The sequence below is a fragment of the Zalophus californianus genome, chromosome 14, assembly GCF_009762305.2.
Source record: "Zalophus californianus isolate mZalCal1 chromosome 14, mZalCal1.pri.v2, whole genome shotgun sequence".
In the NCBI taxonomy this organism is placed as follows: domain Eukaryota; kingdom Metazoa; phylum Chordata; class Mammalia; order Carnivora; family Otariidae; genus Zalophus; species Zalophus californianus.
In genome coordinates this window covers 78484979-78557067 of record NC_045608.1, presented here as the reverse complement: position 1 = coordinate 78557067, position 72089 = coordinate 78484979, and the positions used below count along the sequence as shown (strand labels likewise).

At 37.1% G+C, this 72089-nt stretch overlaps 1 pseudogene; it reads right to left on the bottom strand.

The window, feature by feature from the left end:
* Positions 1 to 20165: 20165 nt before the first annotated feature.
* LOC113912390 lies at positions 20166 to 49236 on the bottom strand (annotated as a pseudogene).
* Between the last annotated feature and the right edge of the window lie 22853 nt (positions 49237 to 72089).

Here is a 72089-nt window from a genome sequence, read left to right as displayed (position 1 = left end):
CCCTGGACCAAATCCAGTTTACTACCTGTTTTTGTAAATAAAGATTTATTGGAACATAACTATTCCCATTTGTTTACATATTGTCTATGACTATTTTCACACTACAACAAAGTGGAGTATTTGTGACAGAGACCACACGGTCTTCAAAGCCTGAAATATTTACCATGGGGCCCTTTACAAAAAAAAGTTGACTGACCTTTGATTTAGAACACTAGAGCATAAGATATTTCTAAACCAGAAAAAAATCAAAAATCTCATGCATAAATTACTTGACGATATATCCTGTGACATTATTTTTAATTTTTATTTAGAAATAGTTTTAGACTTACAGAAAGCTTCCAAAAATGAGACAGAGTTCTCCTATTTCCCAAAGCCCCCCCAATGTTACTATCTTACATAGACATAGTATAATTATCAAAACCGTGAAATTGACATTGGTACAAAACTGTTAACTAACCTACAGACCTTAATAGAATTTTTCTACTTTTTCAGTAATGTCCAGGATCCCTCATTGCATTTGGGTGTCACGATTCCTCGGTTTCCTTCACTATCGCCATGGCAGATGTTTGGTCCTTCATCATTTTTCATTTCCTGGGCACATATGAAGAATGTGTGATGTGCCTTTTCAGTGCATCAAATTTATTGGTATATCTGATGACTGGCTGATGTTCTCTCTGATCACATGATTAAGGTGGTATTTCTTCACATTTTTTTGGTAACTAATAAGTACATGGGGAAAATACTTCAAGACTATGAAAATATTATGTTTTTCATCATACTTTTGTCCACTCGAGTCAGCACCCTTTGACGTTATCCGCAAGAACTATTATTGCGGTGTTTGTGTACTGAGGACTGACTATTTTCTTCATTTTGTTCTAATGTAAATAAAGTCTTTTCTTCCCCCCTTTAATTTCCGTTCAGTTATCCATTTATATCAGAAGAGGTTCACACAGATCCATTTTATTCTATAGGCTAAAATGTAATACTATCATTATTTATTTGGTTGTTCAAATTCCCTCAGCTTTGGCCACTGGGAGGCCCTTCAAGTGAGTTACTGTGTTCCTGTGCCCTTTCTACAGAATCCCTGCTTCCTTTTATTGGAGAATGAATTTAAATATTGAGATCTGGGTACTAGGTGTAGCCAGTGCTATTGGGTTATCATTTTTCTAGGCCTCAGCAGACAGAGCTAAGAATACACATATGTATCCTGCTGTTTCCCCACTGTCCGCTTGGTTTTTTTTAACCTATTGTCTGAAGAGCAACTGCCCCGAGGGGAAAACCTCCAAGTGTTTGGGGCACTTCTTTGTGCCTCCCTTTTCTCTGGAAGCTTGACTCCTCTGATAGGGACATAAGCCAGGACAATCCTGAACTCCAGCTTTTGCGTGTTAGCACTGTGATTGCTCAAAACTCTGATGACTTCTTAGCCGCCCCCACCTATGCCAAGAATCATCAAATGCCGCTCAGACAGACGTGGAATCCTAATTTTACTCTCATCTCAGTGAGATTCCTGATGCCCCAGCAGCTCTCCGAAGAGATGTTTTGTTGTATTTTGCCCACGGTTTTTAATTGTTTTTGGCAGGTGCACAGGAGTATAAGTCTGGTAAACACTACCACCTAGTAGCTTAAACTGGTGGTGATTTTCTTTAACTTTTTTAAAATAGAGGTAAACAGTCATACAAAAAAGTGCACACAGTGCAAGTATGTAGTTCAAAGAATTACTACAAATGGAACACAAGCTTCTATCCAACCCCAATATCAAGAAATAGATCTTGTGACATTTTAACATTTTGTTATTGGATGCTTTTAAATGAAATACCTAAGAAACTTACATCATTTGTGTAGGAAAAGCAAAAATAAAAGATTAAAAAAACAAGTCATAGGGGCGCCTGGGTGGCTCAGTCGTTAAGCATCTGCCTTCGGCTCAGGTCATGATCTCAGGGTCCTGGGATCGAGCCCAGCACTGGGCTCCCTGCTCAGTGGGAAGCCTGCTTCTCCCTCTCCCACTCCCCCTGCTTGTGTTCCCTCTCTCGCTATGTCTCCCTCTGTCAAATAAATAAATAAAATCTTAAAAAAAAAAAAAAGAGTTTACTTGAGCAAAATTCCATTACCACTGGGCACAGTGCCAAACCGGAAGTGGCTAGGAGTGCTCCACCCACAGGAGCCCGGCCTCTCCACCCCTGCACAACCAGAGGAAACCATAGGTGGAGTCGTTACCTGTAGACCATGGAGGTGTTTGACGCAACCCTGACTTTGATACTGAAATACTAGACCTCCCAGTACAAAATTCATGCATCTGCTGGCCCTTCCATGAAAACATACTGATTTGACTCTTCTTTTAAGGTCATCCCAGAAAACAAGACCGGCGTGTATTGTCAGGCCTGACTGGGTAACTGGTACTGAGCTCGCCCTACGGTCATATTGAACTATGAACCGGACGGCACCATCTGGGGCAGCAAGCAATTCCCCCGCACGGAACAAAGGCGGAGCCAGACCCGAGCCTCCGGAGAAGAGAAGCGGGAAGCACAGTGGTCACCCTTCCTGTGCGGAGCACGTGGCCGCCACCGTGGCCCCCGCGGGGGACACAGGGTCTCGGTGAACTGAGAGGGAGCGCTGAAGTTCTGGAGCGGCTGCGAGTCATCGGGCAGGGCCCGAGGGAAGAGGCTGCCCTGCAGAGAGGTCTGGAAGGCTGCGTGTGGCTGGATTCGCCCGGGCTCTGCGCGAGCTGCGCGGCGGGTAGCTGCCCTGGGACTGACTGGGATGGGAGCTCCGGGCAGGCGGAAGGGCCTTGCGGAGGCCCGCGGGCATGACAAAGGCCAGAAGTTAAAAACTGAAATACATTTGCCTTGATAAGGAGTAAAACCAAGCCTGACAAGATCAAACAAACGCCAACTCCAGTAACCTCCTCCGTGCCCATCCAAACAAAACTCTTTGAATGAGGATGACCTAATCCATGCTCCTTATCCCTCCGAGGCCTGGAGGAATCCAAATTCATTAGTTTGAATGAAACATCTGAATCAGGGCCGAGTTTGCCCTCTCGGTGAGAGCATGGAATCTCACCGAGCACCAGCCCCTGGCGGCGGGTGCAGGCCTCGTACCGCGGGGGGCAAGGCATCGGGCAGCGGCTTGCGCACCGCCCCTGACTCCTGTGGGCGGTGGGTGCTCGAGGCAGAGGCGTCCTTCGAGCGCCGGAGACGCCCGGTGGCGGCGCGGCTGTGGCGACTGCACGTTGCAGGGGATGTTAGGGTGTGGGTCGGGGTACAAACTGGAAAGTGTAATCGGAAAGATGATTCCGAAGTCCCACTGCCTTTTTCCGAATGCGTTAGTGGGAAGGATGGTCAGATGGTCCTTACCCTTGCCGTGGAGATCTTGTCTGCGTCGGCTCGGGGCCTGGTTTTTCCAGGCCGTGCTGGTTGTCAGCTTTTAGAACCGCCTGGAGAGTAAGCAAGCAAGCGGTCACTACTCTCACTGAGAAAAATCACGGACGGTAGTTTTGTTTCCGACCTCTCCGGGCTGTCCTGTCTGTGAGTGAGTCGGGCGAACCGTCTGGAGGTGAGGCGCCGAGAGGATGAGGGAAGGCGGGTCTGTGACTAAGTCTTCCGTGTCTGGTAAGCAACCCGTGGTCCGGGAGGTGGGAGGGATCTGCAGGGAGCCCGTGGGCCCCGAGAAACCTCACCAAGGCCTTTTCGATTCAAAAATGGAGACTGTCCAGGCTCAGTGTGCCTCCTGTTGGATGAAAGCCAGGATACGTGGACTGTTTTCCCAGAGGGGAGTTTGAATTTGTGCGCATTTACCATAAGGAAGTGAGGTTGGATTGGAAAGGATAGGCAGGAAGAGCCAGTTAGCTTGCTACACTGGTGATCCCGTCGTAATTGCCTCCTCGGGGGATGCGCAGGAGGGAGCAAGAGCTGTAGTTACCTCCCTGACAAACGCCGGCTGATGGATACACCCAGCCAAAATGTAAAGCACATTGAAATTCCTGGGAATTACATGGGTTGGAGCGGCCACGGCCATTACCATTGGGCAGGGGAGGGCACAGACTGTGTGGCCTGAAACCACATAGCTATCCTGGTGGCTTTACACATGAGAAGCCTGATATTTAGACAGTGAACTTACAGGGGCAATTATAGGCTGAGGAGGGACCATAAGTCAAGTTTTCTGACTGTCAGCTTAACGTGGTCAACCACACCAAAGTTGAGTTTTTGATTTATGAAATATTTCAGTCGTATAGATGATTTAACAAATATCCATTCACCCATCATGGAGATAAATAAACTTAATATTTTGTTCGTATTTGCTTAAGAATACTTAACTGTAACTGTCCGTATCTCGTTGAACTGCTGTTTGAACTCTTTCCCATCTCACTACTCACCCTCTCTCAAGAAGGAAATTATTAATCGTGAAATTGGTGCGTATCCCGCTTGCCCACATTTTTCCTTTTTCATTACATTATGTATGAACTCTCACTTTCAGTTCTAGTCACCTAGTGATTGATTGACCTACGCCGGTGCCAGTCCCCCAGTGCCTGAATTCCTCCGGTTTCGCACAAAGTTTTGTAGGGCCAGTTCTTCCTTGTACTTCAGACTGACTTCAATTATTCTTGACTCTTTATTTCTATAAGAAATTTGAAATCAGGCTGTGACGTTTTGGAAACTACACAGAAAACACCTGTCGAGAAGCTGATCAAAATGGCTTTGAACTAAAAGATTAACAGAGCACTCTATTTTAAGATACGGAGTCTTCTCTTAGATGTACGGACACAGCTAAGTGTGACTTAATGGCATTTTGTTTAGGATATTCATGTCAGTGTTCACAAAGAAGTTTGGTATAAAATGTGATTTTATTATACTGCTGCCTTCTGGTTTCATTAAAATAATTAGAATACACGTGTGAAGTAGATTGAGGATCGCCCTCTTTTCTTGTTCTGTGATAAAGTGGTCTATATAAAGTCAGAATTCTCTGTTCCTTGAAAGTGTGTAAAACCCATCCGTAAAACCACCAGGGCCTGATGTAACTCTATTCATAGTGCCGTGGAGTTATTAAATCAGTTCCTTAATGTTTTCACTTTCTTCTATTATTCTATTTCTTCTTGAGAAAATTATGGTAATATATCTTTCAAAATTGGTAGCATAGGTTTTTTCTTTGAATTTTGTTATGATTTTTTTTTTAAATCTCTGTAGAATCTATATTTGAGGCCCTGTTTCATGCCCAGTGTTAACTTGTTCTTCTATGTTTTTATGGATCATTTGGCTAGAGGTTTGTTTTACTTATTTATGTCTGGAGGATACTTCATTTGACAAGAGAATTTCATTTTTTAAAATAAATATTAAACGTGTCAGCAACATAGAAGTTGAGTAGTTTTGGAGGTCAAATTTGTCATATAAATATTTCTTCTATCAAAGTCTAATATTAGAGTTTTGGCCTTTCGGTAGAGACAGATCACACACATTTCAGGTTTCTCCAATTTAGACTCATTCTTTATGCTTTGAAAATAGAAGGACGTTTTTCTAACAAGCTCTTCTAACTGTAGTTGAAATCAAAGAGTGGATTAAAGTAGTTTCTGATCAATTCTTTCAACTGGTCAAAATGGCTCAGGGGAGAGAGACTAAAGGGACAGCTGTCCCATGGAAGACTGAACAGCTCTCAGGGACCCACAACTAAGCCGAAAGAGAGATAGAGACACCTAACCGGGGGGGGGGGGGGAGGGGCGTGGGGGGGCTGGGTACTGAGGCGAGACCGTGGAGAAATATATCAATTCTAAGCTACAAGTCTGGAGAAGATCTGTGGATGATACTATTCACATAGTGAACTGTTGGAATCGACTATATAAGAAGCCTACTAAGTTTTTGAGAGAGATATCCTAACAAAGGAAGAGCCAACTTGGATTGTAGACAAAATATGACTACCTGGCCATTAAATTAGCCTTGGGTACTCCAGCATCTATAGACAGGAAGCGGGCTGAGAAAACCACTCATCTGCAAGGAGGTCAGATTCTGCAATTTGCAGTTCATCTGTGGCAAGGCAGGGCATGGAAAAATAAAAGCCTCCAAATGGCAGAGCCGGGGACTCTTGAGAAGAGTGGGTTGGGGAGTCAGAACGATAAATCAAATGGGGGCCTAATCAAAGGATATATTCCCTTCCCTCATGGTAGAAGGTGCTCCTGACATTTCACAGTGAAATTTTAGAATTACTATGTACTGATAACAGCTCAATGTCTCCTTGTCCTCTTTCTGAAAGGGAGTATTCCAGTGTTGGTCCTGTCTACTCCATCATTGTGTATTGGGTTTGTTCAGGACACATGACTGGTCTTTTGAGTTTATCGGTCTTTGAATTAAGACATGCCACATCTGGTTCTTGGTTGCAGACTATGGCTTACCGCTCCTTCAAAGAGAAATTACCACACTTTACCCAACAATCCTGAACTTTGATCTTGATCCTGCAATGAAACTGGGTTTTGTTGTGGTTATTGTTGTTGTTTGAGTTAACTTCCAGGAGACAGGCTGAGCTTATCTTGGTCAAAGAAATGGGATAGTGTCCAATTTGCTGATGAGAAGGTCAGATGTGTTAGTAATTAGTGCTATTGACCAAATTATTTCCATGTCTTTGCTTTCCAGATACACGTTAGTTTTGTATTTAGCTGCCCTTTTGGAGATGAGGCACAACCACATAACTTGTTGTGGTCCACAAATATGATGGGAAGTGACATACAACTCCTCCTGGGAATGTTAAGAACCCACACGTGATTTATCTCTTTTCTGCTACCACAGTGACCAGTGACATTAGAGACAGTGGGTGTTCTATCAGCCTAGAATAAGATACTCGAGACCAGGCACCCTGACAATCTGCAATGGACAAGTGGCGTGAACAAGAAATAAAGTTTTGTTGTCATCAGTCACTAAGGCTCTGAGGTAGTTTGCTACCTATCCCGATGAATATAATGGAGAATTTGGCAAGATATAAAGCTCTAAGAATTGAAGATATAAAACTCCAAGAATCAGCACTTTTCTGAGAGGGAAGTTCAGAAAAGGACACATTGAAATTCTTAATAAGCACGTTACAATGTTACATATTCTTTAATGTACGTCCAAAGTTTGAGCTTATGGAAATGAAGTTACTTGCTTATTGACATATTTATGGAGACACTGCAAAGCCTCCCGCCGTGGAAGATGAGGTGAAAGAACAGCTCTTAGCCTACATGAAGGAAACTTCCAGATTAATGGTAAAGGCAAGTAGTCCCAAACTAGTAAGATAAAACTATTTACATTAAGATATGAAGTATATTTTTATTCAAATCACTTAGAGACTCACATTAATCTATATGGGGCAGAATGAAAAACCCACAACAGTTGTGTTCTTTTAAATTATACTTTTTTTTTTAAGATTGATTGATTGATTGATTTATACTGTTACTTTTCTAAGGGCAATAAAGCACCTGATCCAAAGGTAATCTGAGCCTCTGAAAACAGCGGTCACGCCCACGCTGCCACAGATACCAGCGCCATCCACCGGATAAAATGAGCCCATGAGTAACAAGCTGGGGCTGGGGCTGTTTCTAAGAGGAGCAAGGAGTGGTTTTTAAATCATTTAAAAAATGTTTTCAGTTGTAGCCAGCACCAAGCGCTGAGGGAGTGATGCCATGTTTTCTGTTGCATCATCCCAGGGGACCCCACAGCATTCCTTCAGCTCTTCCGAGACCAGCAAGCTCATCCCCTTGTAGCTGAGCTGTAGTCCAGAAGGAGTCATTAGCTCCTCTTCTGTGCCTTGCTCTTCCTCCCCGAGGGAGAGACAAAACAACCCTGAGGCAACCTTGCCTGGTGAACGGAGTTACAGAGAGGACCGGGAGTATTGTCCCTTTCTTATTCTTTTCCTGCACTTAAATAAATCAATCTCTTTTTATTCCTTATAAGTAACTGCCTTTAAGTCTTCTCAATTTAGTTGATACACATGAGGAGGTTATGGAGAAACACAATAGTCTATCTGTATCCCTCTTACAGACCTAGAAGTCACTTACATGGGACCTTTAAGTATCCTTAAAATAAGTTTTGCTTTAATTCTATAGTTTCTTTTTGATCTAGAGAGAGATATGATTGAAATAGATTCAGCTACTTGCATTCCAGAATGAATGACTGCTTCTCTCAATATCATAAGACCTCTTTGACCAATCATATATTTTTCTACTTAGAACCTATATCCAAAATCATAGATCATAGTATTAACATATTAAATGCTTAGATAAATGAGCTCTTTTGGTCAACTGGATACTTGAGGCTCAAGGTAAATATTTGAACTTTCATCAAATGTTGTAGTAGAGGGCGCCTGGGTGGCTCAGTTGGTTGAGCGACTGCCTTCGGCTCAGGTCATGATCCTGGAGTCCCGGGATCGAGTCCCGCATCGGGCTCCCTGCTCAGCGGGGAGTCGGCTTCTCCCTCTGACCCTCTTCCCTCTCGTGCTCTCTATGTCTCATTCTCTCTCTCTCAAATAAATAAATAAAATCTTTAAAAAAATGTTGTAGTAGAGCAAGATACTGAATACGATAAATGTGTAAATTCATTCTCTTGAGCCAATTTCTTTGTGGCTATTCTGGGGATAGAACCCAGTGAGGTCAGACTTTTCTATTTAACTTTATTGGCTTGTAAACCAGTGATTCAACTTTAACTGCATTTTAGAATCCCTAGGGTTGCTTTAAAACAACAAAAACAATAACCAATAGTCTGATCACAACCCCAGAAATTCTCATTTAATTTGTTTGGGGTAGATCCATGCATTTTTATAATTTTAAAAAGCTCCCCTGGAGAATCACAGGATTGGACCAATGTTCAGGGGTCATGACCCAGAGTAAAAGAACTACAAGAAACAACACAAGGTTCAAACACCCAAAGCACTGAATTGCAGCCCAGTAATCTTTCTCTAATAGTGCACTGCAGAAACCTGCTTAAGGATTGGGAGAAGGCCATAACAACCTTGGCAAGATAATGGGTGGCACATAATCAGATAAAGTCGTTATATTTAAAAATTCTGATTTTGCTTCCCTATGATACACATACCTAAAACCTTGGAATTCAGGATATTACATGACTTGTTTAGGGCCATTTGCAGTTAATGAAATAATTAACTCTTGATTTTATGCAGTTTTTATATATCCGTAGTTGATGTCATATATGCTCTATGCATTAAATTATTTTACGCTCCTCTATCATTTCTCTACTGTGAACAGGGTATAAGGAATGACACGTTATAGAAAAAATATAAAAAATAATTCCAAATTCCACTATCCTATAGTATTAAGAAAATTCTGAAGCATTTCCTATGTCCATCTGAGTGCATGACACTCATTGATATACTAGGCATCAGTGCATTCCCATTATTTTCTAGGACTAGAATAGGACCTCATCCCTGACCCAGAAGACGTTGCTGTCCAGTGAGAGAGCCAGTTTGCCAAGCATATCATTTCAGTGCAATGTATTCAGTGTTAGCAGTCGGTAACTATAAATTGTGTTCTTCCCATTTATGTCATTAGCACTGGTTACAAAATGGGATTCAAGAGGTAGTCCCTGTCCTTATAGAGCTAATCATCTAACTGAAAATGAGACAGTGGGAAAAAATTTCCTATGAGTCATCAACACCTGCAGTGGAGAGATATCTGTAAAGACAGAATTAGAAGTCATAACTCAGTAGACTGTCTCCACAGGTCAGTTGAGCAAGGACTTTCTCTTCTGCTGCCAATGAACAAGCTTCAGGAAAACTATCAAACTAGTAAAAATTGTGCACTGGGCATAAGAGTAGCATCTTCAGCGGAAGAGACTGCGGGAATCTATGTGGCCTGAAGAAACCATAGCCTGTGACGATCGGTGGATCAAGGGCAAATGATTCACCAGGCTTTGAAGTCATAAAAACTGATGGTATGGTTAGGAAGACAGCTTGCACCAAAAGAGAACCAGATTGAGCCTACGGAGCAGTATGTTGCGCTATCATTTTTTATTAGTTACATCATCCTATGAAACATGTAATTTCTGGAGAGCCATAGTCTGTGGCTCTTTTACCACAGCTCTATTGTCATGGCAACAAATGTAAAAGACCCACTGAGGGCTCAGGGATCAATCGTCTGAAATTAAAGGGAGAAACTTGATATCAACTTCTCTGTTTTCCTTTCTCCAAGCAGAGTCACTCAGAAGCCCACTATACAGGATCCTATTCAATTCCTATTTCTCCCAAATTCTTGTGACTCACTGTTATTTTCATACTTCAGATCTTCTGCCAAAGTAGAAATTTGTCATGTGGCTCGAGTTGTGAAATATAGGCTCTTTTAAATTTTGCTTTTTGTGTTACACAGTTCTCTGGGATTTGACGAAGGCAGGGAGTAGTGTATCCATCGCTGTTGTCATGACCCAGAATAGTTCCATGGCCCCCAAATTCCCTCATGCTGCCCCTTTAGAGACAGCCCCTCCCCCAGCCTTCAGCTTATGGAGCCACTCATTTGATCTCTTGTCTCCATAATTCTGCCTTTTTTCTACAATTCATATGTAACTTCTTTCACTTAGCAAGATGGATTTGAGCATCATCTGTGTTATTAACAGAACCAAGAGTTTGTTCATCTTTCTTGCTGAGAGTGTACAATGGAGTATGTACCACAATCTGTCCATCTGCTGGTTGAAGGGAATTTGGGTGGTTTTCTAGGGTTTTTTTTTTTTTTGGTGAAATAAAGAAATAAAGCTGTTATAAATAAACATTTGCATGCAGGATTTCTAAAAATATAAGTTTTTATGCCTGTAAGATAAATACCTAGGAATGGAATTTTCTAGATCTTATGGTGAGTCCGTGTTTCACTTTATACAAAAAAGTCCGTTTTTTCCAGCATGCCTGCTCTATTTTGCATTCCCAGAACAATCTCTGAGAGTTATAGTCAGTCTACATTCTTGTCTTGCACAAGTAGGACAAGTAATGCAGAAAGCAGAAAGATCCCGAACAGGTTTAGGGAAAGGGCCAAAAAGCAAAAATTGTGGTGTATCTTGTTACGTTGCAATTCTCCTAGGGAGTCCAGCATCCCTAACATAGTGTGGGGAAAGCATTGGAAATTTTCCAAGTCCAAAGGGGTCAGTGTAAGTGCTGAACAGTTACAAGAATACAGAACTGTGGAGTTACTAATAACTGAAGTTATGTCACGGTGAGGGCATGAAACTTACTTGCCAATGCAAGACAGAGGAAGCCAGATGGAATGGAATGAGCAGTAGAGTACAGCATATCAGTTATTTCCCCATAGCAGCGTAATATAATATTTCTACCCCTAAGACCACCTCCAGAACAAATTAAAGCAGAAGGAAATTTGTCCTAGCCTAAGCCCTGTTTCATAATACTCAACCAGGAAGTCTCTATCTTTCATGGTCTTGGAGTTAGGAGATGAAAGGTAAGCATAAAATGCAAAGAAAAATGATACAAAATTATTCTTCTCACATAAGAGAAAAACAAAACCACAGAAATGTTCTTCACATTGGAAATCAAGGAAGAAGTACAGGCCAAATTTAACAAAGCTATTAAACAACCATATATAGCTGGCATTGTCACATTTTTGTCATCCTATTTCCTGGGGGCATTTAACTTTTTGATACAGTTATTGTAGCAAAAATCTGGAACTGTTGAATTATCATAAATCATTTGTTCCAAGGAAATTTTAATTCATCACACAGCTACCGAATGCACCTGCTATAATTATACAAAAATCAATCCGTAGGATTTGAGAGGGGCTGAGTAATGTTGATTTTCAAAATTATCCATAAGTCACTGAAATAGAGTGCACATGGTAACGTTAACGTGTTGAATGAGGTTGTTGCACTTTTAATTATGCCAGTTATTTCCTGAGATATGTGATCAGGCAAAGGGAATTAACGTAAACTATGAATCGTGTCATACATCTAGCTCTTGGCTAAGCCAAGGATAATTTGGATATGGCTTCACTTCTATTTCTATTTACCTTTAAATAATTTGACGAATGGGAATAAGGGAGCTGAGACTTGGAAATACTGTGTTTACTATCTGTGAAAGATTAACTGTGGCATGAAATATTCCCAAGGGACTGCAGTGGTAAAATGCTCCCAGACAGGACTGCAGGGTTGCCAAGAGAAAATCTGAAATCATGGGTCAGTTCCAAGTACAAGCTCCAAATACATGCGAGGTCTCTGTAGCCAAGATTATATGGTCTGCCTGGGAATACAAGACCAACCTCAGCAAATGTAACATTGATTATTTTGATCCAAGTGTGTTGCTTGCTGTCGCAAAAATCCCTGAGTCTCACATGAAAAGATGCTCAACATCACTCAACATCAGGGAAATACAAATCAAAACTATGATGAGCTACCACCTCACACATGTCAGAATGGCTAAAATTAACAACACGACAAACAACAGGTGTTGGAGAGGATGCAGAGAAAGGGGAACTCTTGCGCACTGTTGGTGGGAATGCAAACTGGTGCAGCCACTCTGGAAAACAGTATGGGGGTTCCTTGAAAAGTTAAAAATAAAACTACCCTATGATCCAGCACTTGCGCTAGATGTTTACCCAAAGGATACAAAAATACAGATTGGAAGGGGTGCATGCACCCCAATGTTTATAACAGCATTGTCCACAATAGCCAAACAATGGAAAGAGCCCAAATGTCCACTGGCTGATGAATGGATAAAGAAGACGTGGTATATTTAAGAAACAAAACAGATGAACATATTGGGAGGGGGAAAAAGAAAAGAGGTAAAGGGAAGCAAACCGTAAGAGACTCTTATGAAGGAGGGCACCTGTTGTGATGAGCACTGGGTGTTATATGTAAGTGATGAATCACTGAATTCTACTCCTGAAACCAATATTGCACTGTATGTTAACTAACTAGAATTTAGATAGAAATTTTCGAAAAAGAAATAAGAAATTTTAAATTGGTAAATAAGAAAAAAAAATCCCTAAGTCTCTCATAAGTATCTCATATATCTCTTTATACTGGTCAACACTGGGAGTAGGATTCTCAAAAATAGCTTTTATTCTTGCTGTTATCTCAGACAGGTGGACCCTAAGCTCATGGCACATCCTAATGTAATGGGCAAACTCACCTTGGATCAAGAATAACTCAGGGCTGAAATTCTGGTAAAATTTCTTTCCCAGATAAGGATATACCTCTTCCTTCTAGATTAATGTTACATTTTCTGATAAAGGCTGGTCATTTTATCAGAAAGATGGTGTTCTTGGCACCTAGGAAATAAAATGATAGAACCAGAGTAAGAGTGTTTCCATTTTGGGGGTGTTGTCGAATTATTTGAAATACCTTTCACTCAAGTAACAGATTCATAATCTTTACATCTTTCTTCTTTCAACAGTTGAGATCATACTTTTCTTGACACTGCCATCTGCCAAATTCCTGCCGAGGCTGCCAGGCCCAACTACAGACTGTTCCACATCATGCCTTTCACACACGTTTTGCACATGGAAACGCAGCACGGCAAACTAGAAAGAATCCGACTTTTGAAACGGAATAGTGAATTTGAAACCTACCTAAAAGACTAAACAAACAAATAAACAAGAACGCTCGTAAAGCTTGTGTTTCTGGTATAAATATTAACATGTATTAGAGGCTTATTCCATTCCAGGCACATTTAAAGTATGTAACATATGCAAAGTAATCCATGTAATTCTTATACAACCTGTGAGGAAGTAGTACTGGTACTTAGTAGAGAGATGGGGAGAGTGAATACAGAAGAAGCAGGGCACTAGCCCGATTTGCCTGCTCGTAAGGGACAGAGCTAGGATTTGATCCTAGGAAGCCTGGTTCCAGCATCCAGGCTCTTAACCTCTTTGGTATACTCCTTATTTTCACAGAGTTTGTGACAGTGCCTTCTTTAGAAAACAATCAGCTAAAATAAAATAAGTTATGCCAATGTGATTTTAAACTGGAAAACAGCTATCAAAGATCAGGTATTATTATTACCTATTACCACATTTTCGACAAATGTGAACATTTGTCGTTTTTTATTTGCATAGACTTGATACACAATGTTACATTAGTGTCAGATGTACAGCTTAGTGATTCCATACGTTCATGTTATGCTCTGTTCACCGCAAGTGTAGCTACCATCTGTCCCCATATGTCCTATCTTGCTATTATAATATCATTGACTATATTCCTTATGCTGTGCTTTTTATTCCCATGACTGATTCATTCCCTAACTGGAAACCTGTATCTCTGACTCCCCTTCACGAATTTTGCCCACCCTTAGCCCCATTCTCTCTGGCAACTACCAGCTTATTCTCTGTATTTATAGATCTGATTCTGCTTTTTGTTTTATCCACTTAGTGCTTTGTTTTGTTTAGATTCCACATACTAGTGAGATCACATGGTATTTGCCTTTCTCAGTCTGACTTATTTCAATTAGCATAATACCCTCTAGGTCCATCCATGTTGTCTCAAATGGCACAATCTCATCTTTTCTATGGTTGCATAATATTCCACTGTGATTATACACCACATCTTCCTTATCCATTCAGCCATTGGTGGACCCTTAAGTTGCTTCCATATCTTGGCTATTGTAAACATGCTTCAGTAAATGTAGAGGTGTATATATCTTTTGAAATTAGTGTTTTCTGTTTCTTTGGGTAAATACCCAATAGTGGAATTATTGGATCATATGATATTTCTATTAAGTAACCTCCATACTGGTTTCCACAGTATCTGTACCAATTTACATCCCCACCAACAGTGTACAAGGGTTCCTTTTCCTCCACATCCTTGCCAACGCTTGTTGTTGCTTATTTTTTTTATTTTAGCTATTCTGACAGGTAAGGTGATATCTCATTATGGTTTGGACTTGATTTCCCTGACAATGAATGATGTTGAGCATCTTGTCATGTGTCTGTCTGCTTGCCATCTGTATGTCTTCTTTGGAAAAATGTCTATTCAGGTCCTCTGCCCATTTTTTAATTGGATTGTTTGTTTTTTTGGTGTTGAGTTGTATAAGTTCTTTATATGTTTTGAATAGAAACTCCTTATCAGATATATCATTTGCAAATATCTACTCCCATTCAGGAGGTTGCCTTTTTGTTTTGTTGATGGTTTCCTTTGCTGTACAAAAACTATTTATTTTGATGTAGTCCCATAGGACTTTCATAAGCAGTTCACCAGTGATTTAAACTTAGGCAGTTGTAGAAACCAGTTTAATTATTTGTTTTTATCAAAGTAAAAATAGCAAAAATATTCATGGTCTTTCAACAACCATAGCCTAAGGTTCTGCTAGAATTTATTGACCAAAGGTAATTTAATTATTTTATAATTAAAAACATAGTAAGGTTTGCAACTAGATGTACTAAAATTACTTTTTTTAAAAGATTTTATTTATTTATTTATTTGTCAGAAAGAGAGAGCACAAGCATGGGCAGTGGAAGGCAGAGGGAGAAGCAGGCTCCCTGCTGAGCAAGGAGCTGGATGCAGGACTTGATCCCAGGACCCTGGGATCATGACCTGAGCCGAAGGCAGATGTTTAACCGACTGAGCCACCCAAACATCCCTCAAAATTACTTTCTCAAGAAAATTAAAAGTTATTTTTAGCAGGAAATGTCAGAATATTGTGTGGAAGTTGGGAGAGGATAAGACTGTGAAATATCCTTTGAGGTGCAGAATTGAAGGCATATCCATGTTCTTTATAAATGGTTCATTAATTTGGGAGTATATGGATATGACTTAATGGGATGTCTATTATTTCTATATATAGTTTAAATAACATCAGCATAGCTGCTATCATCATTGTATCCAGGAAGCTTCTTGCAAAATTGTTTTCTACGTGAGAGGACATTCCATGTGGGAGTGAAGATGAGAAAGATTTAATGTCCATCAACTACTATATTTGTAAAAAGGAAAACTATAATGGGGACCTAGAGATAGGACCTCACATAAGACTGGGGGAATAAATTCCAATATTCTTATAAAATATTTGTTGAATTTGTACTCACATTTCCTACAGGAGGGTCTGGCCCAGGAAAAAGACTCAGAGGTACCCTGGGTTGAACCTTGCAGAATAAGTACACTTTTGATGGAAAGAACCAGGTCTCACTACAATGGAAGTGAACGAGGAAGGTGCCAAGTAGAGCACAGACACTTGGGGGTTGGTGTTCCTGACCCTTGATGTGGGCTGGGGGTTAAGGGTCTGACAAACAGCCCATGGGGAAAGGAAGGGACTGGTTGGTCAGAATGAACATTAAAAGCTGTGACCTGGATAGAAGACTGATGTCAAAGTCAGACATTTGTCGGCGGGGCGGGGGGGGAACCCGAAACCTTGACCCTTCAATCAAAGGGAGTTATAGGCCCAACTGAGCTGAGACAAAAGCCAGACAGAAAACTGAAGAATGCAAGGATGTAGAGTAACATGATTCAGCAAAAGAGAGATTGTTTATAATAAATATAGGGCCTCAGTGGCTTTTCCCTGTTCCAGGCCCACACCTGTAGGGCTGCACTGGAAATGTTTAAGAGTTAACTACACCAGAGGCTTCAAATATTCCTTATCAGTCTCTTAGGTAAAAGATTACCATTGCGATAATACAAGGGACCCGACTGTTAAATGAGACTCAGACAAACTGGAGATCTCACCCCATACAAAGCCTTACTAAGACTCTCGAGGATAGAGGTGATTATGAAGCAGAAAGTACGAAGAGGTATGGAATTACCCAATGGTTTCCCAGATTCTTTCGTGCTGGTTCAGGGTGCTCTGTGACCTGCATTAACATATAGAGTCTCTAAGTAATGTATGATTCTACAGTAATTACACAGAAGGGAGCTTATTCAATCATGAAACATCTCCATTTTATACACCAATAGTTACATAGTTTAAGTGATATTTTCCACAACCCTAAACCCTCTGAATTCATAAATTCCAGTTTATTTACTATATGCAAGCTAAATAGACCAATGACATTGGGCTAATAAGGCTCTCCCTTTTGGATTTCTGTGCTACTAAGATCTAAGCTGTCTCTCAAGCTAGAAACTGAACAGCAGGCTCTATCAACTTTTCTCTTCCGGATACATTTTGGTAATTTTACTTCCTAAATAGCTCTTAATTCCCTATTGGTTGGCACCACTAGGCCCTTATCCTTCCTTGGCTTATTGCAATAGCCTCTAAAACTAAGGTTCTGTGCTCAAGGCTTGAACCTCCTCTAATGCATCCTTGAAACTGCCATCAGAATAAAAGCCTATGTGTTGTGCATGATTCTATAGAAGCACTCTGAATCAAAAATACAATTTTGAGAAATACATTAACTTCTTTTTTTGATACTCTAAATTCTGGAGATACAGTCTCTCTGGGAGTCTTCTCTTTCGGTTAAATGAATGACATTCATAGTGTTAAAAACATATTATGTTATGTTTGGTAAAAACTCAAATAAACAACTTGGTAATATTCTTTTAAGAATTTCATGTTAAACTAAATCTCTTAGCAGCAAGAAAGGGGCCTTTCTATAGAATTTCTGTAAGTTATGGAAGGCAAACTCACACATTATTTCATGCAATTCAAGGCTAATGCCAGATGCTTGTTTGAGAGAACATAGCCATGGGAAAAGTGGTTAAGTGTTCTGTGGCTAAGATAATTTTGATTGACCAGTAAATAGAAAATAATCCAAGGTCAAGGAGGTAAGGGGTGACATAGGTTAATGAATATTATCCTTTAATTTAAATGTCACAAATTTTCAACCTTGTATAAAAAAGGTATCCAAATAATTGAAAATGTTGCATACCTCAAAATAATAGAACAATTCTTATTAGGTTCATTGCTATTAACGGGGCACCATTGAAAAACTCAGATTGTAGATTTCTAGAAATGCTACAAAAAATATTTGCTTAATCCATAGAATCGATATTAGAAGAAAGCACTGTTCTAACCTGTTTATATAACCCACATAATATGCACATTATATTGAAGTAGTATTATGATTTCCTATATTCTTATTTCCAAGTGTTTTTTAAGAAATAACACCAGTACCCACAATTGTGAATATAGGGACAAAGAAACTTGAGGTGCATTTTTGAAAAGGAAATGTTTAATATGTCTTTGATAACCTTTATGTAATAATAGGCAATCATGCATAATGCATAGGGAAGAAACAGATTTATGTTTCTAAGCCTGACAAACCCAATCACATTTGGAACAAACCCTCCTGTCTAGAGCAGGAGTTCTTATCAAGGGATACATTGCACTTAGATAATTAAACTGCCATTCCCTGTATCCCACAAAGACACAGCCTATCAAAATCTGCAGCATAATCAATTTTATGTTTCCTCTGAGGAAAACTTTGGATCTGAAATGTCTTATTTATTTGGTAGAAAAACAATTGAAAAGAATCTCTATCCCAATTCATGTGTTTTTCTTTCTAAAATATAGAAGTTCTTACACATTTAACTTGAATGAATGCAACGCAGCCTGGAAAACTGAAGGGTACAATGTCCTCTGCAGTAAAGAAACGTGACAATATCTGATTGTAACCCTGAATGATTAATAAAGATAAAACCAATGTTATGGAACTTTATTTTTACTTGGTATATATTTTTAAGTCTCTGGTTCTATTTGGCATACTAAAAAATGAAATATGCAACACTAACATTAATTATGCGCTAAGCCTATACACGGTCAACGTTATAGGTCTCTTCTAGCTTCTTCCTTGTCTATTGGGGGAAAGTGAATTGTCAACAGGCTATAAAGAAGAAGTTACATATACTCTATGTTAAATTTTTTCCCTCTTTATATTTTTCTCTAGATTCAACCCTATATTTCCCTCCACATTTCCCAGAACGTGATATTAAGTTTTAGGTTTTCAGATTCCTTTGAAGTTACAGAATCATTTGATTTTTTTCTATATCGAGAAAATATCTTTTTATTTTTCCAGCTTGATTGTGATATAATTGACAAAATTGTAAGGTATTAAAAGTGTACATCATGATGGTTTGATACATGTATACGTTGTAAAAGAAAAAAACTGACACAATTTAAAAAAATATTTAACATTTTATTCTAACAAAAACCTGTAGCATGGGCATCGTTATTATTCCTATTTCAGAGAAGAGCAAAGAGAACTGCTTAAGTCAAGTGATTTGACAAACGGCTCAACTGGTAGGTAGTGAATGTTAATTACAGCAAGATATTTGGCAGATTCTTTGTCATGCACACTTGAGAAGAAACCATCCTAAGCTTCAAATTTAGGTTTCATTACTTAGCAGCAGCATGATGTTAAACACATTATTTAAACTCTTTAAATCTTCATCTTCTCATTCGTGAAATGGAGATAATAAATTACTTAAATCACAGCATTAATAGAGAACTGAATGAGACTGTGCAAGCTGAAATACTTAGCATACCATCTGATATACAGCAAGTGCTCTATTAATGTTAGCTGTTATTATCTCCAAAGTGGAGCTGGAAAACGCTAATGATATCATCAATATGGAGCCACCTGATTCCATTTTATAAAATATGGCTGATATGCTTTTGGAGAACTGTAAAAGATGTCGCTGCAGTTGATCTTTAGAGACATTAAAAATGCTATTGCAGAAAAAAAATGAATTAAATTATTGCATAAAAACATGGTAGACCCACAGTCCCCTCTAAATACAAAGGCAAGGTTCAAAAGGGAGATATGTCAGACCCTGTCATTCCTGTCTCTTTGCTCCAAAATACAGAACACTTTATTCCATCTGATCTGTTTGAAAAAGAGAAACATGCTGTGTATGATTTTATTTTTTATGGAGACAGAATACTACCATGTGATATTGAAAATGATTTCAATTCAGGAAGTCTTTATTCAGTTAATTCCAACATGTAAATATATGCCAAGTTACTGAATGCCCACAGTGGAACTTCTTCCTTTACAAAAATCCTCTAACAGGGATTTTTATCTTTCTGACTCACTGGTGTACTCTGAACACACCAAGAAAAGTAGCTGACATTTAACAGATTTTCAATAATTTTGATCAAAATAATGAAAATAACAAATACATGAATGAACTTGAACTTATTTATCTTCAGTGAACCGGCTTCCCTTTCATCATCTTACATAGCAAAGGATAAAAGAGGATACCACTTACAGTATTCCTCTCTTGTTATCTTCAGCAGCAGATTTTTTTTAAGTTGTTGTTCACACTTGTATTCAAGCTCATACTGAAGTCTCATAAATCCTTTCCAAGCCTTTCAATTTCATCAATAAGGTAGTCAACATCTGCTCGCCTTGTGGCAGGGTTAGAAAAAACCATTCGAAGAAAATTTACTTTGTCCCCACATGGCTGGTAGCTTATCACGGTTGCGCCTTCCTTCACCATCTGTGTTTAATCTTCGGAGCAATCTGTGTGTAAATGTAAATATTATTAAAAGGTAATTTTACAAGTATATGCTCTCCCACATTCTAGATGGCTACATAACTATCATTAGTTCGGAGTAAATAGCAGGCAATTTAAAACTATCAGGGATAATTTTTAAGAAGAGGCTTAGTACAGGAAAAAAAAATACACCCATCATGCTCTACATTCATACTGTAGCTCTCATTACTTCACAATGACCAGATGCATAAAATAAGATAAATGTGCTAGAATGCATTAAAGAAGGTTGTATGATATCTTGCTTATATTTATATGGCAATTCAAATAGAAGTATCTGAGAAAGAGGTGAAAGGAAATAGGAAATGGAAAAATGGCATGTTTTGGTATTATAACTTTCATTATTTGAATTATTGTACTACATCTTGAGTTTTTCTACAAGGTCACTGTTTTGCAGCAAAACAGTTTCTTTGTAAATTTCACAGAAACAAATCCCGCCTGGGTAATCATCCTGTATGGCTCTTCCAACAACAACACACACATGACACTGGATCACATTAGTACCTTCTCGGGTTATTATCAACAGGGCAAAGTGGCGCGGACGCTCAGGAAAGCCAGAAGAGGGCATTCTAGAACACCTCAACCTGCTCCTCTTCTCAAAACTTTTGCTTCTGCACACAGTTCACTTTTAAAATGCTGCAGATGCTATCCATGACTTAACCTCCCCCTAAGGCTTATGTAATGGCTGTGTAGAAGCCAATACATATTTATGTCCCTTCTAGTCGGGCATTTCATGTAGTGTCCTTCCCTAGTTAATATTTTAGTTAATCAAGATGATCATAAAATAATAGATACTAGTTATTGCCTGCAATATTTTAAGGAATTGTTTCATGGTCTTCCCCTTGCCTTCCATCCAGGAACATGTCCCTGAGAGGGACAGCTCACGGGTAAACAAGCTGTGTGTACCTCGGGGGCTGGCTTGCAAGTCTGTGTAAATACGTGCCTTATTAGCTCTCAGCTGGTAGTAACTGCCCTCATGGAAGACCACACTTCAAAACTATGAAGAGTTTCACTTAAAACTTACCTCAAACCATGAAATATTTTAACAAGTAGTATTATGAGAAGCAAAAAGTAAAACAAAACAATCTTTATTTTCACTTAGGACTTACAAGCCCAGTGAGATTTTGATGATTGAAAAAGCTGAAGCTCTTAAATACTGATATCAGAGAGTTTGTGTTCAGTGCATGCCAGGACACCTCACATTACCCAACATAAGTGGTTATGATGTTGGCATAACTCAAAGTAAAATGTGTATCTGTGATGCATGCTTAAGATTGGTTAAAAACTTACAATAAATATATGTGATAAATTACATATAATGGTGGTGATCCTCTTTACTTTAACATATATCATTAAGGTAAAGACAAAATATCCCCCATGCTATGATATTCATTTGGATTTTTTTTCAGTATTATTGTTTATTGTTCTCTAATAAAATATCACATTCTTGCTCAGATGATCTTTTGATAAGTATTTCAAATTTTGTAACACTTCTCCAACTACCTCTTCTATTGCTGTTAAGAATTGTAATGATTTCTATTCTTGTCTTCTCTCCTACTAAGCTTTTTTAGCCAATTTAGGACTGGGATTCTGTCTAATTTATTTTATACCTCTAACTCTTATTGGAATACCTGATATACATTAATTGATGAATGGCTTAAGCAAGAGTAAGAAACTCAGCATATTTCATATTAAATACTCAGTAAATATTTTTCAATTATATAAATTATGACTGGATTAATTTGCAAAATGACTGACATGTTGAGATTGAGCTCATCTCTATACAAATATTAAATTAATGGCTTGGGGCCACATGACCACCATGTACTAGCCAGTCAAACTAACCAGACACATTATTTAAAAGGCAATATTAAAATTAAAAACAACACACACACACACACACACACACACACACACTTACCTTTTGGAGTTCTTGATCTCTTTCGAAACCTTTTGGCATATGTTTCAGTCTTGGTGGAAAATACCAGAAGCAGACATTGGTGAACTCAGGCTAAATCAAACAAAAATTTTACAAGTATCCTTAAAACCCTACCTAATTCCTTAAGTATTTCAGAGGTATTTTAATGAATTTGATTGTTAATATGTTTAAAAATAGTTTTTAAGGACGTAATACACATCAGACCCTGGGCACAGAGACAACAGAAATGGGCACTGTCCTCACAGAGTTCCCAGTTTGGCATAGGCTCCTGCTGTCTTTCTGGAAAACCTCTCCTACCACAATTCTTGGTGACTTTCCGGTCTTTGCAGGTCATCCTCAACGTGCTCTGGGCTATCAGTTCCCTCAGAGATCTTCAGCCGCCCATTCCATGACCATTCCTCAAAATATTTTAAACAATAATGCTAGTTCCAGTTTCAGATTTGAGAAAGGTCATTTGGGTTGAAATATGGACAATGGATTAGAGGAGAGAACAAGTGGAGAGAGAAGAATATTAGCTATTAGAATATTAGGCTATGATAGTAAGGCAGGAAAGAATGGAGAAGACTTCACTAAAACAGTGGCTGTGGGTACAGATCGGAGGACTTACATTTCCAAAATCTCCAACATATATAATTAACCTCTCTCTGAATTCACCTTGAAATAACCTCTAAAAGGTTATTTCACTGGTTTCAGTGACTGGATGTCTTTCACATAGATAAAAAGTGTAAGAGAACTTTACTTAAATTTAAGCTCATTTCAGAAAGGAAAATAAACTCGTAGAGTATATACAGTATTTTAAAAAAGGCAGACTTTTGGGCGCCTGGGTGGCCCAGTTGGTTAAGTGTCTGACTCTTGATTTCAGCTCAGGTCTTGATCTCAGGGTCATGAGATCCAGCCCCATGTGGGGCTCCACACTGGGTGTGGAGCCTGCTTAAGATTCTCTCTCTCTCTCTCTCTCCCCCTCTGCCCCTTCCTTTCCTCTCTCTCTCTAAAAAAATATTAAATTAAATTTAAAAAAAAGACTTTACTTCTAGTTTCCACTTAAGACTGCAAGAGACTCACAAAAATTAAGATAATAATATAGTCAGAGGAAAACAGTTTCAAAGACAGACAAAGCATATTTTTTCCCTAACAGTTGTTTTTATTAGCATGGCTTCATGCCATTGGATGGTTGACTGGGACTTGGATAGGAAAATGGACAAAATGCTGGCAAAAATCTCAATTTTTTCATTAATATCTACTTAGTGGCTTAATAATGATCTACTAAAGATTATCATAACTTGAAGTCCACCTTCTCCTATGATCTACTGTCCAGAAACCCAGCTGCATAGTATAACATACAAGAAAAAAGTTAGGAACAATTAAATTACTGTTATTCTGTGCCAGAGAAATCAGAAAAGCAATTGTAACCAAGTAGTTTTAATTGTCTTAAAAATGAAATATTGAATATAATCATCAAAGTCTTTTGAACCCTTGGCATACAAGACATAAAACTTAAATGAAACAGGTTTTAAAACCTAAGTGATTTGCATTTAGATAAGATAAAAATATTTATGATACTTGCTAAGTATACTTTTAAAATGATCTCAGATAAGATTCAGGTAAGAATTCTCAGCAAAGTATAAACCAATTAAATTATAAAAAAAAAAAGACGTCCTTACCTCTGCATCAAACACAAGCTTAAAGTTATCTTTTTTCTTCAAAACCTTATAGAAGTATTTTGCAAGTTCCATATATCTGTTGATCTGTGCCTCAAAGCCACGGGTTCCCTATAATTAAAAAAAAATCAAAATAAAGTTTCCATTCAAAAGTAAGTTTCCTTAAATTACATTGAAAAAGTTCCTGAAATTGATTACAATTATTTAAATGTACTTATTTAAATAATGTGATTATTATCTTACTACTAGTAGGTGTTCTCCATTATTACTTCATTTTTATTTCCAGATCCTCATCCCCCTTTGATCCCTACTGTCTGTGAACTTAAGGCCAATTACTTAGCCTTCCATACTGCAGTGCCTAGCTCTACACATGTTCGCTAAATATTTTGACATGTAATTTTCATCTGTCTAGTATGTAGAGCAAATTTTTAAAAATTACATATAATGTTATGAGGAGTGGGAGAAATACTACAAATAAAGCTCTTGGCATATTTGCCAGCAGAATGTATTTAAAAATTAACAACCGTTGAGCTTCTGCTACTACACAGGCATGTAGTTCAGTACTTAAATCACTTGGTTAAATTTACTTTTAGAAGAGCCCTAAAAGGTGGGCAACTGAGACACAGAAGCATTGTCCAGTCTGTGTCTCCACCTACCTTCTTTCCCTTGGTGATTTCTGCTTGTCTCATGGTACTAAGCACTATACAGGGGGTGAATTTCCCACCCCCTGTTTTCATTTGAGACCTTCTCTCTGAATCTCAGACTTATATACTAAACTACTTATTCAACTCTCCACTGAGATGACTAATGAACATCTCAAAATGGCATGTCCAAGACTGAACTCCTGATCTTTCTACACAAACTTCTTTCTCCCACAGTCTTTCCAATGCCAATAATCTATCAATTTGGTCTTCTAGTTGCTAAAGACCAAACCTTAAAGCTCTCCTATCCTTGATCTTCTGCTTTTTCTCCTAGTCCACATCTAACATTTTGGTAAATTTCATTAGGGTTACCTTCAAAATGTAATTAGAATCTAATATACCTTAACCTGTCCACTGCCACTCTGCCAGCCCAGTCACTCTCTCCCCATTACTGAAATTGCCTCCTAACTGATCTCTGCTTCTGTCCATGCACCTATAACCCAAAATGTGGGTATGCATTCACAGTTATTCTAGGCTTTACAACCACATGAAGTGGTAAGTTAGTGGATTCTCAATACATAAGCCTTTGTAATCAGAGCTGGCTTCATGGGCATACCACCTGCACGGTCACGCAGGCCCTATACTCAGAAGGGTTTTGTGTTTAATTTAATTCTCTGCCATTGCTGTCCTGAAATTCTTTAAAATTTTGCCTTGGGCTTGTGTTTGTAGGTAAAGTGAGTAAAGTGTGCCTAATGAGACAGTGGATCATGCATGTGAGCTAAGGAGATACAGGTAACTTCCATGTCTTGCCACCCCATCCACACACAGCATTTGCAATGTTCAATGAACACAGAATTCCACTGGCCCGGTCGTATGTGGGAGCTCCGTGACTCTCCGTGCAAGTACAGGTGAACCCAACTGAGCAAGCGGGGATGTTAAGAGCCCTAAGAGACCACACTTTATGCTCAAACCAGAACTTGTTTCCAACAGAATTCGTTTCCTTCACTCCTTATCCTTTTCAGTGAATTCAATATCTTTCTCCACAGGAAGTATGTATGTACATTTTGTGTAGTATTTATAATATGTATATTTTATATGTACACATATATAATATGTGTAAAAAATTTAATTACATGAATATGTGGTTAGAACCAACAACCCTCACAATTTTGAACAAACATTCATTTGGAAAAGGCATTGTTAATATTTGAAACGCTTAAGAATAGGAATGATTCAATATCAATGGACTGATTGATTGTGATAACCACGTTATCATCTGATATTATGCCAGAAATTTTTCTTTGAGGGCAATCTGGTTCGGGGGAAGCTATAAACTGTTAAAAAGGGAAGCAGAAAAGTTAATAGAAATTGATCGATGAAGAATGTTCCTACTTTCAATTCTGAAGAAATGAGGCCAAGGATCATTGAAGTGATTACCATAGAGTTTACTACTCTCCAGGAATTTTCCATATAGAACTTTTGGTGGCATTCATGCATATTGAATTGGCATTTAAAAACATCAAGGTATGTGTCCATATTGCAAATGCATCTTTAAGCTCTGTGAAAAAAAATCTACAAAGGTTGAATATTAAAGACAATGGCACTTGCAGTTGAAGCTTTGTTGGCCCCCATTAGCCCATGTTCTCCAAAAAGCAGACGTCATGATGAGATTAAAGGTGCCAGGATTTTAGTGGTGGAAGTAACTTGTTGGAAGAGAGTAGGAGGAGTTGTTCAGATTGCGAGAAGTCAGACCCTAAGTGAAGGGGAAAGGGGGGCTAAATGGCCTGAGCTCCCTAGACTACCATGAAGTCTGAGGAAAATACAGAAAGGCCAGTGGGGAGGGCCCTCACACCAAGTCAGTTGTCAGAAGAGCCTTACGCCTCTCGGGAAGGGGAATGCCTTAGAATCCTAGACTCAGTCACTGGCTGGGAGAAAACTTTGGGAAACAGCCCCGGGGCAAATGTACTTATGAATTTAAGAGAAGCAGATGGGGCTTTTGGACAATTAAACTCCCCATAGCCTTCTCATGGCCAAAACAGATTCATTTTAAGAATCCAAAAGTGGTCCAACCCATGTAGAAAAATCCATGTAAAAGGAAGCTTTTGTGTTATATTTGCTTTTGCATGTATAGTCAATGTTTGTAGCATCTTATATTAGTATATGATTTTCTCCTTATTTTTATAACCTATCACAGTATTTTATGTAATTGATTTTACTTACAAGAAATACGAATTTCACTAACAGTGGCTCCTCTTTCTACCATCAGTGACGTATGCATTCTGTAATTAGAGCAAAGGAGGACAAAATTTTTCAAACTTGCAAGTCAACTCCTCCCTTTCGAACCTGCCATGCACATTTCCTGAACTTGATCTCCAGTGTGAGTCATGTTTTTTTTTTTTAATGGGAAAAGCATTTGTATTCTGGTGTATACTGAGTTTTTATGTAATCATCTGCACCCACTGAAAGGGTATTAAATTTTTCTTATCTCCCCAGGAGTCAAATGCCTTTCAAAAGAAGATACTTTAGCATTCAGGAGTAAACATGAGCTCTCTCCTTCCCTCCCTCTCCCTCAGATTGGGTGTGCCCGCTCAAGTACAAGATTCCAGTTTCGGAAATGCAGGCTCCCTGTCCTGTGGTAGAAATCTCCTTTGCACACATAGGGTGATGTGACATGGCCTCACCGTGTTGCCCTGAGGGGGAACCGGGGTATGGGAAACTGACACTGAGATATTCTCTAAGTAAATAGGTGATCTTCCTCTGATTCAGAAACCTTATGTTTATAAGAAAGATGAAGTAAATAAATATAGATACTAAATATTCATTGGTCACATCTGTTTTATAGAAGGCCAAACAAGGTGGCCCAAGTACACAGTTCTTTGACAGTCTAGCTTACTCCAGGCCAAAGGTGCTTATCTGTACCTTTTAAACTGCAGGTTATAGGCCATTGGTGGGTAATAGAACCAGTTAAGTGGGTCATACCAGCTTTTCTTTCAAAGAGAAAGAGTAGAATAGAAAATATTAGAGAATTTCATATTATAAGGTGTTTTCCTGAAACTTTTGTTTTAATTGTGTGTGTATATGTATTATTGGGCCACAACATAAAATTTATTTCTTACTGTGGATTGCATTAAAAAAGGTTAAATGCCACTCCTCTATTGTATAAAATAATAGATGAACTCTATGATGCTTTTCATAATCCCTTATATATATAATTTCTTTTATAAATGTTTTGATATATATTGAGCATTTATGAGTTCAAGGACAAACCTGTTGACAATATCTAGGTGTATATACTCATTTAAGGAAAGTCAAGGTATATGCAGTGACTGACAGCTAAGCTTTAGCAGAACCAGCAACCTCTTACAGAATTCAGGAGGTCCATGAGAATATTTACATAAATAAAATCTGTACAGAATCAGACTGAGGGATATTTGGATTATCAGTGTCTGAGAGATCTACACAAAATTTTGAGCTTTGTGTTTGCAAAAATTTGAACTTAGAATATTTTTTAAAGCAAGTTTAAACAAAATTTCCAAACTGGATATTTAAAAATCTTCAGGAAAAGAACTTAGACAATGCATATCTTTGAATAGTGAAAGTTATCAGTGAAACTCCAAGATGAACTAATAGCTGATTGTCTTCCTGAGTAACTGATATTCTTGTATCAGAATGTTGCCTATTCATCAGGCTGTTGCTGGGTGACTTCTATGAAAAGTGGTATCTCTGGTTTTGTGGTAATAGATTTCTAACAACAACAACAAAAAAGACGTCAAATTAAATAGCAGTGTCAGTAATACATTATAGATGGTGTTAGTTCATGTCAAAGCTTTCATCTGCACAGAACCCAATGTCCATCTTTCTATAGAGGACTGGGGATGGAGTGATAGAAACAGCTTCTAAAAGCATGCTAATTATTTAAGTTAAAACATATAAATAAGGGGCAGGCAAAGGGTACAGAACATGTCCTGCTGTTGTCATAATCTTTGGAGAGACCATCTGCTGATCTTGACTCCAAGGTAGATTGCACATCCATGAATAAATAAGGGTTCACATTTGAGAATCTATATTGACTTTGAGTCTAGTTGACTATCAACAATTCAAATGAGTAGGAGGGAAAAAAACAGTTTTTTTTTTTAAAAGTTGCAGACAAGTTTATATTCTTTTTTTTAAAGATTTTATTTATTTATTTGAGAGAGAGAGAATGAGAGATAGAGAGCACGAGAGGGAAGAGGGTCAGAGGGAGAAGCAGACTCCCTGCTGAGCAAGGAGCCCGATGTGGGACTCGATCCCGGGACTCCAGGATCATGACCTGAGCCGAAGGCAGTCGCTTAACCAACTGAGCCACCCAGGCGCCCGACAAGTTTATATTCTTATCAGATTTTTATTCCTACAGTTTGGTAGAGTATATAGTAACAGTGGGACATGCCAAATTTTTTTCCATCTCCGTTGGGGTTTAGACCTGAGAAGCCAAGCTTGTCATCTGTAATTAGAAATATAGAGGTTTTCTTGAGCAAAGTTTAGGAAAATGATGAGACTAAAACTTTGGAAAAGACACCCAAATAGAACTCTAAAAAAATGGAATAATCTATACTCTTTATCCAAATGAGGAGGACCTACTAAAAGGAATGACAAATTCCTACCTTTGTTTTCCACATTAACTGTAGCTTAAAGATATCAACATGTCAGCCACACTGAATAGTTTTATCCCCAGTGTCAAAGTCTACATTGTAGAGTTTATCTGGCTGGAAAAGATATCCAGCTCGCATCTGGTTGCATGCTTCCAGAAGACCCTAAAGAAGGAATAATATATCTACGTGCAGATTATATACATTTCAATAAGAAACCACCATTATTTATTTCAGTTAACTTAGCATTTACTTTTTTTTGGTTACCTTCATTTATTTTATTTTTTAAAAATTGTATAAAGTTTTGCGTTTTAATTCTGGTATAGTTAACATACAGTGTTATATTACTTTCGGGTGTATAATCGAGTGATTCAACAATTCTGTATGTTATTCAGTGCATGCACTTTTAAAGAGAATTTTATCTTATATAAAAATATGTTACTTTTCTAGGATTTTAATATATCCAGTTGTTCTTTGGGTTTATCTGGAACAACAGATGGTATAATTGGATTAACATGATTTCTATATTTTTCTTTAACTTTTCTCAAAGTCCTTGAAGTTTTGCTGCTCTTTGAAATCACTTGCTACTATATATTGAAGTTAATGAGAACTGAGGGCCTCGTTCACTTGAACTAAACTATCCCATGAATCAGCCGTTCGGGTGCCAGTTAGCAAAGTGCTCTGAGAGTCACAGTAGGTAGAGAATAAAGTAACCCATTCATTTAATTTTGTGCTTCTCACATAAAAGATGTTGAAAGAATGGAGAAATATCTGCTTTGGAGGGTTAAGAAGAAACCACTAGAGAAAAGAAATGTTTCCCATCACCCAGTTAAAGAGAGACTTTTCTCAAAGGGTGTGCACAACCAAGGCTAAATCCGCGTGCACAGACGGGGTACCGTTTAAATATACGTTAAGCATAACTTTTGTACAAGAAGCAAATAACAATATTATGTGTTTATTATCACACTGGCCGCTTCACAAATAGTATATCATTTGAGCCTCACAGAAAACTCATAGCAGAGGTACTATTGTTATATCATTTTTGTAGACTGAGGAAATGGATACTTTAACATATTGAGCAATCTTCAAGGTCACATAACCAAACAGTGATCAATCTGGGATCTGACAGAAGGGCAGTTTGTCTTGGAGTTTGTGGAAACCCAACTTCAAAGGAAAAATCTCACACTCCTTTGTTTAGGATAGGCTGTGGATCTAGGCAAAGGAGCACGATGTGGTGGTAAGAATTGAAGTATTTAGGGGAAAAGGAATAGAAATGATACCTTGAAAAGAGTGCCTTATGTATCTATATGTTAGGACTCCTCTTTACACATGTAAATATTTTCTTTAGTTTACTTCAAACTCCCTTTTAATGTTATGTTAGACAAGAGCTGGAGACTATTTAAAATACTTTAAAACAGCATAATCAGTGTAAGTTTTATTCACTCTCCTGATGGGATGAGTAAGCTACGTTAGTCATATTTACCCACAATCTGTTGCGCACTGTGCAGGGGCCATGGATTTGTGGCGAGCAAGGGTGGAAATGCTCTGCCCCACTGACCTTACAACCTGGGCTTCAGGAGGTTGGGTGGGTTGGACACTAAACCAAATATGACACATGTGGATGTGAAATTGTACCCAGGTTAAATGCTATGAAGGAGTTTCACAGTGTTGGAATATTCTGCTCTAAGGATCAAGGATTTTTCCCTTAGTCTGAAAGTCTAGGAAGACTTCTGGGTAAAAGTCATTTTCGAGTTCAGTGGGAGCTAAACTAGAAAGATGCTGGGGGGAAGGTGTGGGAGACAAAATGGAGCCAGACCCTGATAGGCAGAAGCAGAAACTCCTGTGAAGGTCGTAGGGGACAAGCTGCATGACTCCTGGGAAGTAAGGGCAGGTCAAGGGATATCAAGGGCAGAAACCAAAAGGAAGCACAAGATGAATGGGACAGCCGAGAAGGGTATGGGCTGTACCTCCCAGGCTTTGTAGGCCATGTCAGGGATTTTAATCCCCATCCTAAAAGCAATGAGAAGCCACTGAATGGGTTTCAATTTTGCACTATGAAAAAGTCCTTCTGGTTGAAAGAGATTGACATGATTAGCACTTCATTTCAAAAACACACAGCACAGGGCGCCTGGGTGGCTCAGTCATTAAGCATCTGCCTTTGGCTCAGGTCATGATCTCAGGGTCCTGGGATCGAGCCCCGCATCGGGCTCCCTGCTCTGCGGGAAGCCTGCTTCTCCCTCTCCCACTCCCCCTGCTTGTGTTCCCTCTCTCGCTGTGTGTCTCTCTGTCAAATAAATAAATAAAATCTTTAAAAAAACAAAAACAAAAACACACGGCACTTCCTTTCCCTTAAAAAATTAAATAAAAGGGCGCCTGGGTGGCTCAGGTGGTTGGGCGACTGCCTTCGGCTCAGGTCATGATCCTGGAGTCCCGGGATCGAGTCCCACATCGGGCTCCCTGCTCAGCGGGGGGTCTGCTTCTCCCTCTGACCCTCCCCCCTCTCATGTGCTCTCTCTCTCTCATTCTCTCTCTCAAATAAATAAATAAATAAATAAAATCTTTAAAATAAATATTTTTTTAAAGATTTTATTTATTTATTTGAGAGAGAATGAGAGATAGAGACCACGAGAGGGAAGAGGGTCAGAGGGAGAAGCAGACTCCCTGCTGGGCAGGGAGCCCGATGTGGGACTCGATCCCGGGACTCCAGGATCATGACCTGAGCCGAAGGCAGTCGCTTAACCAACTGAGCCACCCAGGCGCCCAAAATAAATAAATATTTAAATAAAAGACATTTAAAATAGTTTTAATTGTATTTTATCTACAGTTACAGCAAAATATATATACGTATAGTGCCTATATGTGCCTTTTCAGCATCAGAAAATATATTCATCAAATACTGAATATACTTGGTTTATTTATTTTATTATTTTTTTTTTTTAAAGATTTTATTTATTTATTTGACAGAGAGACACAGCGAGAGAGGGAACACAAGCAGGGGGAGTGGGCGAGCGAGAAGCAGGCTTCCCGCTGAGCAGGGAGCCCGATGTGGGGCTCGATCCCAGGACCCTGGGATCATGACCTGAGCCGAAGGCAGACGCTTAACGACTGAGCCACCCAGGCGCCCCTTGAATATACTTGGTTTAAACTGCTCATTAAGGCATGAGTTAAAATGGTGTAATGTGCAACCTTAGGCACTCAGATGGTTTAATAGATAAGGATCAAATGTTCCTCTTAATTTAAGGCTACACCACAATAGGCTTATTTTCCAGAGATGACCCTAAAAATAGTGAAAGCTTTAGTAGTTTGGGGGTTCTATTCTCCCTCCATTGATCATCTATCTGTCTTTAAGAAAAGATAAAAAAGAAGTATAAAACAAGAAAACAGAAACTTAACTTCTTTGAGGAACACATGATATGTGATAACAGAATAAAACGTACTATTTCAATGTACTCACTATGGATGAAGAAATCAGGGAAGACTGCAAAACATTTGTTTTTGAGTCTTAAACATAAAGCTATCAGAAATCTGAGCGTTGAAGACAGACCTGTTAGCAACAGGAAGAGGGAGCAAACTCAGAAGCTTCTTAAAGAAAACAAATGTAGTCAAACTATAACTTCCAAATATTGCACACACAGGAGAGGACAGGAAGGAGTAGCCTATTAACCTGCAGGCTTCAAACACAAGGCAGCTGCCCTTTTATTGAAGGCATATTGAAGGAATATGGCCGCCATGTGGCCAACTTCACAGTCTGAAGCAGAGCTAAAAGTTCCAGCCTGCATCGCTGAGAATGGCCTAGGCTAAGAGAGAATAAAGACTCTTTCAGAAGAGACAAAGTGGGCACTGAGTACTCAAGAGTGAGTTTCTTAAATTCCATATATAAGTGAAATCACATGGTATTTATCTTTCTCTGGCTGACTTACTTTGCTTAAGCAAGATACCGTCTAGCTCCATTCCATCCACATGGTGGCAAATGGCAAGATTTTATTTTTATGGCTGAAAGAGAGAGGCAAACCAAGAAACACACTCTTAACCCTAGAGAACAAACTGATGGTCACCAGCGGGGAGGTGGTGGGAGGGATGGGGGAAACAGATGATGGGGATTAAGGAGGGCACTTGAGATAAGCACAATATATTGTACACCGGAAACTAATATTACCCTGTATGTTAACTACACTAGAACTTAAACACTATTTAAAAATAATTAAAATTTTTTTTTTAAAAAAAGAGTAAGTTAAGGCAATTGTAATAAGAGCACCGACACTTTATTTTTATATCCAAACTCTTTGGATCGCTGGTGAGTAAGAGAGAAAGAAAATAAAGCTATAACTGATACCACATAAAATGCATTTGCATTTCTGACAATGACATGGAGATAAGAATTCCTAAGTTGAACTTCATCATTGTATCCTTCCTTGGAGGAGATCATGGGCTCGTCTCTTTGTGTAGCACTGCGTTTACTATTGATGGAGATAAAATACACAAATGAATGAGCAGATAATAATTTCATACAACCCATAAATTTGTGCTTTCTATGCTAAAAATATATCGCAGTTACTCATAGTTATCTACACTTAAAATAAGCGACATTTTTGGCCCTACACTTTGAAATAACAAATGGCCTGTGGGCCAAATTTGATCCGTAAGAGACATTTTGTTTGTTCATGGTGTTTTTAATAAGTGCGGCATGAATGACCAAGTTTTTCATAGACCTCATCACTGCCTACTGTGTCATCCCAGGTCTTATCCACCCACGGAGGTACCACCTGTGCTTACAGTCATTTGGTTTTGTGGCACCTCAATGACCCAGTGGCTACTTAAAGATCAAGGGAGAAGGGTCAGTTTAGGAGGGCAAATTGTACTGCGCTGTGCTAATTCTATAAGGCCATAATTATTTTGATTTTAAACATTCACAATGAAGCTAGTCTTTACCAAGACATCCATCACAGCACTACTGAAAAATAGAAATCATTTACTTTGTCCCAGATGAGGATAGCAGAGCACTGAAGGGGGACACCCATGGGTTTATGTGGATTCCAGGTCACAGAGTTGGCCCTAGGTGATAAAACAGCTCCAATCAGTGCTCACAGTCTAATGAAAGAGAACAGAAGCCTAAACAGGTAATTTTGCTTTCACAAGCAATGACGCAGGTCTCACCTTTCAATGCCACTGAGTTTATGGGAGTGGTTTCTGGACAGCAACAATCCACCTCCCCAGGCTGCCGACAGGTACAAAAGATATGTGTTCTTCTATTAATTCTTTCTTTTTAAATAGCATCGGCCGCTTTTTCCCATGTTAAATTATTTCAAACTTTGATGACGCTTTAATTGCTGTGTTAGATAATTATAAACTTGGCTATCATTATACTACTTATAAGAACAATGCATTTTAAAATTTCCTCCTGTGAATTCTCATTGCCTATTCGTGACACGGTAAAGTTTTAGGTTTCTAATTAATTCAAACACCTTTTGTATAATTTCCAGAGACAGATAAAAAAGTTGGCATCAAATTTGGCAATGCCACAGAAAAATTAGCATCTCTCCCATATTGTATAATTTTAAATTTGTCTAACTCTTACCAAAGCTGAAGAAAGTTTTGCCCAAAGTCATTGTACTAAATTAATAGCATCAAAAATTGTGATTTCCTTAAATTGTGATTTCCTTAATATGTATTAATTTTAAAATGTTTATTAGAGTAATGGGCTAAATCTTCTTTTGATTTAAAATCAGGTTTAAGGGGCATCTGGGTGGCTTAGTTGTTTAAGTGCTCGATTCTTGATTTTGGCTCAGGTCATGATCTCAGGGTCCTGAGATTGAGCCCCGCATCAGGCTCTGCACTCAGTGTAGAGTCAGTTTGAGATTTTCTTCCTCTCCCTCTGCCCCTTCCCCTGCTCGCTCGAGAGTGCGCGCTCTCTCTCTCAAATAAATAAAAATAAATAGATAAATAGATAAATAAATACAATCAGATTTAACTATTTCATCAAATTGATTTTCTAAATTGTTGGTTGAAGAGAGGTTTGGGCTCTTTTAAAATACTTGATACATTTGTAGCTCTTTCCAGGCTAATATATTAATCATATAAAATGGAAAAGGATAAATAAAATAAAATTCATGAAATTCTGTTACATTTATGAAATGGAAAACTCTGAAGTAATTAAAAAAGAATAAGGTCTGCATGAATTCATGGGATAAGATTTCTGAAACACATTCTAAAACCAAAAAACTATGAAAGCAAGTTACAGAATACACATAGAATTGACGTGTAAGTTTGCTATGAATAAAAATGATCCTCAAAATATATGTAATATTTGTCATATTATTTATTTCTGAAACCTGGTATTTAAGGAAAATGGAAATATGTTTTTACTTTGTAGATTGCTAAAGCAGTTGAATTTTTATCTACAAATATTATTACATTTTTATGTGTATTTATTATGCATATAATTCAATATATTTAAAATAGGGAAGATCGGAGACAGTCCCTCTCATATAAGACTATATTTAGTAAAGAAATTTTAAGAATAGGATAGGATAACTTTGGCACTTCTTATCATACTAATGGCAGTTAAAATTTATTGAAATTGGGAGAGTACTCTTGCTAAAAATTGGAATAGGAAATAGGATTTTAATCTACGAAGCATAATGATAATAATGATTTTTATGGGCATTCATCAATAATGATTTTTATGGGCATCTAACATCTAGGGCATTCATTTCTCTGCCTTTCATGATCATTTACACTAGTGCATTTGGGGGCATAAACACATAGCTTTGAATGGGTTTGTGTATGTGTACATACATCTACATACACACGCACGGGTCTCAAGGCATATTTCCAGGCCCTCATTGTGACATCTGTTCAGATGTAGGAGGTTGTGACACCTCATTTAGAAGGCACCATCACACAACTCTTCACATGCAGTGGGGGTTTGAATGTTCTAGTTCTCCATATACACAGGAAGTCATGTCACTTATAAATCTAGTAATAATATTCTCCAGTGATAAGATCCTTACAAGTTCCAGACAGTTGTAACTCTTGCATTACAGATATCTATATCATCTATATCTATATATTTTTTAAGGTATAAGGCTTGGAGAAATGCATTGATTCTTCTGATGCCTGCAATTCTGAATTTTGGCTTTGACATCAACTTCGATTTCTTGCCTTCTAGATAACTATTCCCTTGTATCATTCTGCCTGGTGTAAATAATATCAGTAAGATGGAGGTATTAACAGCTCAAGATCTAAACTTGGACCTGGTTATTTTTAGTTGTCAGGAAAAGACCAGATATATGAAAGAAAAAAATGCAGAAATTTAAAACCCTAACTATGATTCATTTCAATGGAGAATGCACCAGTTAAATAGGAAATGATTTTTTTAATCTACATTATGGAAATTCAGCATATTCACTCATTCTGTGCAAAAGTTATATGTCAAATGATGAAAATGACATTTGTAAACCAGCACCTTAAATCATGTAAGTTTTACAGTAAATGACATTAGTTAAGCAGCAGTGGGCTCCAACTTGATAATATGCCTATATATAATGCCAATTTGAGTCTGGTCATAGAAACATATTATAAACACAGAGACACTTCAAAGAAAACCCTATGTTTAGAGGCACTTTTAGGTGGAATTCTCAAACTGGAACGACTATTACATTTTAATATCACAAATGTTGCTGAGGTGGAAAAGAAAAATGTGACCAGATTTATTAAAGGGATGCATCGATTTTTTAAAAAAGAAGCAATGATGCCGTATACAAGATTGGAACACTAAAACAAGAGGAGACATCACTGGATACATTGTCAATATCAGAAACCTTTGGCTGAGGACCTAGTCTATAAAAATAAGCCTTTCTCTTTAACTGATTCCTTTGATCCTCACTGGAAAAATAAAACATCAATCACATTCTTCTCTACATTCAATGATAAAGAAAATCATTAAGTCTTTACAATTTTTATGGCTTGATATTTTTTTTTGGTAAAGATAGCACAATGCTTTATATTTATAATCACATTTTTTGTTAGTTTCTCATATTTTGAAATTAAATTTTAATCCTGAATTATCTGTATTGCTAATCTCTAGAGCCTATATTGACTGGAAGGTTGTTTTTTTCTCTTTCTAATATCAGTATGCAGACCCAGACACAGAGATTACTGAATCTATGTATTGTTAGAGTGAAGCTAATATTCTGACTTCCAATTACTTTACAGTTTATCCCAGAAGACTCTTAAAAGTTGGAAAAATCTAGACTTGGCACTTACTTGTTTGGAAACAAATAACACAATGCACGGGAGTGCAGTCATGCCTTGTCTTTTTATCTCCGGATATTGCTTATAACGGGCTACTAACATACCACAGAGGTTGGATATACTTCCACCTATGCAAAAGAAATAGTAACATTAACCTAATTTCAACAATCAGAAATGTTTATTGAAATCATGACAATCTGAGAGCTTTCTGAAACTAACATGGTGCCAAATCACCAACATTATTTTATTTTTTTATTTAAAGATTTTATTTATTTATTAGAGAGAGAGCACAAGCAGGGGGAGTGGCAGGTCGAGGGAGAAGCAGGCCCCCCACTGAGCAAGGAGTCCTATGTGGGGACTCGATCCCAGATCCTTGGGATCATGACCTGAGCCAAAGGCAGATGCTTAACCGACTGAGCCACCCAGGCGTCCTGCACCAGCATTATTTTAAAACTGTCTTTCCTTGAAAGTGTTGCGAGAAATGTCGAACACCAAAATTCATAACTTTTAGATTTATGGAAATTTTGTTTATAATTATAACTAACACAATGGCTCATGAACATTTATCTCTTAAAAATAATAGCATTTGCTGAAATATATTTTGAGTGTCTCCTAATATGTATTTTATTTAGTTTAGAGAAATGATTTCTTGCTTTTTCTTACCAGGTGCAAATATTCCTTCTGCTTCTGTTTCTTGCCAGCCAATAATTTCATACATTTTCTTAAGAAGAACTGTTTCCATGACAGTAAATACTGGAGCTATTTCATAGGTAAACCTATATTATATACATAGATTTCTACTGTGAATCATATAAAATGGAAAAGGATAAATAAAATCATGTGCTGGATAAGGTTATGCACATTTTTTGGTATTCTATAGAAGACTGTAGAAGGAATAGTTAAAACTTATATGCTCTAAATCGTCCCTTCCAGATTAAGAGTATATTAGTTCTACAAAGTTCTACAAGGAAAGTATCATGGACTCCATTGTTTTGTGCAGTAACTGGGAATTTCTTTCCCACCAAAAGTAATTTTGGAAAGTAAACCCTACCCCTCAGCACATACACAATACCGTTTATGGCCAGAAAATGCCCATATATATATATATATATATATACATATATATATATATATATATATATATATATATATATACATATATCGCAAGTCAGAAAGAGATCCAGAGCTACAAACAATATTGTGCAGAACATGAAATAGGTAGAAAAAGCCTCTTCTCAAAATTGATTGATAAAGATTTTCTACCTAAAGATAGTACTTTGGACAAGCACACCAAAAAAAGGCTAAAAACTATTATGTTTTCAGTAATAGCTCGAAGCAAGTAGATGGTATAAGGCAAGAACAGTATGGGATTCATGAACAAGAATTCAGAGAGCATAGCAATGGGGACTCACTCTCTTCTGAGTCACACCGTGAGATTAGAGTCCCTTCCACAAAAAGAAGCAGCTAAGATTAAAAAGAAGGCTATCAGCTTTTGTCTATACATGCCATATACAATAAGCAATGAAGTACTTACTGTGCATTCTGAAATCAGAGTTGGTTCGGTTATTTTCAAGAAATTCTTTTATTTGTCCTCAAACACCTTTTAAGGACCCCTGTAAGTGTTCTTAGATAGAGATACCCCAGTATCGGACACCATTTATGTGCCACTTGAGATGCTCTCAGCTTCCCCTGTCTCTAAAGCCTCTGGATGTGATGGAGGCCCAGCCACTGCTGTGACCACTTTCACTCAGACACACTCACAAGCCAACAGAGAATCCCTTGCCACCTACAAGGCAGGCACTGACCTACAGCCTGGGGGTCGCCTTTTGCCTCCAGCCATGACAAGTCATGGAATCTTCTGGGAGTCCCAAGAATGCCCAATGTTAACTCCCAATGTTAATGGGGGAGTTAACATCCCATAGTGCAGTCCTTTGGCCATAAGAGAGCTGGTTGAAAATCAGTTCTTTCCCCTTGTTCCCTACAGATGGACTGCCCTTTGAAGCAGTCATTTACAAGAGGGCACTGCATCCCAGATGATGAAGCATTCGCTTCTGCTTGTACTAATGGTATAGACAGGTCTACCATCTCCCTCATGTTGCTCTTCTGTCCTGTCCTGACTCCCTTCATCTTTCCTCAACCCTGTTCTTCAGGATGGCGTGGCCTAATAAAGTAGTTACGCATAAGCTCTTGCCCAGGGGCCCCACACAGAGACCCAGTAAGGAAACGCATTGCCTCTGAGAATTAAGACTCTAGTCCTAAGAGAAACAAAGTTAAGAAGCAAGCCGTATGCACTGGTACTTCAACCGGCTCATTTCTGCCAGCACATGGTATGCCAGCTTCAACATCTACACACATTACCTTTCTGATTCTATCTCCGTGCCATGGAGTAGGCATTATTATTTTCAGGCAACAGACTCACTAAACTTCCCAGCACTGCAGAGGGTAGAATTAGGACTGGAATCAGGTTCTCCTTAGTTCTACCTCGCATGATCCCACTGTCTCAGAGCGTATTAAGAGATCTCCATTCATCAAAAAGGAAGAAACTGAAGGTCAAGGAGACTCTCTGAAATCCTTTCTCTCTGCATCTCCCATGTGTTCTTTCTACTCTTCTTCTTTATTTTCCTCAATAGAGAATGATTAAGTCTCATAACAGTGGGATTCTAAACAATGGAGTAAGATTTAGAAATTGAGTTTTCTGTCATCATTTATAGAGCAAAGAAACATATTCTCTCCAAAGATAAAGTTTTTTTAAGTAACATTACTCTGTGCATATTTCAAAGGCCATAATCAAGCAATGAAAATTAAAAATAGCAGTAGCTTGTGTAAGCCATTTATGTTTGCCTTTCATACCTACAAAATGCTAATTACTACCATGAGCCATGCATCATTAAAGCCCCAGTGATAACTAAACAGTTAAAGTAAACCTTACTTTTTCCACATCGCAAAGCAGTCTCTCCTCATAAACATTTAGTTCTTGGTTTTAAAGTTTAAATTCCTACCAGCCCTCTCTTTTGATTGCTAGTTAAATTAAATTAACATTTGACACAGACTGTTCCTTTCAATTTCATACCCAATCATTTCCCTGTCCTTTTAACCTTGAAAAATATTGCCCTAAAATTAACTTTACTTCAAAACACTGTGGCAGTAGATCTGATTTTTATATGACCAACAGTTTTGCTATGGCAAAGGTCAAATTTTTAAAGAATCACACTGGAGTTGGGTTTAGATTTCCTTTAGAAGTTTACTTTCTTCACCTTTGATCAGATTCAGGTTCTAATTTATATTCAGGCAATTTCCCATACACTTGTGCATGTCTTTTAGACTACCGTATGCTGTGGGCTCTTTGGGGGTAGTGTTTAAATGATTCCAACCCTAGAACTGGACTCACGGTCTGCGCACCAATAACCCGGACTAATCAACTGACCTTTACTCTTTACCAAGGAATTCGGATTCTGAAAGTTTCTAGAGACTGTCCAGAGGACTGGATAAACCCAGAGAACATGGAGCAGCTTCTTTGCATTTCTCTCAGGGTACGGACTATTTGTTTTTGATACGGCAATCATCGTATCCAGCAAAAATATACAATCTACATCTTCACTCTTGTTTACGCATGTCTCTGAGGCTCACATTCCTTGGCCCAGAAGGATACCCACATGTTGGTATTGGCAGTGGCGGCCAACCATTCCCCAGCAAGTCCGACCACATCTAGCCCACTGGAGAGCTGGTTAAAAAAGCGAGGAGGACCTAGAAAAAAGACAAAACTACAAATGAGCCAAAATAAAAACACGGGGCTAAAAAGCGGTTCAATTTTCTAGCAGTTTCTCAGTTAACAAGTGTCCAGGAATCAAGCACACATAAACGAATTATTTCATTCAATAAATACTACTGAGAGCGATCAGAGGCAGGGACAGTATGGGGGAACACAATCGTAAATAAGGTGGACAGAGCCACTACTGTGCGGATCTTACTGACCAGTGGAAGAAAACACCAATGTGCTTAACTGCAATTGTGAAAAGCACCAACAAAGGAAAAGATGGGCGTGTTATAAGACCATAAGACCGTTCCTTGAGGGCCTTAAGGCAGTCAGGGGAGCAGGAGAAGCAATCTTTAGAGAAGGCTTCTTGGAGAAAGTGATTTTTCAAGCAAGATCTAAAGTTAGCTTCCCGACAGAGAGTGGAGGAGACGCATCACGGGTAGCAGGACAGCTTGTGAGGAGTCAGGGAGTTGAGGAAGAGCTCCTAAGCTTGAGGGGCAGGGACCCATCCCGGGTCTAAAGTAGAAAGACCCAGGCTGGGATGCATGAAACCACCTCAGTGAGTGGGGAAAGGACCACCGAAATCAAATTAAATAATTTTTTCTCAAAAGCTGCTTCCACGTTTTTTTGGACTGATATTTACAATGAGTTTTTGAAGACTTATATTAATGAAGAATCACCAAGCATTAGTTGCCACATTGAACATTCTATATTCAACTCAGTTTAAATTAATTTCCTCCTTAGCTCCTTTGCGCTTCTTTGACAACATAGCTCAAGGATGACATGCATCACAACACTCTGCAAACATCTTTTTCCTCAGGTCACTTTCCCTGGCTTGCAGCGCCCCTCTTCCCATAGAGCCTGCATAGTTTTAACAGGTAGGTGCTCAGGAAGTGTTCCTTAAAACCAAACGAATGGAATGCCTGGAAGTTGTGGCTGTTACAAAGTGCTTCTTTCTATTATTTACTTTTCGCTTTCTCAGCATCTTTGCCTTTTCCCTCTGTGCTTGATCCTGGGAAATGCAAATGCAGGCAATGGGCCCCTAGAGATTCATCTACATTTGCAATGCTGAATAAGGGAAGGAAAAAGAACTTGATTTACATCTGTCAGAGTGCTTCCCCTTTGCTCTGCTCTTTTTCAGAACTTCTTTTGCTATTTTTATTTCTAACGAAAACTTGTTTCAACTTCACATTTACTTTGTAAATGTTGAACTTAGTCTTAAAACATGCCTTTTATTTCGGAATCCTAAGAGGCTTTCTTTTTGCTTTGTTCAATAATATTTTTCTAGTTGTAAATATACTATATGTTAGAGAAGTGCATAGAACAGAAAGTGATACAGAACAGTAATTTTTATGCATATATGTAGAGAAATTATCTACATAGCTATCTCAATATTTACAATAAATACGTTTGGAAGGTATAACTTAAGAATGTGTTTTTGTAAATAGGTAGTTTTATATGTGTATATATACACTTTCACACAGAGTTTAAAGTATAAATATAATTGAAATCATATTAAGCATATTATTTTGTGGTATGTCTTTTTTTTTTAAAGTCACAACAATAAGCTTTAATTCATATGTATACTATTTCTTTCTTTTTTTTAATTTTTTATTGTTATGTTAATCACCATATATTACATCATTTGTTTTGGTGTAGTGTTCCATGATTCATTGTTTGTTCATAACACCAGTGCTCCATGCAGAATGTGCCCTCTTTAATACCCATCACCAGGCTAACCCATCCCCCCACCCTCCTCCCCTCTAGAACCCTCAGTTTGTTTTTCAGAGTCCATCATCTCTCCTGGTTCGTCTCCCCCTCTGACTTACTCCCCTTCATTCTTCCTCTCCTGCTATCTTCTTCTTTTTCTTTTTTCTTAAAATATGTTGTGTTATTTGTTTCAGAAGTACAGATCTGTGATTCAACAGTCTTGCACAAGTCACAGCGCTCACCCTAGCACATACCCTCCCCAGTGTCTATCACCCAGCCACCCCATCCCTCCCACCCCCAACCACTCCAGCAACCCTCAGTTTGTTCCTGAGATTAAGAATTCCTCATATCAGTGAGGTCATATGATACATGTCTTTCTCTGATTGACTTATTTCACTCAGCATAACACCCTCCAGTTCCATCCACGTCGTTGCAAATGGCAAGATCTCATTCCTTTTGATGGCTGCATAATATTCCATTGTGTATATTGTGGTATGTCTTTTTATAATGATTAAAATTCTGTGAGAAATTCCCCATGACTTTCCTAGGACTTTAAATGGTAACATTGCATAGTATCCTCTCAAAGGATATCCAGTTTATATAAGATAAATGTCAAAATGAATATACTTTTTTGGGTTTTTGGTATTAAAATTAATGCAAAAATGAGCATTCTTAAATATAAGTCATTTTTGCTTGATGGCATGGTTGATCAGTTTGGTCTGAAGATAAAATATTTGTGATGCTGAAAGTTTCTGGAATGTCAAAAATACATTATTTTAAGTGTCTATTTGAAGTCTATCAAATATTGGCTAGTCATCATACACAAATGATTTCTAGTTATTAAAATATACATGAAATATTTTCACAGATCACATAGTAAGAAATGAATAATAAACCCAGGGATATAGGTCGTAGTTGAACCCTTTTGGTGTGTGTGTTTTTCCAAAGATTATGTTGTTTCCAATACATTATTTAGTATACAGTTAAGATTTTAGAAATAGAGGGAGCCTGGGTGGCTCAGTTGGTTAAGCGACTGCTTTTGGCCCAGGTCGTGATCCTGGAGTTTCGGGATCGAGTCCCGCATCGGGCTCCCTGCTCGGCGGGGAGTCTGCTTCTCCCTCTGACCCTCTTCCCTCTCGTGCTGTCTCTCATTCTCTTTCTCTCAAATAAATAAATAAAACCTTTAAAAAAAAAAAGATTTTAGAAATAGAATTCCATAGAGCCTATTGAAACAGTGTTAACTCCTGGAAGTATCATTGCTTTAAGTGGTTAAGAATAAAGTTACAATAAAAAAAAAAAGAATAAAGTTACAATAAAGCTAATCAGAAAACACAATTTCTAAAATACATAATTATACATATATAATTTTTATCTCTATATTTTATTGATGTAAAAGGATAATCAATTGAGCATCAATATTAAATATGACCAAACGAAATAGATAAGTGAAAATAAGTTAAAATGGGACATTTAGTTGCCATTGGGATATAACTCCCCAAACCAAAACTATTTATTTACTTTTCTTGTTAATTAATAAACAATTCATATGTGATAACACCAATGTTTCAAATAAAAATGAGTAAAATTGGACCATTTTCAACATACACATAAACTTTAAGACTATTCAATCCGTCTTCAGTTCAGGAGCATCAGTTTGAAAATTACCTGTTTTAACACCGTATTTTAAGGTATCTGTACAGTCAACAAGTAACTGCTTCAAAGATTCAGGGAGGTCAGACAGTTCCAAGTTAAACCCATCCAAACCTTCAAGAAGTTGATGAGGATGATGAAAGTCCAGTATTTTACTCTTAACATCAAAAGTTTTTTGATGTAATGCACAAGAACATTTACCACTTGTAGCAAAAAACATTTTGTTAAATCTTTACCACATCCTTCGATGGCAACAAATCTAGAGAAAAAAAAAGAGTTAAACAGCCAGGTTGGTAACTAGGGTACCAAAGAAAATCACCACTGGGGATAGACTTTTGCTCATTGGAGATTAAAGATATTAAAAGGCCATGTCAAGTAACAAGTAGCATTTGTCCAAATCTTACTTATAATTTTCATTCAAAGTCCCATTGGATAACAATTTTCACCAAAAGAAGAAAAAAGCCATTTTAGATTAATGCCATTGGAGTAATTGAACCATCAAGATCCCCCAGGTGGATCTTATTATATTGTCTAGTCAAAAAATGAGCTGATAATTGTATGTTTAAAAGTAAATTAAAGCATCGAGGGGCGCCTGGGTGGCTCAGTCAGTTAAGCGGCTGATTCTTGGTTTCAGCTCAGGTCATGATCTCAGGGTCATGAGATCCAGCCCTGCGTCAGGCTCCATCCTGGGCATGGAGGCTGCTTGAGATTCGCTCTCTCCCTCTCCCTTTGTCCCTCCGTGCACATTCTCTCTCTCTCTCTCTCTCAAAAAAAAAAAAAAAAAGTTAAAGCATCAAATCTTAAAGAAATTACAATTGCTTCAATAAATATGTAGATGACAAAAAAAGAATGAAACAAACAACATTTGTTACCGCCATCCATACCTGAAGCATAAGCATTTGATAAATTAGTCATTACATTGTCTGTCTGAACATCTTTTGTCACATTTTTCTCAGTTGATTGAAAAGCATGACCAGACTTTTTTCTCCTCTGTTCCTTACCTAAGTTAAAAAAGGAAGTATTTTGTGATTATTAAAGCATGCTGATAATATGTATTTAGTGCTTTTATCTATAAATAGATGCTTTCAAGAAATTCATAACCATTGAAATTCTTATTTACATCCACATGTGATCTCTGATGGGTAGGTATAAACTGGCGAGAAGCATTAATTCTACTGAAATTATGTAAGCTCTTTTATAACTGTATAGAGAACAAATGATACAATTTGTGGTTGTTAGTTTCATATCAGTTTAGTGTACAGGATTAGGAATTTAGTAATTGAGATCTATAATGTTTAATTATAAATAACAATGCCCACTTCATAATAAGATCCTGCTACTAACTTTTAATACATGTAATAATGTCTACTATATATTAAGAGCTCTAAGTGCCTTGCACACATTTTAATCCTCACAATAATTCTACAACATAATCCCATTTTGCCAGTATGCAGATAAAGAAACAAATTTAAAGAAGTTAAGTAATAGTAATAATCCTAAATATAAATAATTCTAAGTAATTCTAAAATCTCATATGTATCGTTCTATTCAATCCTCATAACACAGGGTTATGATATAGGTGCTATTATTATTAACAAAAATAGCTTATATGGTAGAACTAGGATTTATAGACAGATGTTTAAATCCAAAGACCATTAAGTTATCCTTTAAAAATCAGTATTTAAAAACAGCAAATCCTCGGGGCGCCTGGGTGGCTCAGTCGGTTAAGCGTCTGCCTTCGGCTCAGGTCATGATCCCAGGGCCCTGGGATCGAGCCCCACATCGGGCTCCCTGCTCAGCGGGGAGCCTGCTTCTCCCTCTGCCTCTGCCTGCCTGCCTGCCTACTTGTGCTCTCTCTCTCTCTCTGTCAAATAAATAAATAAAATCTTAAATAAATAAATAAATAAATAAATAAATAAATAAATAAATAAAAACAGCAAATCCTGAAGTCCTCTTCAATAAAAATATTAAACCAAATATCCAATCAAGCAAACAAGTCATTCTTAAATATCTTTTAATGTTCTGGGCATGTGGGACAGGGAAGGACGTATAAACTGTAATTCATAATATCAAGGTGTTGGTCTACAGCTAGACAGAAAATATGAAGCAATCAGAAAATAGTTTCTAGCTAAATTTTATAGTTTTGACTTTATAAGCTTAGTGGTATTAAATGCTTCCAGTTCTAATGGATTTTTCTTAAAATAAAATAAGCCATTCTCTATATATTTCAGATTGCATTTTTAGACTGTAGCAAAATCAATTTGGTTTAGTTTTGATACAATGTTTAAGCATTTTTAAGTGTTTATGTATGACAGATAAAAATGTTCTATTAGACCTTTTTCCATAAAGAATAAAAACCTGATACATGAAAAAACTGTGCAAGACAGAAATTACAAAAACGTGAGATTGTTAGTAAAGCATGCAAAGTACTTAAAAACAAATTTCCATATTACACGTTGACCCTGTAGACAGACATATATTAGGTTAATTCTTCGTAAAAATTCTTTTTCTAGAGGAAAATTGCTTTTTAAAGTGTCACTGCTATACAGAATGAATAATAATTAATAACATAAATCCTAAAGTAAGTAAAGTTTTAGAAGCATAACTCCTTTTAAATAATTGGTGGAAATAACAATTATAAGAAAAAGTGAAATTAAAAAAATTCTACACATGGAACAGTATTACAAATGTTTATAAAGAAATTATGTAAAAACGAAAGATCTGATATATTGGTATAAGAATTATCCTTCATTAATAGTTCAACTACACATTGAATCTACAACCTAAAATTATATTAAATTTATATTTAATAACAAAATGATTTTTTAAATATGTAAGACAAAGACTGCTAATATGTTTTTTTATTAATTTTTTATTGTTATGTTAATCACCATATATTACATCATTTGTTTTGGTGTAGTGTTCCATGATTCATTGTTTGTTCATAACACCCAGTGCTCCATGCAGAACGTGCCCTCTTTAATACCCATCACCAGGCTAACCCATCCCCCTACCCTCCTCCCCTCTAGAACCCTCAGTTTGTTTTTCAGAGTCCATCATCTCTCCTGGTGCTAATATGTTTTTGTCAAAATATGTGATATATGATTAATATATGTGATTAACAATCATATAAAATAAGTAAGACTTGACAGTCTGCACTTTTTGACATGTAACACTCAAAATCCCACTCTTTCAGTTAATAATAATTGCCATTGAATTCCCACTTCTTCTCACAAAATTTCAATTTACTTGTCAGGCTATCTCCACAATCCTTGACATTCATGTTCTGTGAAGAAATAGTATCTGCTTTCAAAGATTACCTGGAGCCAGGGAGTGATTTTATGTGATGGAAAAGAACCTGACCATGAAAGGTGTATAACTGCCCTAACTTATAATATAGATTCTCTTAAAGCCCTTTTTATTGATGGCACAGAAATCTGAAGCAATTTCATTATTTGTAAAAAGGGCAGGGATAAAATGCTTTTATTTGTTTAGAGAATTAAACAAAAGATGATTGTAATGTATTTGTGTTTAAACGCTAAGGCTTTTTAAAAGTATGATTTCCTGTCAAAAAAGGAATGGGCTTCAACTTCCCTTTTGACAATTACAACTTTTATCTGCAGGGTGAAGTGTTAGGTACTTAACATTCTAGGGCAGAAATGAAAAAAATGCATGGGCATGTTAACAATACAATTCACACCCTTGTAACACAGGTATTTACTTGCCTTTGGATTGAAAACCTTAACATTTTATTTTTTTTTAAGATTTTATTTATTTATTTGAGAGAGAGAGAGAGCACAAGCAGGGGAGAGAGGCAGAGGGAGAGGGAGAAGCAGGCTTCCCGCTGAGCAGCTAGCCCGATGCGGGACTCGATTCCAGGACCCTGAGACCATGACCTGAGCTGAAGGCTTCCACTTAACCGACTGAGCCACCAGCTGCCTGACAACCTTAACATTTTAAATAATCCAAAAATACATAATGGTCTTCACTTCTGAGACTCATTTCCAAGTACGCATTTTCTCCAGAATTAATCAAATGTCCACTTATCCCTTGGGATTTACAACTATTGAATAATATGTTGGTCAACATTATTTTTCTTTATTAAGCATGTTAATGAAAGAGCAGGAAAACACAGATGATTCACATAAGAAAATCACCTGGAATACATTATCCTCTATCCTAGGCATTTGGGTACAATTTATAAAATGATTAAGTAACTTAATTTATTCTAACAATAATGAAAAAAACATTGTGGTTTATCAAAAGCCATTTATAACTTTCAACCCAATTTGAGACATTACTGCAACTTTTTCTTCATTAAGGAGTCCACTTAGAGCCTGTAACAAACAAAAATATATATATTTGATGATTTGAAAACCATTTCCCCCTTCCATTGTTTTCCAGTGGAATTGACTGATGATAGTAGAAGTGGCATATATGTGGGAAAATAGAAAAAATAAACCGCAAGGAGCCCACAGCTGTCTTTCCATTCCTTTGAATGATCTGCAGAACTTCTTTGCTCTAATAGTATCCTGACATCCATTAAGGAAGATTGTCCCATTATCTTCATTCTGCAAAGATGAACCCTTCTCAGGATTCCTGGACTCACCCTCATCTCCGTCAATAGGCCCACCCATGATCGCCCACTACTTGTGCAGTGAGTCATCCCTCGCATTCCAAGTTCATCCCCGAAGCTCCTCACCTGCCCCTTCCTTTCTCACACATAATAACCAGCAGCACTCTACATTCAAGCCTCAAACAATCCCAATTCTGAGGAAATGGGTTTTGAGCCATAAGTTACTCTCTAGCTATCACTCATTTCTTCCCTTTCATGTCCTCACATTGGCAATTAGACTTTTATTTGTAGACATGCTCAGCACAAAACCCTCCCCAGCCCGAAGGAAAATTAATGTTGTTGTTTGTTTCACCTTACCCTAATTTTATACATTTGTAAACACAAATAAATTAAAATTAAAACCCACAATTTTTCTCCCCAAAGCATGTGAAAGCTTTCTTATATTACACGACATTATATAGGACTACAAAAGGGAAAAGAAGACAATACTCCCCTCTTATGATTGGTACTAATATTAACACCTATAGATTTCTTTCACTGGACCCTTGTTGTATTTTGTACCATGCTAAATATTTTTCACATGTTGAATCTTCATAGAGAGTCTATGATTTTGGCATGTCTCCTTACCTCAGTTCCACCATCAATAAAGTGGGCACGGTACTAATACCTACTCATGGCTTTGTGGTATCGAGACAATGCCTCTTAAGGTCTTCTAATATTAATTCTTTATGTCACTCTTTCCTCTGGCAATCCTGACAGACAAACACAAACAAAAAATCATTTTGAGAACACCACTTGCTCTGACCAAAAGCGTGCACTGCTTCCCAACCACTATTTGATAAAGTCCTTTATTTACTCTTTTCTTGTGTTACCTCTTAGTATGCGTTTATAGAAATTTTCTGCATCTCAAAAGTAAGTTCATTCACTCTTTTTCTTACTTCGCCTCATTATATTTTGTAAAATTTCATCTGTTTTAAATGCTTTCCTTCCTCCTTTCTTCTAATCCAAAAGTTACATTTAATCCATATTTATCAAGTACTTCTATGTGCCAAGCACTCTTCCAAGCTAAATTTGTATGAACTCATTTAATTCTCCCTGAAACCTTATAACATTACTGTTTACTTACTCCATTTTACAAATGAAGAACCTAAAGCACTGAGAATTCATGTTATTTGCTAAGAATCGCATAGCTACTAACTGGCAGATCCAAGACTCAATCCCAGCTATTCTGGTTCTACAATCCACTCTCTTAACCCTATCCTGAATTCTATCCGAGAAGTTCCAACTCACATCTTATTAGCTCCATAGATATTTTCTTATCTCCATCAGTGAGCTGAAGTGATCTTTATTTTTCTCTGAATTATCACAACAAATATTGGTCAATTTTTGTACAGTTTATTTGGCAGCTTAATACATTTATTAGAAGTTGTGTCTTGGGGCACCTGGCTGGCTCAGTCAGTAGAGCATGTGACTCTTGATCTCGGGGTTGTGAGTTCAAGCCCCACATTGGGTGCAGAGCTTACATTAAAGAAAAAAAAAGAGGTTCTGTTTTGATGTGGGAGGGGAAGTACCAAATGTACATTCAATACTGCCTGTAAGGAAGTTACAACTTAGCAGAAAAGTGAGTAATGGACAGAAAAGTGTCATATTTTAATAAGGGGAAAAGTGCTGCATTTATAACAAGGATGATAATCATAGAGTCTAGAAGAGACATGGGACAGGGTGGTACAGGAAGGTGCCATCAAGGTGCTCTGTGAACATTTAGCAGGAGACGAACATGGAAGGCCTCTCTAAAGAGGACAACATGTGAGCTAAAACATGTAGGATTAGTATGATTTAACTACATGCTGAGGGAAGAGACGTATTCAAGGAAGAATCAAATGCACAAGATACTGAGATGTCAATTGAAGAAATAAGAGAAAACCAGAGTATAGGACAGCCCAGAAAACCAACGAGGAGAAGTAATCCTGGGGAGGTGGGAAGGGCACATGAATTTGTTTGGTGCTTATCCTTAGGGCAAAAGAAGTAAGAGAAAACCAGAGAAGGGTTTGAGATATGCAGTGACATGACTGTGTTCTCCTTATGGTTGTAGAAACAATGGTGAAGGGATGGTGGTTGAACGTAATACATATATTAGTAAAACTCTGAACAAGAGCTGTTTATCATCTTTGAGATTAACAGATTATAGAAAAGGAACATATGCCTTCTGAAAAATTTTCCAAAGTGCATTCTAATTTAAATACATGAAATTGAGGGGCTCCTGGGTTGGTTAAGTGTCTACCTTCTGCTCAGGCCATGATCCTGGAGTCCTGGGTTCAAGCCCATGTTGGGATCCCTGCTCAGCGGGGAGTCTGCTTCTCCCTCTTTCTCTGCCCCTCCCTCTGTTCCTTCTCTCTCTCTGTCTCGCTCTCTCTCAAATAAATAAATAAAATCTTTTAAAAAATGCATGAAATTGATAGTGATGATGGCACTATATTATACAAATACATAAAATGATACGAATTATAAGGGGGTAGAAAATTTCAATGAAATTGAGAGATTTAATAATGATAATAATTTATAGGCATTGAGCCTTTAGTCTGAGGCACAATCTGTTCTAAACTTTAATGAGCATTAACTCATTTAGTTCTTCCCAAACTCTATGAAGTAGTTTATTAGTTAAAACCATATATGCCTGCTTAAACAGAAATAAAAAATAGTAACTTAAGCCAATTAGAAGATTTATTGCTCTCCTACATAGAAGTCTAAACTGGTAAATGGCTCAGGGCAGTTGTATTATTCTGTCCATGAGGTCATCCAAAGACCAGGGTTCCTTCTATCTTGTGACTCTCCCATCCCCTAGACCAGTGCTCTCTGAGATATATATATGTAAGGAATAACATGTGTAATTTTTAATTTTCTATTAATCACATTTAAAAAAATAGAAACAGGTGAAATTATGTTTAAAAATTCATTCAGTTTAACCTATTATATCCAAAATATTATAATTCAAACATGTGTTGCATCTCAATTAGATGTTAAGTGGATGTTTAATTACATGTTAATTGGGAAATACTTAGTCCATATTTAGATTTCATAAAAGCTTCATTTGAAAAAACAGATAAAAATAATAATTTATGTGTGTTTCAAACATACTTAAAAGTTCTTTGAGGGGCACCTGGGTGGCTCAGTCATTTAAGTGGCTGCCTTCAGCTCAGGTCGTGACCTCTGGGTCCTGGGATTGAGCCCTGCATTGGGCTCCCTGCTCAGCAGGGAGTCTGCTTCTCCCTTTCTCCCCCAGCTCATGGTCTCTCTCCTTCTCTCTCTCTCTCTCTTTCAAGTAAATAAATAAAAATTTTTTAAAAAGTTCTTTAACCCAAATAAAATTAAAAATTAATTTCTTCAGTTACACTGACCACATTTTAGGTGTTGAACAGCCGCATGAGGCTGGTAACCACTGAACTGGACAGCACAGGTCAAAACTGTTGCTTTCACCCACTTTTCATCCACAAAGCTAGCTCATTAGCACTGTATCTGCATTCTAAACCAAGGAATGGGGGAAAGGGAAACAAGAGAAATTAGACCATCACTTAAGGTGTGATCTAGAACTTGTGCGCATCTTATTGGCCAGAACTTAGTCACATGACCAGAGAGCTGACATGGCCACACAGAGCTGCTAGGAGGTTAGGATAGAAACTACAGTCTCCTGCTGGATGGACATCTTCCCTGCTAACACTGTATATAAGGGAGGAAAGAGGTGAGCAGAGAAGAGAAGGTTTAGCGTTACTAATACAAAGATGAGATGGATATTGGGAAGCATTAACGATCTACGCCATGTGCAGATACTGTGGCACTCATTTTCAGATAAGGAAAGGGAAGCACAAAAACGTTATGCACCTTGCCCACATTTGTGCATTTATTAGCTACTCAAAGTGGAAAAAATTATATTTGGTCCATGATATAAAAAATGTTTGGTATTTCAACATGTTATACATAAAAGATTGTGACAATTGTTACCTAATATTTTCTTATTTCTTAACTTACTTATGTCGATACTCTAGATACTTCAGATTGTATGAACTTTGAAGGTGAGGAAAAAGTATAATTCAATTCCTTATATACTTTCACAGTGCTTAATATCATGTAATGCTTTACACATTTATATGATGTGTAGTTACACTGTAATATCCAAAGAAGGGTTACATCATTCCCTTCACCTAGGTCATACTTATTAGCCTTTCTGTCCACATAATTTCTGATTATATGGGTTCAAAGAGAAAGATAAATTTGAAGATAGAGTAAACAGCTAAAGCTGTGGGACAGAAAGACATGATAACTCGATAAACACTCAGAGACATTGATACGTGTTCACTTTGTGTTGTTTGACTTCATCTGTTTTTGTAAATCACTGATGTCTTCTGGGAAAATTTCTTTTCATCTCTGAGAAATTGTTTTCGATAATACCATGAAGCATGATATTCTAAATACACAAAATATAGAGAAAATCTCTCATGCTTTCATCTGGTCTTCACATTCATGCGATTCTTTCATCTTTCATTTCACCTTCATTTTCCCATAAGCACTTGCAAACTTATTGTTTATACATATTGAAAGGAGAAAAGATCACAATCATATAAAATACTCAGAACCATATATTGTTCTTTGTAGTTATTGTGGATAACTACAGGATATCTTTCTTTTATTAGCTTGATCTTTAAAGTTGAAGAAAAGAGTTTTGTTTTGTTTTTGTAAATCACCATTTGCATTATACAAATGTATAATTCTAACAAAATATCCACAGTATAGAAACCTACAGAAAACTTAAGAGAGTTTGCCCAACAAAGTACAAGTAGCAACTCTCAGGACAGAGTTTTGACCCCAGACCAAAAACTAGATCTTCCAACCTTAATCTCTTCATTTTGCTGAAACATAACATACTAACTCTTCCTGCCTACCTAGTGACTTAGTAAATAGACCTTGTGATGTTATCAAACTTTGAAATTGTTTTCAGGTAATGTATGCTTTTACTTGAACACAAAATATTAACATGTAAAGCAACACCAATTCTTTGCTTTCAACATTAATTCTTTCAATTATCTGAGTTCGTTGAGGCCTTTCTAAATGGCTCCCTACAATGAGGGAATTGAATTGCCATTCGTATCTCCACATCCTATTTGTTGACACATGTAATTTATATTTTTTCTCCAAAGTTCCCACATTTTCTCAAAGCCTGCATTATGAAGAATGATTTTTTTTAAGATTTGCTTATTTATTTTAGAGAGAGAGTGTGGGAGCAGGGGGAGGGGCAAAGGGAGAGGGAGAGAAGCAGACTCCCTGCTAAGTGCGGAGCCCAACGCAGGGCTCAATCCCATGAACCTGAGATCATGACCTGAGCTGAAACCAAGAGTCAGACGCTTAACCGACTGAGCCAGCCAGGTGCCCCGAAGAATGATTTTCGAATATGGACCAATAGGGACAAATAATTCCAAGTTGAATCTCACAGGTTTCAATATAACCTGGCCTGAACCAGATCTATAACATCTATGCTAACTGACTTATAGCATCCTTGGAAAATCAAGGCGAACCTCAAGTTATCCCAGTTATGTAAACCATAGAACAGCTAAGTGGCACCTACTTCATTATGAATTGTTGTTATTCAGAGATAACTTAATCCAGTAACTGAATGAAATACATATGTAACAATTGGTAATTAAACCAACTAACTTTTTGATATTTTTAGGAATTAAGGGTTATTAGTATTTATCAGATTATATAATCTGGAATCAATCAGTCCCTTCCAGCCAGGCCAAATCACCAAAGTTTGAACTGAAGATACTACGAAGATTGCAGACAAGAAATAAAGGAAAAAAAAATTTAAAATAGACATTAGGGAAGTGAAAAAATTATCAATCTCAAAAGAACTCAAGGAATGGCATGTAAATGTGACTTTAATAAACTCTTTAAATTTTAATAATTGACAAATTAATTGATAATACATTATTAGTATTTTGAAAATTAAAATTATAAAATTATTGCCTATTAGACTGGACAAAGAGAATGATTTCTTACTTTAAAAAATAGCCGTAGGAAAAAAGGTTGATCTAGACCTAATAATGCTTAAAAACAAGGATCCTTAAAAGGATAACGGTGACCCACAAGTAAGTTAACTACCTAACAAAACTCGACATTCTTTGAAGGATGACATCTAAATTCAAAATAACAAAAAATTCACAATGTCCAGCATGCAATAAAAATTATAAAATATACAAAGAAGTAGAAAAAAATGTGACTTGCAACCAAGAAAAAAATCAGTGAATAGAAACAGAACCAGAAATGACAGGATGATGAAATAAGCAGGTAAAGACTTTAAAAAACATCTGCTACAAATATATTCAAGGATTTAAAGAAGACTTGCACATAATAAAAAGATAAATGGAGACAATAAAACTAAATTAAATAGAATTTCTAGGGCTGAAAAAAATAACTGAAATGAAAAATTCACTGGCTTGGCCTAATAGAAGGTTAGAGGTTATAGGAAAAAAAGATAGGACTAATGAATTTGAAGAAAGGGCAATAAAAACTACCCAAACTGAAACACAGGGAGAAAAAATGCTGGAAAAATATGTCCAGAATCTAGTGATGTGTGCAGCAAAATAATGTAATTTAATATATCCTTAACTGGAGTTCCAGAAGGAGAGGAGATGCAGAAAAATATTTGAAGAAAATAATGGCTAAAAAAATTTCCAAATTTGATCAACATTATAAACACACAGATCCCAGAATGCTCTACAAATCCCAAAGTGAATAAACAAAGAAAACCATACCCTGAATACATATATCAAATTGCTGAAAGCAGCTATTTAAAAAAATTTACAACAGCCAAGAAAAGATTTATTATGTACAGGGGACTAACGTTAATAAAAAAAAATAATGACTAGATGTCTCATCAGAAATAGTGTAAGTCAGAAAGCAATGAAAATACTTCTTTAGGGGTGCCTGGGTGGCTCAGTCAGTTAGGATCCGACTCTTGGTTTCAGCTCAGGTCATGATCTCAGGGTCCTGAGATGTCGGGCTCTACACTCAGCTCAGAGTCTGCTTGACATTCTCTCTCTCTCTCCATCTGCTCCTCCCTCCACTTGCGCTATAAATAAACAAACAAAGAAACAAGACTTCTTTAAAGTACTGAAAGAAAACAAGCAGACACTAACTAGACACTAACTAGAATTTTGTGTCACATTCTCCATCACAAAGGGACTTTGTTGACAGTACTACAAGATACATTAAGGATGTTCTTCAAGCTAAAAAAAAAAATTGAAAAAAAGATTTTTAAAAAACTTGGCTCTACACAAAGGAATGAAGAGTGGTTAGAAATGATAAATATGTGAGTAAAGGCATTTTTCTTATTTTAAGTTTTTAAAAAACAATTGTTTAAAGCAAAAAATATATACATGTATATATATGTACACACACACACACACACACACACATATATAACTATTTTCTTCAGATGCAACAGAGAAAACCAGTAATATAAGAATGTAAGGGCAAGGAATACTTGTTGGATTTGGCAGTATAGAGAATATTGTTTGTCCTTACCAAAACAAGTCACAGTGAAATATTAAGAACAGAAGCCAGTCTGGTGGGTTGACAAGTGAATGTTGGTACAATTTTTATTTTGGTCTTGGAAAATAGGATTAGTTTTATAAAACAATGTTATTAATGTTAATATATATGATCATTAATATAATATATAACTATTATTTTAAAATAAATTGATAAATATTTTTAAATTTAATATTTTTTCTCTTTGAAATCTTCTTTTTAAAAATTTTTTATTGTTATGTTAATCACCATACATTACATCATTAGTTTTTGATGTAGTGCTCCATGATTCATTGTTTGCTCATAACACCCATGCTCCACGCAGAACGTGCCCTCTTTAATACCCATCACCAGGCTAACCCATCCTCCCCCCACCCCAGAACTCTCAGTTTGTTTCTCAGAGTCCATCGTCTCTCATGGTTCCTCTCCCCCTCCCAATGCCCCCCTTCATTTTTCCCTTCCTACTATCTTCTTTTTTTTTTTTTTAACATATAATGTACTATTTGTTTCAGAGGTACAGGTCTGTGATTCTAATACAGTCAAAATTATTAGTTATACCACAGATAAAACAAGTTCTTTGGGTTTCTTTGAGGTTTTCAATAACTTATAAGCATATAAAGGGATTCTGAGACCAAAAAGTTTTAAAACTACTGCGTTATAAAATGCTGCCTTCATAAGCATAGATATTGTAGATATAAAATTATTCTAAAGTAGAAAGTAACATTTCCAATGGTATTGTCTTATTGAAATTGAAAAGAATGCAATAAGTAAAATGCTTTTTCTTATGGTGCCTTATTATTCATTTTTAATGATACATAGGTATGACAACCATGCCTAGTGTTTGCAATTGAATCTCAAATGATCATTACTGAATACAAAGAAGGAAAAAAAATAACATCTGGATATCACAAAATAAGCCAATAACACAAATTGGCTCATGAATATTTAATTTGCACCTTAATTCACCTACCGAGAAGGAAGGCTTGCAAAACAAATGAATAAACTCATAAATATTCCTTGAATTATTTATCTATTTGATCTTTTGTAGGTGTATTATGCAAAATTTTGCTTCTTAAATAAGTGACATTTGAATAGTTGAGAAAATGCTCTCTCATTATAGTCACTGGACACCGTTATGCTAATAAAAGCAAAAAATGAAAGATAGAGATTTACATAATTGAACGCCATTTGAAAATGAGATATTAGTTTGAGTCTTGTTTGCACATTAGGAAACTTTAAAACTGATAGAAATGATGATAATTAAGAAAGAGCAGAGCATAGTTCATTTATCTCTCATCTCTCTAGTTTTTTGGGAGTGAGGTAGAGTTCTATCTACCCATTCAAACTCATTCACTTAGCCTCCTGTGTGATCTATATATATATATCAGATGATAGGGTCTTGTGTATAAGTCCAAATATATTTATTTCCTTGTGAAAGTTTACTTGCATGAATTAAAAGTTAAGCTCTGTTAAAACTGCTAACTCAGTTTTGCATGCCTTCTCCAAATTTCCTTTATTATTTGAGTCCTATTTATTCCTACAGGGCTCCCTTACATCCTTCTTAATACCTTAAGATGAAATAATTTTGTTTCCTCAGTATTAACATAGAGTATTTTAAGTTTTTTTCTGTTTTTACCTTAAAATGCCTATCAAATATCTTGGACTGTAATTATTTATATACATTTTATGTCACTGACTACATTATCAGTTCCCTGAAGTAAACTGGCATTGTGTCTTATTCACCTTTGTGTCTTAATCAGCTCTGTCTGTATTGATCTGGGGCACAGCAAAGAACTTAGTAGATGGCTATTTTCTGTTAACTAAAACAAATTAAACAACCTCAGCAAGTTCTATCAGCTCAGCACAAATTTCCTGCTGTGAGGTACAAAAAACAAACTTCATACAGGGAAAGTCAAGTGGCAAGAGTACCATCTTCATATTTTGTATTATTATTGAATGAGAATGAAAGAATACCTTCTTTCCTATTGCAAAAGAAAAAAACACAAAATCTATGTTCTTAAATCTTAGGATAAATACTAAATATAGTCTTTTGGGTGCCTGGGTGGCTCAGACGGTTAAGCGTCTGCCTTTGGCTCAGGTCGTGATCCCAGAGTCCTGGGATCGAGCCCCGCATTGGGCTCCCTGCTCAGTGGGGAGCCTGCTTCTCCCTCTCCCTCTGCCTGCTGCTTCCCCTGCTTGTACACTCTCTCTCTCTCTCTGTCAAAAATAAAATAAAAAATCTTAAAATATATATATATATAGTCTTTTATTTTTTTCCCTCTAAATTATGTCAAAGTCCTAATTACTAAATATTAAGTTCTATGGAGAGACGGAGTTAGAGATGTGACCTAGAGTTGAGACACCTAGAGCATGTGTCACACCAAGGTTCACTGTGAAGAGTCAACTTTTAATCACAACTTTGTGTCATTCATCTTCTAAGTTGCCAACAAATCTCAGTAGCTTCCTAACTGAATTTCTTCTCTATGCTCTTGTTTCCTTCTAATCCTACAAACCATAGCCAAGTGAGTGTTACTCACATTCCTGCATTGATTTAGTCTAAGGACCTTTACTGATATGTTGGTCAGGGAAGAAGAATAATTTTTCTTCTACCCTTCTAGGTTTGTGGCTGAGACCCCCAAAATAGAAGACAGATTAACAGGAGAAAAATGAAAAGAAGTTTAATAACACACATACCTTCTGTATACAATGGGAGATATCCAGGAGAAACTGAGTAATTCCCCAAAATGGTCCAAGCCACCACCTCAAACACCATCTCCAGCTAAAGACAGAAGAAAATGTTGGGGGTACGGGGAGCAGAGACCACTTATGGGGGGTTGCCAGAGAAGCACAATAAACAAAGGTATGGTTGTTATTCAGATTAAGTCACTGCCTTCTCTATTGATAAGAGTTTCTAAAGATTTAGTCACCTTCCTTTTCTGGTACAGAGATGGAGACACCTTTATAAATGGAGCTATCCATTATATATGTAAATGTCTCTTACAAAAGAGTAACTTCTACCCGGTTTTCAGAGCTTCTCTGGGATCTGCTCCTTCTTAAAAATAATCAGCCTCAAAAAGTCAGTATACCAAAGAGGCATATTTGGGGGTGGAATATTTTGTTCCACTTCATGTCAAACACATAGGTCTTCAAGGGCCTATCATACACCCTAAGACATGATCAATCACACATCCTATGACCATTGTCATTCATCCAGGGTTGAACATATAACCCAAGCGAGAACAGTCAGAGCCCTTCTCCAAGAATTTTTTAATTGAAGCAGGTGCTAAAGACCTTTTTACTTCACTAACATATCAGTGTCTGCCCCCAGACTGCTGGTAACTCTTCTGTGCCACATGAATCAGCCAGAGTGAATGAAGCTGATTATCAGAGAACATAAAAAACAGAAGCAGAAAAAGAAAATTCTGGATCCAACCAAACTCTGGTTCTTTCTTGAGGAACTCGAGAGCTGTTAGAGTAAGCAATTAAGTTCTAACAGGATACTCTGGGGGTCAGCAATGAGGAAGTCATGGCCAGCTATTGGAAAATCCAAGGCCTATCCTGGCAGCACTCTACAAGAAGTCAGATCAAACCAGACAGGCCCAGGATGGTGGGTGTCATGACAAGAAACCCCTGACCACATTAGGAAGAAAAAGCTAGAAACTGTTTCTGCACCCCAAGTAATCAATATTCCACGCCCTACTAACAACTGTCAATAAAAGATAGAAACCCAACCCCCAGGGTGAGCAGCTCACTGTCTCTCTTGAGCTCACCTGCTGTCATATTTCTAGAGTGTACTTTTCACTTTAATAAACATTCCTGCTTCTGTTATTCATCCACTGTGCTGCATGTCTGTCCTTGAATTCCTTCTCATGACAAGCCCAAGAACCTTAGGTGACTCCTTTGGGTCCAGCTGGGTCCAGGCCCTAGGGCCCCAGTGTCTCCCCACTTCACCCAGCAACAGAGTGGCCCTATTTTCTAGAACACTTCCTTCTGTGAACTGTTCCAATATTCTTAATGTTCTTCCAACACCTCTTCCTTCTTTTTATCTTTATTACTAAGCTAGTTCAAACAACACTGCTATGCTAAGGAATATAAATTATCTTGAAGGTCTTTTTTCTAACAGCTACAAAGCTAAAAGAGGATAAAATAAAATCTTGGTATTTGAAAGGAGCATTATGTCACACATATCTTCCCTTATCAAGAATGTCACTCGATTTGGGTAATAAAGATCACTACAATAATGCAATACAAAATCTGAGAATCAAAATTAAACTGAAATGAAAATAATATATCAACTTTCAATTCAATTTTCTAAAACTAATAGGCAAAATTCACCAGCATTGTACCCACGAATCAATGATGGTTAAGTTTTCTCCTTATACTATATAATTATAAATAAAATATTATTTTAAAGTAAGCATATTATGTATAGAGTATAAATCTGCTGGCATATTTATATCAAAATACAAGATTTAAGTACTTTCACAGTCTTCAACAGTCATTCGAGCCTTGGTTATCACACCCTTCATTGTATCCTTTCCTCACTGAGGTACTTTGGTGGAAAGGCTTGAGAAGAGTGTTCTAGGATACAAGAAGCCACTGTGGAATTTACTGTGGAAATGACATTATCAGATTTGTGTTTCAGAGTTGCAAGTGTGTATGGTAATAAGAAAAAGCACTCAATAATTGCTATTATCAGAGAGGGTACTGGACTCCATTGCAGGTTCCCTTAAGAGTGATAAACCAATATGCCTGCAGCAATGTTGTACAAAACTTGAGAATTTATCTAAATTTCTATTATGTTGCACAGCTGTAACTGCAGAGTATTGTACCTAAAATATTATATATTTAATTGTATATTATCTCTCTCCCCCAAAGAAGTATAAGTTCTTTGAAAGCTGAGCCTTCCTTTATTTGTTGTTGTAGACTTATCACTCAAAATCTCTGCTTGACATATTCCAGATTATATGTATATGTAAGCCATAGAATATGTATATATGTATATATAATGCATAGAATAAAGAATCAATGAGCACCAAAAAAAATTCCTGATAAAATTATAAAGAAAATAATTTTGAATATTTATAAAAATAATACAGAGTTCAAAGCACACTTAACATCTTACTTTAATCAATGGTAGGAAAGTTTTATTTAAAAACCTGACTTGGAAAACATTTCTATATTATTTTATTTTATTTTCTGGATAAAAGGTAATCAAGTTAATTATAATTTCCCCTCTGGGGAAATTCCACTTCCCCAATAATGAGAGAGAGACTTGAACATGTCGCAGTAATTTAAAAGCTTAGTCATGTATAGAAAATTATAATGAACTTAACTATATAGAATAAAGTGAGAACAAAAGATATAAAAGAAAACTAAAGAGTGGAAGAGTGCCCAAATGCAATATTTTAACAATCTTACATCCCTGTGTGCTACTTTGATGGGAAAAAAATAACCTCCAACTATTGTTTAAAGAGAAAAGAAGAAGGAAGGAAGGAGGGAAGGGGGGTAGGGAGGGAATGAGGGAGGGAGGGAGGAAGGGGAGTCATAACACTACACCAACTGACTGCATGTTCTGGAACATGTCACTTCAAACTTTTGGGGTCTTTGCGGTCTGTGAAATGGGGTGATTTCCTCCTTCCCTGGGTAATTGTGAGGCTCAGGCATGACAATGAAAGTGTAGGAAAAAATGTTGCCATTCACTCCCTCCTCTGATCTTTAGGTGCACAGTGCCAGGTGCAACCATTGGTTTCTTGGGAAGATAAAAGAAGTTTTAATATTCTTTTGGAGGAGGTCAATTAACTAAACAAATAGCTATCTCAAGTCCCGAGTGAACTTCATACATGCTTCGCTATATAAATTGTGTAGTATTTTATCCTGGCTCTATAGTCTTTATGGACTACCTACATGCATGTTCTCTCTTATGCTTAACAAGAAATCAGTCTTATTTCCATATTTATGTGGAGGGATCTCTCTTTGTTAGTAGAATTTTTAATTCCAACAAGATAAATGACTGAAGAAAAATATTTGTTTCATACAGGAAAAAAATAGATCAAAATATGCTCTTTGCTTTCAATGAAATTTTAATTTTTAAATTCCCTGTTATGAGGTGTACTCAATGAATCAAATATCAGCAGTGGTGGCCTATGAAGGCAAGAGACTGCTGGGGCACTGAAGGAGCTGCTGTAGTTACAAGGACGGCCCCCCCCCCCCAAAAAAGGAAACAGGCATAATTGAGATAAGTTCTACTAACAGGAATTTGAGTAAAATAGATGAAGTAAGATGGCCAACAGTTCTTTTATCTAGCAATCCAGCCAGTGGCCTAAAGTATAAGAAATGGGATCTAGTAACCTCGGGGAGAAGATCAGACACGCAATAAAGAGCAGATTCAGGGCTGCCTGGCTGGTTCTGTCAGTAGAGCGTGTAATGCTTGATCTCAGGGTTGTGAGTTCGAGCCCCACATTGGGTGTAGAGATTACTTAAAGATAAAATCTTTAAAAAAAAAGTGTGCAGGTTCAGAAAAGGGTTGTAGCCCGCTGGGATTATAGTAAACCCAGTGAATTTCGGTCACTCCCATTATTAAAAATAATGGAGGATTATTGATTTAAGTAACACCAAGACAACTTGGACTATTCCCTATTAAAAATCACCTACAAATTCTGTATAAAATACAAAAATCATACCTTCAATTGTATAACTGAGCTCATATGAAAGTAAAAGAAACTTCCAGGAATCAAAGGAAAGAGAGACCTTGCAGAGATCAAGTTGACTTTCAGATGGAATGGAAAAGCTCTGAGCTTATCTCAAGAGAAGTGTGCATGTCTGGTTCTTACTCTGAGTCAAGATCAGGGCAGTGGGATTTAAGATGCACTGTTTAGGATATCCTACTTTATGTCCTATTTTAGGTTCCCTGGTAACTTCCGGAGTTAGCTTCTTTACCTAGCTTTTGCAGGTGGCCTACCTGCTTTGATAAACTTGGCTTGATTACCTGAAGGGCCTCCTTGAAAGCTTCTCTTTAAACTTTCACAAAGCCATGATTTCTCATATTGATCCTGGGGTTCAACCTGGAGACACGGTGCAGTCCATGTGAATAGGACCATTGGACATCTTGCTCTTGAGATGTCTAGGACTTCAGATGTTTGCTGCATTCTCTTTCTCTTATTACACTGCAATCTCTGCCTTTAAGTAAAAGCCTCACGTGAGTATGCCCTTTGGAGTCTCATGAGCCCTTCCAAAGAACTGGGGAAATCTTTGCAGGTCTGGAAAGAATAGTGACAAGCACATGAGCTGACACTGTTTTATCACTGGGAAGGAAATTTAGAAGAGGTGGCCTTTGCTCATCTCAGGAACCAAAAGCTTAGATGCCCACATACTGGTAGGGATAGAGTCTTCTTAAGGCTGCAAAAGAGAACACTACCAAGCAACCAGATTTTCATAAGAACCAAATATTTCTAGAAATGAATCTACAGTCATCAAAAATCAAGTGGAACAATTAAACAACATATTTGATATAGCTCCGTTAATGAGGAATGATTCTCACCATACAAACACACACACACACACACACACACACACACACACACACACACACAAGGTAACTATGTGAGGTAATGGATGGATTAGCTTGACTGCGGTAATTCTTTCACAAGGTATATGTATATAAAGCCATCCCACATACCCATTAAATATATACTTTTTTAATTTGTCAATTACACCTCAACAAAGAGAGAAAAAAGGATGAAAAAACAAACGATAAGTTAACAAATTTCAAACCAGATGTGAAGAAATCACTCCGGATGTATGACAGAGACCCAGAAATGAAAACTGCCACGGAGACAGAGAGGTACAGAAGACAGCACGAGAGGGTGTAAACAGTCCAGAAGACTAGAATGAGGGGAGAGGGGAAGACGCTGCTGACAGACGAGATCACGGCTGATGTTCCAGAAAGGGAAGAAAGCTCTGGGCCCTCATACCAAAGAACATGTCGTGCTGAGCAGGACTCAAACGCACACATACACAAAGCCCACTCTGCACTACACACGAGGCAGGGCAGTAATTCTCAAACACCTTGGCCTCAGTTTTTTCTGAGTGTTATAAGTCACTGGGGAAAACAAAACGAGCCTCTTCCATATTAACATTCATATGAAAAATATATTTTCCAAAACTACTAAGGGTGTCATTGTTTCACATTTCTGCCGATCTCCTTCAATATGACTTAAGGGAAGAGAAACGGATCCTCACATCTTGTTCTGCCTTCAGTATCAGTCATGTGGCCTCTGAAAAACCCACGCTGTCCACTTATGAGAGAACAAGAGGGAAAAGTATAATATTATTATCCTTTTATATTATTGTCCTTTTGTAATACTATGAACATCCTTTCAACTCACGAATCTTCTCACTGCTGACAAGATGACACTAAAGAATAAAAAATGTTAAAGGATAGATCTAAGAACTAATCTGACAGGAAAAAACAAAAAAAAACAGATGGACTAAATTCATCAGCTGAAGAGAGGGATTGGAAAACACAGGACCTTCTGGGACTTTCTGCATGACCTTCTGTTAGGCAAAGAGCTCTTGAATATATAACATCAAAAGTACAGTATTCTTCAAAAGGCACCATTAACATGAGAAAGAAAAAGCCACCTACTCTGAGGAAATATTTGCAAATCATATCATTTACAAAGGACTTATTTTAAGACATAGAACACTAACAACTCAATAATAAGACAATAACCTAATTTTTTAAGTGGGGAATATATCTGAATAGATACTTCACCAAAGGTATATGAATGGTGAATAAACACATGAAAAGGTCTTCGGTACCATGAGTCATCTGAGAAATCCCAGTTAAAACCACAATGAGATACGATTTCACAAATACTTGAATGTCTATCTCCAAGATGACAGTAACACATGTTGGAGAACGTGGAGAAACGAGACCCCCTCCTATGTTGCTGATGGGAATGTGACATGGTGCCATCACTTCAGACAACAATTTGCAGTTTCTCAAAAAGTGAAACATAAACTTGCCATCAGAGCCAGCAAATGTACTGCCTGGCATTTTTCTAAAGAAATGAGAGCTATGTCCACACGAGCTTTGTATGTGAACGTACATTGCATCACTACCCATAACAGCTGATGGGGCTCTTTTAGGGGAAAAGAAAATGTTCTAAAACTAGATTTTGGTGATGCTTTCACAATTCTATAAATTCACCACAAAAAATGAAAGGTAAACTTAAATAGGTGCATTTTATGGTTCTACAAATTGTAGCCCAATAAAACTATATTTAAAAAAAGACAGTGGTTAATCAAATTGCATAAAGAACATAATCCAGATGTATGTTATTAACAAGAAACACACATAAGGGTATAAGGATACCAAAGATGAAAAGTCAAAGGAAAGAAAAGAAAAACTAGGAGAAGACAGTTACAAATAAACTGTGTGGTTAAATTAGTATCAGACAAAATAGGCTTTAGAGTAAGAGAAAAAAAACAATCAGGAATATTTCTAGGATGAATTTTATCACTGTGTTCAAAATTTTCTTCAGGTCCTAGAGAGCATAGTAAAACAAAGTCAATAAATTCTAAAGATTAAAATTTCCACTACTCACAGACAATATCACGGTCAATACAGAAAATCCAGTCAAATATACAGGAAAACTATCAGAGCTAACAGAATTCAAGTTTATTGGATTGAAAATCAATCTACAGGAATCAGTTATGTTCCTATATACCACGAATGACTACTAAAAATTATATTTTTAAAAAAGACATTTATAATAGCAACAAAATTAAATGCTACCTAAGAAGAAATCCAATGAAATGATACAATTAGTCTAGAGAGAGTATAATAAACATTTATTGGAAGCCATAAGGGAAGATCTAAATAAATGGAATTATTTGCCTCATCATAAGATGACCTAGTCTTGTGATGGCAAGTCTTCTCAAATTTATCTATATATTCATTGGAATTATCACCAAAAACTTAACGAGGGATACCTTGGCAGCTCAGTCGGTTGAGTGTCCAACTCTTAATCTTAGCTGAGGTCTTGATCTCAGAGTTGTAAGCTCAAGCCCCATGTTGGGCTTTTTTCTTAAAAAAAAGAAAAAAAAAAGAAAAAGAAAAAGATCTTAACTTGACCAACTAATTCTAAAATTAGTAAGGAAGAATAAAGGATCCAACACGCATGAGGCAATGTTAAAGAAGAAAAAGACAAGGGAATTTATCCTAACAGATAGAAATAGTTATTATAAAGTCAATATTACAGAAGCGACTTACTCATGCGGGCATACACAAACTATTGGGATAGAATAAGGAGACAAGAAACTGACCCATACATATGTGGAAATTTGACTCATCATTGAAGCAATACTGCATATCAGTGGAGAAAGGATTATTCAATAATATGATGCTGAGACAGTCAAATTCAAATAGAAAACTTTTTTTAAGTTAGAGTTTTTACGCTATACACAAATAACAATATGGAACTGATTAATGACTTAAGCACGAAAGAAAAAAGTTTAATTAAAATGCATAAAAATATGAAAAGATAATTCATAGAACAAAAACCTCAATACCAATAGCATTGAAAAATTACTCCTTCTCATTAATGATCCGGCAAAGGGCAAGTTAAAACCCATAGAAGATAAAATGTCGTACTCTAATTAAACTGGCAGAAATGTAAAAGCCTGGCAATATCAAGTGGTGGCAAGAAGTTTTTAAAAAGATTTATTTATCTTAGAGAAAGAGAGAGCAGGGGGAGGGGCAGAGGGAGAGAGAGAGAGAATCTCCAGCAGACTCCCTGCTGAGTGTGGAGCCCAATGTAGGGCTTGATCTCATGACCCTGGGATCATGACGTGAGCCACAATCAAGAGTCGGACACAAGGAGCTGAGACACCCAGACGCCCCACGAATTTTTTTAAAAAGGGAATTTTCACACACTTTCACTAGAAGTGTAAAATGGTACCCCCACTCAAAGGAACACTGTATTAATATATGGTAAATCTGAAGATGTTTATATGCATTACCTACAACCTAATAACTCTCCATACATAAACCTATATCATATATAAACCTATATCAAACTCAGTTCACTATGGGGAACTTTAATATATAATCCTGATGCCCAAGTCATTCTGCAGGTCCATTAAGCTATGATCTCTGGGGGTGAGAGTGAGGCATCAGAGTTTTTTTAATACTCCCCAGGTGATTTCAATGTGCAGTAAAAATTAATAACCTCCACCTTACAGGAACTTCAGCATCTGTGTACAACTTGCATAAGAATGTTCATCAAAGCATTAACACATACAGAAAAAAATATATCTATATATCACTATCCAAACACTATCAATGGAAAAAGGGATAAATAATATTGACATATTAATTTAATATTTAGATAAAATTAATTAACTGGAGCTCCAAGTATCAAATTAATAAATCTTATATGAAATTAGTACACATTGTTTAGGTTTCATATATTTGTTGTAAAAATGTTAAAAAAAGAGAAGAACTGGCATGAGAATTATATACAACAAATTCAAGACAGTGGAGGACAGATAGAGAACTGCGGGAAGCACACGGGGCATCAATAAGATTGGAAATGCTTTATTTTTCGGGACAAAAGATCTGAGGCAGGGAAATGAGACAGTGTAGGGGAAAGTAGGTAGCTTAGTTAATGGGTGTCTGTTTCATCATTTTGCTTCTTAAGTTATGTTTGTGTTATAGATATTCCCTCTGTGTGTCAGATACTGTATGTCAAACCTGTGAAAAGATATTAAACAAACAGGATCAATGTTAAGATTGGTAGTGAATACATGGATATTCCTATACTATCACAGAAATTAAACCCTAAAGTTGGGAATCCTGTGGATTTATGGTGAAAATGTCAATTCCATATGCTCTTAGATTTTAAGTTATACTACAAAGAAAAAGAAGGAAAAAAGCAACAAATACATATTATATACCTCTAAGTTATTTGAGCAAGTATGTAAATGTATAGTGTATTTAATACAAGTTCAGTGTAAGAAGAGAATTAAATATTCATAACAATCCCCCCATTTCCCCCATTTGTATATTGACTTTCAAATTCATACTATATTTCTATAGATATTTTGGATCAATAATTTGTAGGAGATTTTAATTCAATACCTTTGAGTAAGCAAGTTCAAAATACTCTCCATATTACTATTAACCATAAAGTGGATCATGGACAGTTTGATTTAGGAGTGGAACAGTAAGCCTTCCACATTTCCCTCCAAACCAAGAATACTAAAGCCTTTGGAGACTAATCTTGTCTCCACTTTTAAGGGATGTGAATCAGGAGGGAATGAGCTGAGAGGTGGAAAATGATGAAACAATTCTATATTCAATTCTAGAATTTTTGTTCTATATTCTCCTGAGTTCTGGAGACTCTAAACCTAAACAAGGTGATTCATGAGAGATAGGATTAAACTTATGGATATGTTAAAAGTTGTGATGGAACGTTTTCCTAATTACTGTAAATGGCACCCAGCGAAACTGAGGGGAGTCTGCAATGGGATAACTAAATGGAAATATGTCTTCAATTTATCAGATATGTATTACAGAACGAGATGAAGAGAAATAAATACGGAAAATACTGTGCTCTCAAAAACAGATCAAAGGAGGGGCACCTGGGTGGCTCAGTAGGTTAAGTATCTGACTCTTGATTTCTACTCAGGTCATGATCTCAGGGTCCTGGGATAAGCCCCACATTAGGCTCTGCACTCAGCGGGGAGTCTGCTTGAGATTCTCTCTTTCTCTCTCCCTCTGCCTCTCACCACCCCTCTTAAATATAAATAAATCAATCTTTTAAAAAAAAACAGGTTAAAGGAACTAGTCTGTTATTACAATGCAAATCAATGAATTCTTTAAATTTTGAAGAATTACATCATTATCCTTTAAAAAAATTTAAGGTGAATTTGTCTTCCTGTTTCATTCCATATTGGAGTTCTTGGGATCTGAGAGCACAGATTGTAAAAATTGTTTCCAATCTCCTACCATGATTATTGCTATGACTATCCCTTTGCAACCAAAAAATATAGGGTTTTTGTTTGTTTTTACTTTTTTCATCCTGCTATGATTCTTCTGTCTCATCATCCACATCTTCCCACTGGAAAGGTCTCCTCCTCTGATACCATCCTGTTGACAAACTTCCTGAGCAAATTCTCACTTTCACAGAAAGCAGCAATGAGCATTTCAGATGAGACACCAACCTGGAGTTTATGCAAAGAGGAACAGCTGTTTTCCTCCTAACAAGCTATAGATTTGCAAAAACAGCGATTTGCTTTTTGATTTTTCAAAATCTTGAAGTAGATAACATAAAATATATAGAATTCCTTGCTGCTACTATAAACCAGGGACACTCTAATCAGTGAAATAGTGAAATTTACATTTACACTGATTTTCTTTGATTACCTACCTCACGCAGTCATGGAATCTAGACTTTCCCACCCATATTGCTTTTAGATTAATTATAGCTTTATTGACAGCCAACTTTAATTATGAAACATACAAAATAATTGTAAGAAATATGATTTAAGTGACTGTGCCACAAATGCAGTAGTGACCATTTTTTCCTTGTATTTAGGAGAGATTTCCATACATGGATAGTATTTTACATACTTATAGGAAAAAATCGTAATTTATTCTAGAAAAGGACTCATCAGCTTGGTTTTATTAAATTAGTTTCCACCAGTCTCGTATAGTGTCCCCAACAATTTTCCCTTCCTGCTACGTTTAATTCTTTAAAACTCAATCATCTTAAAGATTTTTAAAATGTATCTAAACAGCCACATAAGTATTAGTTGTTTCTTTTTGGAGAAAAATCATGGGGAAAAAAAAAAAATCTTACCTATTTAGAGCAGATGTAAATTATGTTTAAGCAGTTAAATCTTTCCTTGTGTTTTTAGTCATATTATTCCCTCTGCCTGGAATACTTTTTCCCTTTTTTATATCAAACCAACTTGCTCATACTTCAAAATCATAATCTTACCATATTTGTGAATACTCCCTACCTCTCCTACAGTTACTTGCACTTCACCGACTTCTCCCAAAAGACCTTTGAACCACGACAATCGCATAACTGATTGAGTCATACCAGCCAGTAAAGCACAAACGTAATAATGTCTCCAAATAGGATATGATCTTTCCAGGGTTAGGAATGGTGCTTGTTTTATTCTGTATTTCTGGCCTCTAGCATATGCCTAGTACATAGTAAGTGTGCCATTAAGACTCTTTCAAAATGAATAAAAAAATTGTCTTAGTCTCAGAACTGACTCTCTGACAGTAACAATCTCTTCCCTCTAAAGAAGCCGTTAGGAGGATCCCTATGTCATCCTATTTTTATTGAGATGAATTTTGGCTGGCTTTCTCCATCTTTCCCAAAGCAAATTGTCCCCCTGCCCAAACCGGCCACCATAACACAAATGTGGATGTGTCCAGACTGGTCTGGGCCTAAATCCTAAACCCACTTTTTAAAACGAACATTGGCCCCCAAAAGTTACTTAACTCGGAGGCTCGCATTCCACCTGTGTCCATATCAGCAGATTTGCGGTACCCTTGTATCTAAGGAAAGCTGAAGAAGGGTGTCAAAGAAAAGAAGGAAGAAGGGATTTGAAAAAGGTGGAAAATATAAGAGTAATGCTCTTTGAGAATGATCAGAGTTATAAGCTGCTTGGTTTTTACTGTGTAAAAGCCAACAGTGTAGTTCACTATCTATTTAAAAAAAAAAAAAAGTGACCCTCCTTGAGATAGAAAGACTCTGGAATGAGCATGAATGTGTACAATTTATTTATTCCATTTTTAAATCATCAAAATAATTTATTCCTCTTTTTCTCTGTAGAACAGCTGAAGCAGGAGTGGAGCTGCTAAATCAATAGATTGAGGAAGGATCCATATTTCATTACAGTGTTTTGTGAATTTATATAACATGTAAAGTAGTGGTGAGCAATAGGCGAAGGTGGTGGGAGTGATGATAATCGGGGTGATTTTTTTTGTATCTCGTGACACATTAGCTATACTTTTGGAAAATAAAGGCTTTCTTTTACAGAATGCATCATTTGACACTTAAATATTTAATAAATTCACCTGTTACTTTTCTTGCTTTAAAGGATATGAATTTTAACAGACTTTAATAATAGTGCAAGTACTAATTTATGATATAGGGAACAGTTAAACACTTTAAACTACAGGCAGCGAACTTAAAATAGACCCTTTATTACTCAGACATAATTGTGATCACTCATCAGTTCTCATTTGGTTTACTTTGTGCCCTTGCAAGTGAGATTGACCCCCCCCCACGCACATTCTTTTCT